Source organism: Salvia splendens, chromosome 14 (assembly GCF_004379255.2).
Source record: "Salvia splendens isolate huo1 chromosome 14, SspV2, whole genome shotgun sequence".
NCBI lineage: Eukaryota > Viridiplantae > Streptophyta > Magnoliopsida > Lamiales > Lamiaceae > Salvia > Salvia splendens.
In genome coordinates this window covers 24,447,447-24,518,592 of record NC_056045.1, presented here as the reverse complement: position 1 = coordinate 24,518,592, position 71,146 = coordinate 24,447,447, and the positions used below count along the sequence as shown (strand labels likewise).

Sequence of the window (71,146 nt, the reverse complement as noted above, 5' to 3'; positions counted from 1 at the left end):
TTACACTTAAAAAATTAAATCAGAACATTAATACAGGGAATGTGTACATGAATCGCAGAAAGCTGATACATTATTTTTTTTAAATCATGAAAGTAACAAGGATAGCAGAAAAACCGGAATTTTTTTTTAAAAAAAAGAAAGGAAAGTGCTTACAACATAATAAGTTTGAAGTAATTCTTTTGTTTTTCCTCACTCCGATTAGATCTCAAAAGGAGTATGAAGGGAGAGGATTCCGGAGAAGCTTTCTCACGTGAGAAAGAGAGAAGACAAATCGGCTTTCACCTTCAATTTGTGTACCATCTGCTCGGATTCGTTGAGGTTATGAGTTTCAATCATTCTGTCGTCGATGAGGTTGTATAGATTTGGTGTGTGTCCGGCCAAATCGTTGTCGAATGGAAGGAATCGCGTCGAGAATGATTGGACCGTTTCTAGGTATTCAGAACGAAAACTGGGGTAGATTAGCTCCAAATGTTAGGATCTTCGTCGTAAGTGTAGATAGCGTGTGTATTGGCCTGGCGATGGCGGCGATTTGGTGGTCGGCGCCGGTTTTCCGACGGGTTGGAGTGTAGGTTTCGATGCTAGGGTTTTGTCTACCAAACGGCGCCGACAGTGGAAAGTGAAGAAAAATGTTTTTATATGCATGTATAATCTATGGTTTATTTACTAAGGAAATATAATTTGATTAGTTAAAGTGTAATTAATTGAATTAATTTGCTACTAATCTAATGCCATATATTTGGGCTGGCTCTTTGGGCCTTTTAAATGTGGAATGAGATAATTTAATAAATCCGTTTGGGCCTGCATTTTTTATGTTTGGGCATGTTAATTTTTATTGGCCCTTAATGTATTGGCCTTTATAATTATTATGTAATTACGTAATTATAATTATTATATTTGCATTAAGCCTTAATTTTTTAGATGTATTGTATAATTTGGAATGTATGTATTTAGTATTTTTAGTTTGAAATGAGTAAATTTTATGTTTTAAAGAAGATTTTTTATATATGTATGATGGTCCAATTTAATAAATCCGATTGGGCCACTATTATTCTTTGTTTAGGTATGTGTTTTAATTTTTATTGGGGTATTTATTAGTGTATTGACATTTATAATTATTGTGTAATTTAATTAATATTTTTTATTTAAACTATAATATTTTTAAATTATTATTTATTTCGCAATGTATGTATTTAGTATATGTATTTTAATATGAATATATTATGTCTTTGTGAAGTTATTTTATTCATAATATGATGTAAAATAATATAGATTAGTTTTCATCATTTTTGTTAATGTATATGACATATTTTTTATTATTCAAGTTTTTTATTTATTACGGAGTATATTCGAAGAATAATTTGACATTTCTTTTTTTATTCAAATATTTTCTATTTAAGGAGTTTTTTCTAAAACCTTATAAGAATATCTTGGTATTAGTTAGAGTTTTTGTTTGAACTTTTATATTATTTTTTTATAGTTAATAGGAATGATTTGGTTTGTATCTATACATAATAGAAGTCTAATTTTGTACTACTTTTCTAGAATATGTTGGTATTGCTTAGAGTCTACTTTGAACTATTTTATAAAAATTTTGTAGTTAATTATAATAATTTGGTGTTTCTATATACTTAATAGAAGTATTTGTTAAATTATTTTTTGTTTAATTCAATTGTACAAAATATGTGTTTTTTTGAAATTTATGTATTTAGTATTTGTAGTTTAGAATGAGTAAATTATATATATACTAAATAAGGAGTACTTTTTAAATCCTTTTAAGAACCACTTGGTATTTTTTGGTACGTTACATAGTTTATACAGTATTTTTTTACTTTTGGTACTTATAGTGGACGGATGGAGTACTATGTTATCATGATCAAATTTATACAGTATTTTTTTACTTTTGTGTTTTCCAAATATATAGTGTAAGGATATAAACACATCTAATAAAGTGTTATATACCATATGCTTCCTTTATTCAACTATAACACATATTTTTCTAACGTCTTAATACATTTTTTGAACTATAACACATATTTTTCTAACGTCTTAAATTTTCATGGATTAGGGTAAATCTAATTGTGCTTTAGGATGTATCTTTGGAGATCTGGTGTAGCGTATACGGTTGCCGGTCGGAGATTTTGTTTTGGTGGTGGAAGAGGGTGCCGGGGTTGTGGTGGTGGAGGAAGATGGAGGCGACGGGAACTATGGGGAATCCTAGGGTTTCCGTAGAGAGAGAGGGCTTTTCCAAAATTAAAAATAGTTTGTTTTATTAATTTTATGTGTAGGTTTAATTAAATTTTAATTAGCGGATTAGATTTAGGTAAGTTTATTATTTTATCATTTAAGATTATAAAGTATTGGTATTAATTGTTGGTAAAAATTTTGGGCCCTTTTTGTTGTTTTTGGGATTTTTTCAATTAATAATTGGGCTATGATTTACTTTATTTGGGCAGCATTGTTTGAGATTTTAGTTTAATTCTTATTTGGGTTGTAGTGTTATATTTATTGGGCTACTTATTTTTGTTGTGGCCTGTTTTTAGTTAATATTCTATATTAACTAAATAGTAGACGAGAACTAAATATTCAATTGTTTGCTCGGGATAAAGATTTACTGAGTTTGTAATGTTGGATTCGTTTGGTGGTACAAATGATGGTGAAGTGACTATTGATCTTCCTTCTGACATTGTTGTGTCTAATTTTGGGGATCCTCTTAGAATAATTATTTCAACGATATATCTGTCCTATATGAATCATGAAGAGTTGAGTAATTGTTTGCATGATCGTGCTATACTTGCTCCTACTTTAGAGGTTGTTGATGAGGTTAACCAATTCATGATGTCGTTGGATCAGTCTCAGGGTCGAGTTTATTTGAGTTCTGATAGTATCTCAAACTCAGATTTGACCTCAAATGGCTTAGCTGAGATACATTCTGTTGAATTTTTGAATAAGTTGAAGTGTTCAGGTACACCTAATCGTGAATTGTTGTTGAAAGTTGGTACTCCTGTGATGTTGTTAAGGAATATAGATCACTCGAATGGATTGTGTAATGGCACCAGACTGGTAATTACGCGTTTGGGTGATGGAGGATGACGAACAAGTATTGGGTGGCCATAATGTTGGTCATAAAGTTTTGATTCCCCGAATGTCTTTAATACCATCTGATCTAAGGTTGTCATTCAAATTCCAAAGACGACAATTTCTTTTGGTTGTGTCGTATGCAATGACCATTAACAAAAGTCAAGGTCAATCTCTGTCTCATGTTGGATTATTTTTACGAAAATCAGTCTCCAGTCATGGACAATTATATGTTGCTATATCTAGAGTTATGTTGCTTCGATTGGAGATGGTGTTATTGGTGGTCCAAATGATAGTGAAGTGGCTATTCAACTTCCTATTGACATTGTTTTGTCAAATTCTGGTGATCCTCTTAGAACCATTGTTTCAAACATCTATCCTTCTTACATGAATCCTGAAGAATTGATTAGTTGTTTGCATGGTCGTGCTATACTTGCTCCTACTTTAGAGATAGTTGACGAGGTTAACCAATTCATGATTTCTTTGGATCAGTCTCAAGGTCGAGTTTACTTTAGTTCTGATAGTATTTCAAACTCTGACTCCACATCAAATGGTCTTGCTGAGATACATTCTGTGCGGTTTTTGAATAATTTGAAGTGTTCTGGTACACCTAACCATGAATTGTTGCTGAAAGTTGGTACTCCTGTGATGTTGTTGATGAACATAGACCTGTCAAACGGGTTGTGTAGTGGCACAAGATTGATAATTACACGATTAGGTGATTATATGTTAGAGGGGTATTGTTATATCAAGAGTCACAAGTCGTGAAGGTTTGAAGATTTTGGTGTGTAAAGATGAAGAAGATGAAGGCAATGGTGATTCTACTGTTAACATTGTTTATAAAGAAGTTTTTCAAAACTTATGAACTATTGGATTGTTGATATTTGCGTAATTTCCTAATTATGAATTTTTTTTTAATGAACTTATTTTACTATTTATTTATGTATAATGTATGTATATAAGTATCATTATCTCATCTTTATTCTGTATTATGCTTTATTTAGTCCACTCATATATGCGTTTCAAATTCAAAAAAATTATTTGTTCATTGGAAATAGACATTTATTTGTCTTGATATTTACAATGTGTTTTTTTTATTAGACATTTATTCTCCATCTACAAGCATAATCATACAATATTTGTCTATCTACTTTTTTTTAAGTTCATTTATCTTAGAAATTTTTAGAAGTTTTATGGTCCGTGCATAGCACGGGTGGTAAAATTAGTTATAATAAATAGAGAGTTAATAATAACGACATGTTAAAATAGTTGACTATAATTTGGTAGAGAGCTACGCTCAGCAACCTAAAAATTAAAACGAACTACTCACAATTTGTTGTATAACCCAGTCTGAGAAATTAATGTTGGAACGAACAATACCACACAAATATCTAGGATTTTACTAGAGAACATAGGTTATGAAAATTGAATCTTAACAACGAACCAAACTATCAAAAAACTAGCACTACTAGTTTTTATGAAAAATGAATCTTAATTAACAACGAACCAAACTATCGAAAAATATGAATCCAAAAGACCACAAATTTAATTATAAATAGAAATTTAAAACTACTCCATATAAACCCAATTCAAAAATTTTATTTTCTGTTTAAACACAAATCCAAACAGATCCGAAGAACCAAAAAATGGACAAAATTCAATATGTTCCAAACCAAATTTTAAATTTTAGTAGTTCAGTTCAGTTCAGTTGAGTTGTTCTCAGCCTAATTACATTTCCATCACAATCGATTATTCAACCTCGGATCTGTAATTTTGATCCTCCAATGCCCATCCGACAAGTTAGCTTCCTTGGCTTTTTTTCTAGTGTTCCAAAACCTATTACGCATATCGGATGTCAAAAAACAGTTTTCCTTCATATCATCAGAAGCCTTGTCATAAACATCCCACCAAATGTTGTTTGCGTAGTCACTCGCAAACTTTTGATTTTTCACGCCATCCCAATTGCAGTCGTAGTCTCTGTAGCACCACCACGGCTTCCACCCAAGGTAGTGAATCGCATACACATCACTCGGAACTACATGCTCCCTATCTTCCTCACCATTATTCGGATCAAAGTAGGTGAGATAGTTTATCTTGTTAGGGAGGCGATGCCACCATGGAAACATCTCATTCAGGTAGCCTTGATCGCCGCCGTTGTATGATTTCACTATCCATCTCTTCTCCATCAAGCTCCTGAAAGTGCACAGTGTAGAAATGGAAAACATGAACAAAATACCAAAGATGCTCATTGAGCTCAAACATTCAAACGAAACCAGAAACAAACAAAGAAGAGAAATGGAGATTTTTATTGATATGATCTCAAAAGCTCAAAATTACAAATGAAGATCCTACACCTATTTATATGACGCAAAGTAGCTAGCAAATGAGCTAGGAAAATATCTAAAACTGCAACTAACATCACAACTAACTGCCAGCTGTCTCAACTAACTCTAACCGCCACCAACGGCTCTTTCATAACGGTTTTCTTCATGCTTCAACTCCCTCTTCACGTTTCAGCTCGTTACCACAATTCTCAGCTTCAACACCCCCCTTCAAGATGGACAATACAAGCTTCGAAAGTTCATCTTGCTAAGAATGTTTCCAAAGGCCGAAGTTCCCAGAGGCTTAGTGAAAATATCAGCCAATTGTTGATCATTTCGTATAGGCATAGGCTTGATCACGCCCTCCAAATATCTCTCTCTCACGGTGTGGCAATCAATCTCAATGTGCTTTGTGCGCTCGTGGAAAACTGGATTCGAACTAATATGAACAGCCGCTTGATTATCACAAAATAAAGGCACTGCTTTCTCAACTTTGATGCCAAAGTCTTCCAATAAAGCTCTGCCCCACACTACTTCACAAGTGGCGTGAGCCATGGCTCTATACTCGGCCTCTGCGGATGATCTTGAGACCGTGTGTTGCTTCTTTGCTTTCCAAGAGACTAAGGATGAACCAAGAAAGAGACAATAGCCTGTCATGGACCTTCTAGTATCAGGGCATGCAGCCCAATCCGCATCTGAAAAGATGCTAAGTGTGGGATCATTAGCACTTGAATAGAGTAAGCCGTGGCCTGGTGTTCCTTTCAGGTATCTGAGAACCTTCTCAGCAGCTTCCCAATGTTCATCACATGGCTTTGACACATATTGGCTCAATTTATGAACCGCAAATGTTATGTCCGGCCTTGTTATGCAAAGATAAAGCAGCCTTCCTATCTGCCGCCTGTACTTAGATGGATCTTTCATAGGATGTCCAGTGTCTTGCTTGAGATGATTCACTGGATCCATAGGCACTGAGGAAGGCTTGCATCCCAACAAACCAGCATCTCTAATCAGGTCCATAGCATACTTTCTCTGGGAGATCAGAATTCCTTGTTTACTTCTTGCAATCTCAAGGCCAAGAAAATATTTTGGAACTCCCAAGTCTTTAAACTTGAAAAACTGAGCAAGAAAGGTCTTGAATTCTTCTATCATTTCTGGTGTGTTTGTAGCAATCATCATATCATCAACATATACCACAACACCATAGAATGTTGAGTGATCTTTCTTGAAGAAGAAGGAGTGATCCGAGGCTGATTGTTGGAGTCCAAATTTGGCTAAAACTTCAGAGAGTTTGAGGTACCATTGTCTAGAAGCTTGCTTCAAACCATATAGAGATTTATTCAACTTACACACAAGCTTTGGACCGGTTGACCTGCCCCCCTCAACAATAAGCCCGGGAGGCAAATTCATGTAGATTTCCTCTTCCAAATCTCCATAAAGAAAGGCATTATTTATGTCTAAATGAGAGAGAGTCCAGCCTTTTACAGCAGCTATAGCTAGCAAAAACTTCACAGTAGTCAGTTTTGCAACCGGAGAGAATGTGTCAAGGAAATCAATACCCTCAAGTTGTGTAAAGCCTTTTGCAACTAATCGTGCTTTAAGCCTTTCTACTGATGCATCAGCCTTGAATTTCACTTTATAGACCCATTTGCAATCAATGGGAATCTTCCCTGGAGGCAAAGGCATAATTCTCCATGTGTTTGTCTTCTCCAAAGCAGCTAACTCCTCTTGCATTGCTTGCTGCCAATCCGGAGAAGAAGCAGCTTGGGAGTAGGATTTAGGTTCGAAGACAGCAGTCATAAGAACTATATATTTGAGGTGCTGTGGAGATAATTTGGAGAGGGTGAAGAATGATGATATGGGATATGGAGTGGAAGAAGACACTGAATTGCATACATAATCAGTGAGATGAGCAGGCTGTTTGATGATTCTGCCATGGCTGCTGACAGAATTTCTTGGATTATGTGATGTGGAAGGAATTGTGTCTGAAGTAGGGATGAGAGAAGCTGAGTCAGAAGGTTGTAGAGAGGCATTTGGTGCGGCAGAAATATTTTGTGAGGCAGAAATATTTGGTGAGGCAGAAAGATTTGGTGAGGCAGAAGGGAAAGAGGAGGGAGTGAGGTGAGAAAAAGGAAAAGAATCTTCATGGAATACAACGTTTCTGGTTATGAGTTCTTGCATTGTGTCAAGGTGTAAGACTCTATAACCTTTGTATCCAGAAGGGTAGCCCAAGAACACACATTTTGAAGCTCTCGGGGAGAATTTATTTCTATCTCTGTGAAGTGTAGAAGCAAAGCATAAGCAACCAAAAACTTTCATGTGGTTGTAAGATGGTGCCTTGCTGAAAAGGATATGAAAGGGAGTGACATGGTTTGGAAGAACAGAAGATGGAATTCTGTTAATGATGTAGGAAGCAGCTAAAATACTATCCCCCCAAAAAGAGATAGGCAAGTGAGACTGAAAAAGGAGACTCCTAGCTACATTAAGGAGATGCTGGTGTTTTCTCTCCACTCTAGCGTTTTGTTGTGGAGTTTCAACACAAGAATGTTGAGTCAATGTACCAAAGGATGTGTATAGAGAGGGTAAGTTAAATTCTGGACCATTATCAGAACGTATGGTCTTGATTTTCTTGGAAAATTGGGTGGAGATCGTATGAAAAAACTGAGTTAAGATGGTTTTGACATCAGATTTATGTTGCATAAGATAAGTCCACACAAACCTAGATTTATCATCAACAATAGTCAAAAAATAGACATAACCTTGTGCGGTGCAAGGAGAGAAAGGACCCCAGATATCACAATGTATGAGGTCGAAAACATCAGATGCAACCGAGTCAGATTCATGAAAAGAAAGATGGTGTTGTTTGGCTAGAGGACATATTTCACATATAGAATGAGATGTTTTGGAAAAGGAGATTACATCATTCATTGATTTGAGTTTATTGAAAGACAAATGTCCTAGCCTTTGGTGCCAAATATCAATGGCTACAACAGAATTTACATCACAAGAAACTGAATCAGAAAATGGCAGAGTTGTGGAGCTGGAAGGAATGGCAGTGGATATGTCAAGAGAGTAGAGGTTCCCAAGTCTGCTACCCCTCCCAATCACAGTCCCCGGAGAAGCTCCCTGAATAAGGATGGAGTCATGAGTAAAAGACACAGAACAAGAGAGAGATGTGGTGAGAGAACTGATAGAGATTAGGTTGAAAGAGAATGAGGGAACACATAGCACAGATTGGAGAGTTATTGTGGGAGTTAAGTGAATGGTTCCCATGTGAGTTACACCAGCTTTATCACCATTTGGTAAATTCACAAAAGCATCATAAACATGAGAAGAATGAGAGAAAAGAGTGATATCACAACAAACATGGTGTGTAGCACCAGTGTCAAGTAACCATAGAGATGAAGATAGAGAAGAAACAGCAACAAAAGGTGAGAAAAGAGTGGTACCAGTGAAAGGTGCTGACTGAGTGGGAGTGAATGATGGACTTGGTTGAGTGACAGGAACTTGAGGAGAAGATTGAGATTGAGACGGATTTGATGCAAATGTAGCAGCAAGCTGAGAATGCAAAAGAGAGATGAGCTGCTGGAGTTGATCAGATGAAGAAGAGCCTGCAGATTGAGGCAGGGAACTGACTACATTGTCACAGTTTTCAGTGGATTCTTCAACATAATTAACCACTTTTGAGTTAGAGAAATCTCTATAAGGAGGCTTGCCTCTTCCTTTGCCATAACCTTGGGAAAAAACATGCAAGGAGAAGCATCTATCCACAGTGTGGTTGGTACGACCACAATGAGAGCATAATAGTTTGCCACGGCCAAAGGTGGATGAAGCTGCATTGATGCTGAAAGGCTGTTCACTAGAGGAAACAGGAGGAGAGTTTAGCATATTACCATCAATTGTTCGTTGCCTCTCCTCTTGAATAACAAGGGAGAATGCCTTAGATAGAGAAGGCAATGGCACTGTTGATAGAATAGCAGATCTGATCTGAGAATAAGAAGAGTTCAAACCGATTAGAAACTGAATTGTGCATTCATCTTCCTGATAGGTGTGCCAACGTAGGGCACTATTGCACCTACAAGTACCACAAGTGCACCAAGCAGCAGGTTGTGAGTGTTTGTATTCATCCCACACAATCCTAAGATTAGTGAAATATGTGCTAACATCCGAACGTCCTTGCACAAGAGCCATCAGCTGCTGCTTAAGCTGATAGGATCTGGCAGAATCAGCTTGGGAGAAACGATCATGGAGATCAGACCAGATATCATGAGCATGATCCAGATACATAATGCTGGAGCAGATTTGAGGAGACACAGAGTTTCGCAACCAAGATACCACCATACTATTGCAACGGATCCAAGCAGAAAATAGAAGATCATCATCGGTTGGCCGCAACAAGGAACCATCGATGAATTGTAGCTTGTTCTTAGCAATTAGAGCAGTGATGATTGATCTGCTCCAATTGATATAATTGGATCCGGTGAGAACATGAGGAACCAGCTGAAGGCTGGGATTATCACTAGGATGTAGATAATATGGACTGGAATGATCATCGGCGGGAACAATTGCATCACCGCCGCGATTGCCGCGATTTCCACGGTTGTTCATCGTGAAGAAGATAGAAGGAATGAACGCAGAGATCGGCGCAAAAACTAGGTGTTTACTTCTGATACCATGTAGAAATGGAAAACATGAACAAAATACCAAAGATGCTCATTGAGCTCAAACATTCAAACGAAACCAGAAACAAACAAAGAAGAGAAATGGAGATTTTTATTGATATGATCTCAAAAGCTCAAAATTACAAATGAAGATCCTACACCTATTTATATGACGCAAAGTAGCTCGCAAATGAGCTAGGAAAATATCTAAAACTGCAACTAACATCACAACTAACTGCCAGCTGTCTCAACTAACTCTAACCGCCACCAACGGCTCTTTCATAACGGTTTTCTTCATGCTTCAACTCCCTCTTCACGTTTCAGCTCGTTACCACAATTCTCAGCTTCAACACACAGCGATGGCTCTAGTAGCATCAGCCCCGAGTTGAACCGGTCTTGGTTGTTTCCCCGGGCGGAGATGCCCGGGTATCTGAACAAGTGGTCGAGGCTTTTTGTGACGATGAAGTCTGAGTCGATGAAGATGATCTTGTCGTAGTCTGTTAGCTGCCAGAGGCGGAGCTTGCTGTAGTTCCACTCGTTGTACGATCTTTTCTTCGAGTGAGGGTTTCGTATGCGTTTGATCTGCTTTATCTTCCACCCGGCCGATTGGAGGCCGCTGATGGATTTGGGAGAGATGTGATAATCGGCTAGCAAGATGAGGTCTTTGGTTGTGTTTAGTTTGATGATGCTTCTTGCTAGAGCTATTGCTCCACACACATAGGTTTCGGTCGAGTGGACTATAGTAGCATACGCCTCTCTTGGTTGCTTCAACCTCCCATCGTCTCTCTCACTCCATAATTCTTTACCTAAAGATACTACAAAGTCAAAAAATTACTCCTCCTATATAGGGCTGGGAGTGGTTCCTACCATGACTTTTTAAAAATGAGAGCTTCGTTAACTGAAAATTACATTACTTATCTGATACATTAAAATATTAGTTTGCTTCACAAAACATATTGATTGCTGATATTGAGTCAGAAATTTATATAAATGAATCAACGTATTTGCGAATTGATATAGTTTTGTATTCTGATTTTAAGAAAAGTTCTATCATGATCCATCTTTCCTCATGCACCATTCAAAATGGAATTTTTCTTTTTAGGTTGTCCCAATGATACATTTCTTAAAATAGAAACATCACTTTTTCTCGCTCTTGCTTTATCTCTTTCCACTTAACTCACCAAACAGCATTGAATAAAATTCCGTGCCAAATAAGAAATGCTCCACTTCCGTTCACGATTTAAAGTCCTATTTTGAGTCAATGCGAGTTTTAAGAAATGTGAAGGAAAGATATTGGAAAAAGTTAGTGGAATAATATCCCACTTTTATAGTATAAATTTTATAGAGCATAAATATAATTAGTTAGTGAAAAATGAAGTCCAGTTACCAAAAATGGATAAAGCAAATGTAGACGGAACAAAATGGTAAATATGAACATTATTTTATTGACGAGAGAGTATATATAGCTAGGTCAAGTTTTGTAAAGCTTACCAACATATGGTAAAGGAGGGTTGAGTTGGCAACTTCCGACAGGCATGAGTACAATCTCTCTGATCCTTTTCAACTCAGGTCTGTGAATCCAAGAATCAGCATCGTGCAACACAAGATCATCACATCGAAAGATCTCCGACATGGGCCCACTTGCCCCTATAAACACAGCAAATATTGATCTACTACTAATCCCACTTTGGGCTCTCCCACATCTCACTAACAAGTTAGCAACCACCAAATTCACTTGCAACCGAAAAACATCCTTCAATCCAAATTCATCCGAAGGAACCCTAGCAACCACCACGTCCAGTTGCTCGTAGTTTTCGAACACGGGCATGGGCACATTCGGGCACTTTGCATTCGTCTCGTCGATCCACTCCGGATACAAGTGGGACCACTGCAGTACTGCACTGCCTCCTCCACATGGTCGAAATCCACATTGACAATCTTCCCTTTGGTGGGGATCTTGTCTGTAAAGACCGTTTGGTCCATGTTGACCAATGCAACGTTGATGGCCTCGTGTCCCAGCTCTCGTGCAACGAACTCGAACCAATTGAGGCTTGTGGCTGGTGTGGGGTGGTTTACGGCATTCTGGACATCTTGGTGCAGCTGGATTAGGTATTGGATGTTGAATGTGATGAGTGTTGCCAAGAAAATAATAGCGGGAAAGGTGAAGGGCTTCCGCCTTGAGGGCTTCGACGCCGCCATTGATGAGTATGTGTGGTTTATTGAGTTTTCTTATTGTAAACATTACCAAGAGTTTGAGCTAAATATATGTAATATGGGATGGTAAAGAATTTTAATATTCTCAACCAATTAAACCTCCAAACGTCGCAAGAAATATTGATTAGCTAGGTGTTGTATATTTATCTACTACTTCATCCATCCTATAAAAATATGGACATTTAAAAGGTACGGAAATTAATGCACAATAGTAAAATTAAAGAGAGGGGAAGAAGATCGAGTAGTTAAATAGTGTTAGTAGATAATGAGACTCACATTATTATTATTATTGTTTAGTGAGTTGTCATAGTGGATCATAGCCGTATAAGTAGTAAATAAATTGATGCATATGAATAATGGGTTGCAGACAATTTTCCACAAATAAAAATGCCCAAATTTTTATGGGACGAACCGACGAAATGAAAAGTGAATATATTTTTATGGGACATGGAAAGTATAAAACATGATTTGTTACGTGCTTAATAAATGACAATTATGAAACATGGTTTATTATGAGCTCAATAAATGACAATTATGATGGAAAGTAAGGGATAACTTTTTGTAAGGGTCCGGAAAAAAAATAACGATGGAAAAAGTGATAACTTTTTTTTACTCCATTCGTTCCATATTAATAGAGTCATTTTTCTATTTTGGGAAGTTCCAAGTTAATTGAGTCATTTCTATTTTTGGCAAAAAGTAATTCTCCCTTTTACTTTATTCTCTCTTCATCTCTCTTACTTTTTTACCATCCATTTAACACACTATTCTTAAACTCCGTGCCGAAAAGAAATATCTCTATTAACAAGGAACGGGGGAGTATAAATTACTAATTGTGTTCATATTTAATAGAAATATAGGTTTTTTAAAAAAAGCATTAATAAAATTATAGGTTAACCGCCAATAGTTGGTTCCCTTAATTTAAATATGAATTTGATTGATCATTTAAACATTAAAAGCAATTAAGGTATCAATACCTTTATGAATTAGTTTGGTGGTGTTGCATTATTAGTCATCACTCATCAGTACGTTAGTAATGAAACTTCTAACTTTATATATAGGACATGTTCGATAAGTTGGTAATGCCTAAATATAGATATTTATATACTCTCTCTGTTTACTATTAAATGTCTCATATTTGACCGATACGGATTTTAAGAAATTGTTTGACTTTATAAAGTAAAGTGGGTAGTAAAGGTTAGTGAAATGTATGATCTATTTTTATATATTGGTTTTATAATAAAATATGATTAAAATGAGTTTGTGTAATATAGGGTCCACGTACCAAATATACTAATATAGTAAAAGTGAAATGAGACATTTACTGGCCGACGGATGAAAAAGGAGAAATAAGACATTTAATGGCGGGCAGAGGGAGTAACTATTTTTAAGTGTTTGGTATCATAGTTAACCTATCATATAAGCCTGTGTTATCCTCTATGACCCATCCAAGCCCGCAGTTTTTTCCTCAAAATAGAAGGATATGTCATATATATTTCACAAATTTGGTCGGTTAGCATTTCTGCCTCATTTATTTTCTACCAAACAACTACGGGAAAACCCTTATCTGAGCTTATCTTGACACGATGCCCGCATTTCTTATCTTACTTTGCAAATCTTCTTATATCTCATCTTTCTTATCAAACAAGCCCTAATGTTGGAAAATTACATATAATTAATGTTAATTATGAAATTTTCATCGTAAATAACAATATGCTATAGGGTTAACATGCAAATAAAATTATCATCTATGTCCTAATTTGGAATTAAAATATCATTTTGAAGTGTTACAAAAAATAACACTAGTACACAACATTAATAAAACACAATAAGTACGAAATGATAAAAGTGGAATATAATGTATTTATGTTAATGGAGAACTCTAAATATATATGACTTGATCTACTTTGAAATGTCAATTACATTAATAAGGTATTTATATATTGTTACAAGAAAGAGACCACTCAACAAACCTGAAAATGTACACAACACAGAGACTCCAATTCAATGACCTATTTATCTGGCTTATTTAATGAGGTCGAGGCGATTCCATGCACGAGGCAGTGAGTTAGGAAGTTTAGAAAGTTTATAATTAACTCACGGTTCTAATTAAAGTGTCCACATTTCATTATTTCTTATCCCAATATAAATGGCCCAAACTCAGACATAGCAAAAATTAGGTGATCTCTCTAATCAACCCACTATTCACTCTATCCAAATATGTATTATTCAACTATTTACTTGCATTTACTCATTAGTTGTCATTTAATCTATTTTAGTTATAAAAAATATGTAAGTTAAAAATCTCATTTTTTCAGATAGTATATGAAACTTGCTTGTAGTAGTCAGTTTGCATATTGGACATCATGATTCAACACGCGTCTCTAGCTTTAGCTATACTATAAAAGCATGTATACTCTTGCAGTCTGTTTTATGTGCAAATAAGCATTTGTGCCATGACTTCGGAATTTGTCAAATAAATGGTTCAAATCTTTTGCACTGTAGGAAATGTTGATTATTATATAATTAAAGGATCATTTGGTGAGGCATGCAAAAGAGATTAACGGTTGTAGTGTTTAGGAGAAGTTATTTAATCTTTGGGTTGACGGAGGACAACGGCGTGTGGTGTAATACTAGAAGAATTCACAATGTGAAACGTTTTTCATGGTACGTAACTAAGATTAAAGGCTCAATTTTTAATGTTTGTATTCCGTTATGCAAACTCCAATATTGAATATACGATATCAATGGGTGATGGTTTTTCCGCAACCCAAGCAAGTACTTACATCTTGGGTTGTGGTTTTTAACATTTTAGGTATTGAAGTTACTATGAGCCATGTTGGCAGAAAGAAACCATGTTTGATAACACTACAAAAGGGTATTCAAGAAAAGCTATGCGAGCATGATAAGTTAGAATTGGTTTCATACAATAAATAAAGATTCATGGACTAGTCCCACTCTTGATAAAATGTACTCTCTTTGTTCATAAAAATAGTCTCATGTTTCGTCCGTCTACCAAAACCCATCTCATACTAAAAAGAAAAAATTCCAATAACTAAACACTGCTAATTATATAGCCCACCTCCAATGCTACTTTACCAAAAAATTCTTTCTCTTTTATATTTTCCCAATTTCATATTAAAATTTATGTCATTCACTATGTGGAATTACTTTTTATGGATGGCTGGGGTGAGTATTATAAATTCAAATTTGATTAAGCAATGAATGTTAAATATGTTAAACACATTTGGGGTGAGTGTTATAAGTTCAGATTTGATTAAGTAATGAATGTTAAATATGTTAAACACATTGGAATAATTTAATTATAAAATGATCTAAATTATTCATAACTTGATAGTGGACAAAAGAGTTCAATATTAATGTCTATAGTGATCAAACTTAATTTTTCATTGGGCTTTAGTTAATTTCTTTACGAAGGAGTCTCTGTTAGAATATTAGTATTAAATAAATTTAATTTTGTAATGAAAATATGTAGATATTATAAAAATATCTACATATTATTTATAATTCTCTAGATATTAGTAGGTACTAAAATATCTAGATATTTTAAGAGAATTCTCTAGATTACAGATATTATCTAAGAAAATCTAGATATTTAGAATATAAAAGAATTAAGTAGAGATTACTAGAATGAGTTAGGAATGCCTTGAGAGTTTATCATTTTGAATAACTTGAGAAGTTTGAGAATAAAGTGTTCCTAGTTTTCTCACATCACTAACATCTCCTAAATTATTTCCCATATATTCCACCCATTGTCATATTAAATTTTTTTTCTCCAAACTAAATTAATCCTCCAATATATATCTTATATTCCAACGGTCTCCTTCTGGTCCTTATATACTTCACCCATTGTCATCTCAAATATTTCCTCCAAACTAAATTAATCCTCCAACATATATCTTATATTCCAACGGTCTCATATGTTTTCTTCTTCCGGTCCTTAAGTCCTTTATTGGCAGATTATTGTCTATACAATTGTTAACAAAAATATATGAAAATATTAGAAAATTTAAAGTTAATTTTTACTCACATGAGAAGTTCAAGTCATTTGATCAAATTTTCGAAGATTCAAATTTAGGTTTGATGTCAGATGTGTCCTAATAAATCCGTTCTATATATGCATGGGAATTAATTGGTATGCATATGCATACTTGGACCCATTTCATCAAAAGAGAAATTGGAGCAATGAGTTTAAAACAAATAAAAACATGCTCAGTTCAATTTCCAGCAATACAAGCTGATCTATAAGCTGTTATTGCAAAAATGAATTTCTCAAATGTCCCGTACTTTACTAATTAATCTTTGAATCATTTTCAAAGTATTTAACATGCATTTCTTCTATCAAACTTTGTAGCACTTCTAGCAGCAATGACGCTAGTGGTGACAACAAATTCATTTTAAATTAATTAATTTTTACACATATATATAACAAACAAAGTAATCATGACAACTGAATTTGCCTGGGATCCTTCACCCTGATCCTCCAGTGTCCATCACCAAACTTAGCATGCTTCGCCTTAACCCTATTGTTTCTAATCCTGGCATCCGCCTCCGGCGTCAAGGCGCAGAACCGCCTCAACTTCTTCGGCATGCCGTCATACACGTGCCACCACCTCTCATTGGCAGAGTCGCTGGCGAATCTCCGCGTGGCCGCCTTGTCCCAGTTGCAGTCGTAGTCCTTGTAGCACATCCACGGCTTCATTCCAAGGTAGTGCAGCGCGTAGGCATCATCCGCTATCTGGTGCTCGTGGTCTCCATCCGACCGGAAGAACTTGAGGTGGTTGATCTTCTTCGGGAGGCGGTGCCACCATGGGAACATCTCGTTGAGGAAGCCCTGATCGCCACCGTTGTAGGAGCGGACCAGCCACCTATTGGCAAATAAAACAAAAATAAGTATTATAGAAGTGATCTTAAATTAGTTTTTGAAAAATTAATTAAGTCGTGCATCGCAACCTTCTCTTCATTAGGGTTCTGAAGGTGCAGAGGGAAGGTTCTAGAAGCATGAGACCCGAGTTGAAGATTTCCTTGTTGTTGGGGGCGGCGGAGATTTGAGGGTGGGTGAAGAAGTGGTCGAGGCTTCTGGTGACGATGAGGTCGGCGTCGATGAACATGACCTTGTCGTAGTCTAGGAGCTGCCAGAGGCGGAGCTTGCTGTAGTTCCATTCGTTGTAGGAGTTCTTCCTCGACTGAGGGCTTCGTATCCGTCGGATTCGCTTGATCTTCCAGCCGGCTGATTGGAGGGCTTCGATTGATTCGGGGGAGATGTGGTCGTCAGCGAGGAGGATGAGGTCTTTGGTCGTGTTTGTTTGGAGGATGCTCTGTGCTAGAGCTATGGCTCCACACAAGTATGCTTCGGAAGAATGTAGCACTGTCGCGTATGCTTCTGCACCTCTTAATTCTGAACCTAAACACAACCCACCACTTAATTTTGATCTGAATTAGTAAGATTAGTTTCCTAACTCTACTACTCAAGAAACCACTCTCATTCGTCTAGCATATCGAACCAACTTTTTTCCTACTTTAGGAATTACTATCATGCTATGCTTTTAATGATTTATCATCCAAGTATAATATCAATGGAAAACACACATAATTCTATGTCCTAAAAGGTAAAACAGGGCTAAAAAAAGGGTTTCTAAGAAAGGCGAATTACATAAAGATAGGCAATTCGAGTTCGTCCAACACTTTAAAAATTCAAATATAAACCACAAAGTTTGAGATTTTTACGATTATAAAATCCTTCCTTTTTTTCTGGCAATTACGCGCTAATGTAGGAATCGGTTTAAAATACGTGGACAAAACAATATTCAAAATTAAGTATGAAATGACGTATTGTCCACATATTTAAACTGTTGCTACTTCAGCACGTAGTTCACCAGAAAAACACAAGGATGTGATAATAATTGCGAATTCTCAAACATTTTGATTTATTTTTCAATAAAAAGTGTCGGGTGGACCAACATTTGACCAATATTCTTGATTTATTTAACAATTTTCCCTCTAATTATGGTTTAGTAGCTCACCGGATTGTGCTACCGCCGGGCTGATCTGGCAACTTCCGACCGGGAGGTGCACCAACTGCCTGATCCTCCTCAACTCGGGTCTATAAATCCAAGAATCACCAAGTCGCAACACAAGATCATCACATCGAAAAATCTCCCACATCGGACCACAACACCCCAAAAACACCGCCAAAACCGGCCTCCCACCACCTCCCACTCTCCCACTCCTCACCAACAAATTAGCCACCACCAAATTCACATGCAACCTAGCAACATCCCTCCACCCACTCCCCTCACACTCCCTACAAGGAACCCTAGCCACCACCACATCTAGCTCCTCGTACCTCCCGAACTCCGGCATGGGCAGCTCCGGGCACCTCGTCTTCGTCGAGCTCTCGTTGATCCACTCCGGGAACAAATCCGACCATCGCAAACCCTCATCCAACCGGCCCATCTCCACCTTCAAAACCCTCCCTTTAGTCTCCAGCGCCGCGGCTTCGTCCTCATCCATGTTCACCAGCGCGATGTTGAACCACTCATGCCCCATTTCCCTTGATACGACGTCGTACCAGGCCGGATTTAGTGATGGTTTGGGGTAGATTTGGAAGTCTTCGTGAAGCTGTCTCAGGTAGTATGTGGTGAAGACTAGGAGGGCTATCAAGAAGAGGAGGAAGGAGGAGGTGAGGGGCTTCGAGGGCTTCGACGCCATTGAATTTTGATTGTTGTGTTTGCCATGGATTGAGAGGGTGTGAGGTAGTTAAATATGGGATGATGGATCGAATGTAGGTGGATTGTAACTGTAAGAGCAAGGATGCACGCTGCAATATTGTATTTCCTTGTCTAATCCGTTTTGGCAGTTTTATAGTATTGCTTTGCTTTTCCACAATGCGGGTGACATGTAATTAGCATTTTGAACATTCTCTACCAACTCTAATTTTTATTACTGGTGTATTTCTGTAATTTTAATTAGCCTATATAACTAATTCCCGTAAAATAGAAAACAATTTTAGTATAATACGTATCTATATTCAGATACTCATTTGTCCAATAGAAATAGACTAATTAGGGATAACACGGTTTTTAATGTGTAATTGATAAAAATAAGATAGAAGAAGAAAAAATAGTTAAAATAATGTAATGGATGGTGGGACCCATAAATAATAAAGTAAGAAGAGAATGTAAAAGAAAAATCATAAATAGTTATGGATTATTTCTACGGAACAGATGAAAAAGGAAATTCGGCTTATTTCTATAGAACAGATGGAGTATTGGAAATTCGGCTTATTTTTATAGAACGGTTGGAGTATTAGAAAGCATAGTAACTTAAAAAGACAGCATGGAAGAAACAATGCATTTTCTTCTAAGAGAGCATTTGAGTGACTTTTCAACAATTTTAGCCAGATCACTTGTTGTATTACATTTTCTATATAGAAAATTTCTTTTATGTGGCGCTAGCTAAAACTGTTACAAATTTCATAGTAATTATTAGACCAAATCAACGTATTTGTCCAAAAATAAGGTGGGCAAAATGACTTGAACTTGTAGTAAGTGTTGAGGTACGGTTTTGGACGATCAGATTGGAAATGAGTAAAAAGTGAGTAAGCTATATTATTATCGAAATTCGGGTGTTAAGTGTAATCCAAGGCTTGCTCTATGTGTCAAATCTATTTAGTATGGTCGTACCTCAATTTTTCAATAAATGAACTACTGTGGATAAATAAGACATGCCGCCCTTAACTATTCTAATTTCTACCTTCATCTATGGGAGATGATCAAAATAAAAATGCATTTAAATTTAGAAATACAGTCCAAATCTTGACCCTAGGATTAGATGATCTAATGGTCAATAATTAATCAAAAACACGGAAGGTCATAATTAAGCAATTTTAGGTCATATTTTAATAATTGGGTTTAATGTAATGCTAAGATCATTTTAGGTCATGCTTTTTTAGCATGACCTAAAAATTAACTAACTATGACCTTAAAGTGCTCTACGTATGATATTGTTCCGCGTTTCTGAACTTCGGTATACCTTATTTACGGTATGAAGAATTTTCATACCGATACCGTACCTCATTTTCGGTATGTCATACCAAAATTCGGTATACCATACTTTTGCGGTATACCTAACTTTCAACGAAAATTGAATACTTAAGTTTTTAGAATACTATTTATATTTTATATTTTATATTTTAAATAATATATTAAATACCATATTTTATTCATATTATATTTATATTTCACAATAGATTTTATAATTTAAAAACATATAAAATATATTTTGTATATAATTGTATTTATATTTTACGGTATATACCTTGAATTACGGTATGTTCCAAATTTTCGGTATGCCGCGGTATATAATCATACCTTTACCTTATCGAAATATTTCGGTATGGTATCATACCGTACCGAAAATCATGGTATATCAAAAATTCGGTATTTTCAGTATTTTTTCGGTACGATAAGGCTGGTATTTCGGTATTTTTCCCCAGTACTAGATACAACTGACTAGCCCAAGTTCGAGGCCCATTTATTTGTGGCAGCCCAATCCCACTAACCCAATGCTTGAACTCAGCTTCCCTCCTGACCCGATATAAATGAGATATTATCTCATTCTTTCATGGCCCAACTGACTGTTTGATGGGTTATGAGAAATTCAGTGGCCCAATAGTATTTCAAGAGTGACTGGAAGCAGCCCAATTTTAGGTGAATAATTGGCAGATTTTTCCTGCGTCTACGATAATTCTGAGCATATAAAATGATCGGTAACTGTCATATTTACCTGACATAATTCGAACGCGAAATTTAGTGTTCAATATTGTTTGGCATTGAAATAACTCGGTCGTGTGACCGAGTACTTAAGTGCTTTGCCAATTTCGGGGCTCCTATTATTTTTTTATTTCTTGATTATTTCAATGCCAAACAATACTGAACACTAAATTTCGCGTTCAAATTATGTCAGGTAAATATGACAGTTACCGATCATTTATATGCTCAGAAACCTCTCGGAATTCTATTTTCCAAAATATTGCTCCTTCCGTCCAATATTACAAGGCCAAATTTGACTGGACACTGATTTTGAAAAGTGTAGTCCCTCCTACCTTTAATATATCATCACATTTAACATTTTGGAATGTCTCATAAAAATAGACGAATTTTATTTAAGAAAACTGTTTTCCTCTAATGAGGTGGGTCATATTCTCCACTAACAAAAGTAGAATAAACCCACATTCTCATAACACATTACACAATGTAAAAAGTGAATTAAAAAGGTTAGTGGAAGGTGAATCCTACTTTTATATTATTAGTTTTAATGAAATATAAAGTTAGCTGAATGTGAGGTCCATTATAAAAATAGAAAAAACCAAATGTGATATTTATTGGTAGTCAGACAAAAATGGCAAAATGAGATGTTGGTGGACGAAGGGAGTATTAGTCACCAGGTGCTCGCTAATATAGACACATGATATGAAACATTTTTAGCATATACTCCTTTCATCCGCGAATAGGAGTCTCATTTGAGTTTGGTGCTAGTTTAAAGAAATATGAAGAAAAGTGGATATAAAAAGATAGTGGAATGCAAGTCTCACTTTTATATTATAAGGGAATGTGAGTAAAAAGTTAGTGGAATGTGAGATCTAGTTGTTATTTATAGTAAAAGTGAATTAAGACTCTTATTGTTAGACGAACCAAAATGGAACTCCTAATCGCAGATGAGGGAGTATCAATTAGGGGAATAATTTAATGTTCCGACAACATAGGAGAAAAACTAGTGAGGAAACTTTAGAGGAAAAAGAAGAATGAGTTACGTAATTCCGTCACCTTTGCATTAAGAAGGCTGTCATGTGGAAATCGCAACAACTTTTCCCCTTGTTGTGTGCCTTTAATACACATATGCTTCCAACCACTCTCATATAATAATAAAATTTTGGTGGAATAGTTATTGCGCTAATTTTTTTTCTTTTTTTTCAAACCAAAAACATATATAGAACCGAATCAAATAAATAAACGTCTTACAATGAAACGCTGCAAAAAAGGATCAAAGAACAGTTAATCTAAAACATGTAATCATTCACTTTAATCTTGATCTATCTCCTAAAGGCTATGTCATTTTCATTTCATTATTTAATTATTCGGAGATGCATTCAAGCTAGCCCAACTTGTTTAATTATAGTTAGATTAGATAATCATCACCAACAAATACAAACTTTTTGTGCATAAATATATATTCGCTCTTACATAATTAGTAATTAGAAGACCTAAATCTATGTGTTTTAGAAAAGAAATTAAATCGCTTTAATCCACATGGCCCCTTACGCGTATTTGAAGGTCGAAAAGCATAAGTCTTTTGAGTAGATAGTGCCATACATTGCTTTTCGTTAATAGTGCTTTTAATCTACTTTAAGCAAGAGAGAGAAAAGATAATTAGTGGGGGTGCTAATCCTCTATTATCTCCTGACACACACACATACTTTTCTTTTATTCTTCTCAACAAATATATGTGAAGAGGTAATTAAATTTAATATGACCAATAGTTTTGGTAGCTCTATCTAGATTTAACCTATTTGAACAAGGTTTCTTTACTTAGGGAGACATCAAAGCAAGGGTCAAATAGTTATCAAAAGGAACATATATACATAAAGAGAGAGAGTTAAATTTGGTTCAAACGAGAGTGCTTTAGTGGTAGTAGAGAACTTTTCATAATTCATACAGTTTATTTGGGTGCTCTTAATTTGGATGTCTTTTTAGGCCATCAAAGATAGGAAGACCCCTTTTTGACTGAGACTACCTTTGAATGAAGATAATACTTAGCTATATTTATACATGAAATGGTGCACATCAATACATAAGGAAAAAACACTAAAAATCAAGGTGATTTATACATACCCATATTCATATATACAAATATACTGTACATGTATATATGTGTTTTCATGCATACATACATGTATACAAATACATGTAGGGATAAGACAAATCTTGAGTAGTACAACAATTTCGAAATATTCTTGCTTGCAGAATTTATCATGTCTTGGGTCCCTTGAGCAGAACCTTCTCAGTTTTTCTTCACTTCTACAGAGAATTAAAGTGCATTTTTCTCCTCTCCTATAGAAGTAGAACACACACATAAACTCAGAATTTTGATCCTAGCTTTATTATTTCACAATGTATATTATTGAAGTGTTGGTTTTGTCGTTTGACCTTTCTTTATGTTCAAGAAAGCATTAGGTTAAAAGAAAGGAGGTAAATGATTCAATAAGATGAAAATTATTGAGTTATTCTTTTCATCATTTTCATTGGGTTGCAAATTATTGAGTTATAATATTCATTTCATCCTTTTATTTCTTATCCGAATTGGATATCAAAGATAGAGATTGATATGAAATGGATGGTGACCAATGCATGGGTTCATCTTTCTATACCTAACACGCTGAGAAAAATCAGGACACGGCTAAAACAAGGTACGTATTGCCCCAAAAATAAAGTTGATGTAAATTAAATAATTACGAGCCATTCCATATATACAATAATGCATCTTGTATACATATATATAGAGATGTAATCAGTCTCAATGAAATCCACGTGGTTTGGAAACCCTAATATTTTAAAGGAAATAAAGCAAAATTACGAAAATTAAAAATAAATTCAGAAAAACAATAGAAAGACAACCCTAATAATTTAAAGGAAATAAAACAAATCTCATAAATTAAAAATAAATCCGGAAAAACAATAGAAAGATTACTCCTCGGCCTATTTCACAAGCGCAATGCGAATTTCACGTTATTGTGACACAATTGACGTTTGGGCGTCATTCGCTGGAACTACATCAATAAGGGTTCTTTTGGTAAAAAATAATCAATAACTCCAATTCTCCCTCTCTCCCTCTCACGCTAGTCATTTCACTCTCACTCTCTCGCCATTGAAAACAAATCTACATCAACCATAATTCAAAAATACCTGAGCACAACAATGAACCATACTTACATACAACAATTGATTATACTTCAACACAAATGAAACATGATATATATGTTTGTGTTGTATGATCAGTGTGATGAAAGTATGCTGAGATACTTCATACTTGCATATTTTAATTTTGCATGCAAAACTTATCATGCGAACATATGCAATTAAAATTTATTTAAATCTTCATAAAGCTTTTTTTAGGAATAATTGTCATTTAAATCACAACCTTTTGTTAACTTCTAGTCAATTCCATAACTTTTGAAATTGAAATATAAAACCATAATTTTTACTAGTATTTACAATTGACCCTTGGTGGTTATAATCAAAATTGATGCGGCAACAAATTGCCTTTAATTTTGTATATTTATTTAATGTGTTGAGATATTTATGAGATATAAAGAAGGTATATTCAAATTTCAATTGTTTTTGGAAATGAATAAACAACAATAAATCATATACTTCCACACAACAATGAATCATATTTTTAGCACATCACAAATATCGCAAATGCCCCCAAGCTCTCCAATTAAATATACATTATCACTACGTATTGCAATCAAGACCGTTTAAAATTCAAAATATTCAATCCATTTTGAAAATCAAGTATACAAGAAGTTGCCATTGGCTTGTTCAACTCTAATTAATCATTTGTCTTATTATGAGAGAGAAAGAGGGGGGTTAGGGAATGGTTAGGAAGATCATAATCCCCATGCAAAATAGAGAAAAGGAGGTTGCATGCAAAGCTTTATAAACTTTAGGTAAATGGAGAGAGGCTTTATTCGCTTGGTTGAGGAAGCAAAATCGTACACAGTTCCCGATTCCTTCAAACAGACAGCCCCCACACCTTGCTTCACTTTTCCACCTCCTCGTTTTCTGTGTTTATTCATTCTACCATACTTATTTTTTTGTGTTTGTGCCCACGAACTACTCATTTATATTAAAGCGTTATTCATCATTTGGTAAAAAAAAATTGTAAAACTTTTTACCCGATTCAGATAACTATACTATAGAATGAACACACTACGGCCACCTGCAGTGATTGGGAAAAAAGGAAAAGTTGCACTTAGTTATAATGATCGATAAAACATTCTCCAATAATTAGAGAATACTAGTAGATATTGATTAAATGTGAAGTAAATTATGTTTGCCTCCAAATTTCTAATATAGAATCATGAAGAAATAACAATGAGATATTAGTGGTACTCATATTAATAAAGATGAACAACCATGGTACAAATTGCAATCACTCCATCACACAACTAAAAAAGAGCAAAGGAATCATAGAAATGGTGATTATATATTAATTTAAGTAGTGTATAATCTGCATGAAAGGTAGAGTCCCACTAACACCACAATAAATATATATGCGTAGAATAAAATGATTATAAAATGTATGGAGAAAGAATGAGATAGAGATAAAGCTGATTTGCCTTTGGTATTCCTCCTCCTTGTCAGCACATGCATTCCACTTTCCCACTGCAACATTCGACTTTGGACTAATGCACTATTTCTATAATTGCCATCACAACCATACATTATTCCTCATACATATAGGTATGTATTCCTATACACCCAAACATAAGTGTCACAAATCAGATAACACACTTTTACTTTTATTCAAAATTTATTTTATTTTACCTCATCTACAAGAAAAGAATCCCCATTCTCCCCTGTCTATATTTAACAGTCTTCCTAACAAATTCCCCAACAACAAACACACACACAACATCCACTAATGTTTTTTCCATTTTCATGCAACATAATAACCAATTGAAACAAAATGAGAGCTAGCGGCAGTTGTGCGGTGCAGCAAGCCCTGACGGCGGAGGCGGCCGGGATGGTGAAGCAAGCAGTGGTGCTGGCGAAGCGCCGCGGCCATGCACAAGTGACCCCACTCCACGTGGCCAGCACCATGCTCTCGGCCTCCCCCGGCGGCCTCTTCCGCGTGGCGTGCCTCGACTCCCACTCCCACCCCCTCCAGTGCAAGGCCCTCGAGCTCTGCTTCAACGTGGCCCTCAACCGCCTCCCGGCCTCCTCCTCCCCTTCTCCGGCCATCTCCAACGCCCTCGTCGCCGCCTTCAAGCGCGCCCAGGCCCACCAGCGCCGCGGCAGCTCCACAGACAACATCCAGCAGCAGCAGCAGCCTCTCCTCGCAGTGAAGATCGAGCTCGAGCAGCTCATCATCTCCATCCTCGACGACCCCAGCGTCAGCAGGGTCATGAGAGAGGCCGGGTTCTCGAGCACGCAGGTCAAGATCAACGTCGAGAAAGCAATCTCCTTGCACCTCTCCACCTCCTCTCCCTCTCCCTCTCCCTCTCCCTCTCCCACACCAAAACAAACCATCTTCTCATCTCCAGCCACCCCGGCAGCAGAAGCCAGGAACGAAGATTTGGATGTGATAATCAACACTTTACTACTATTTAAGAAGGACAAAAGGAGCTTGGCCTTAGTGGGAGAGAACACATCCAGCTTAGAAGCTACTGTGAAAGCGCTGATGGAGAGGGTTGAGAGAGGGGAGGTGGCGGAGTCTTTAAAAGAGGTGAAGTTCGTAAGCATCCCGCCGCTCTACACCTTCAGCAACCTCCACCGCGACCAGGTGGAGCTCAAGATAAGGGAGCTCACGCGCCTCGTGCAGAGCCTGGTCGGGAGAGGGGTGGTGCTGTATCTTGGAGATTTGAAATGGATCAGTGATTATGTGGAGAGGGAAGGGAGCTACTACTGCTCTGTGGAGCACATGATCATGGAGATCGGGAGATTGGTTTGGAGCGTTGGAGAGATTGAGAGGTTTTGGCTGATGGGGATTGCCACATTCCAAACTTACATCAAGTGTAGAAATGGCTACCACTCTCTCCAAACTGTTTGGGGGCTCCATCCTCTCACCATTCCTGTTAATAGCTTGGCCTTCACCCTTGTTTCCCAAAGGTATATTTGTTTTCCAAGATTTATCATTACTATAACCTAAGTTGATTAAGAGTGTGTAAATACTGATTTAGAAATTTCTGAGTTGGTTCAGTGATGAGAAGAGTGAAGGTGGAGAAAATGGAAAGGTGAAGCTTTCTTGCTGCGTGGAATGTTCGGAGAAATTCCACGGCCAAGTACGAGACTTGGAAGCCGGTGCTAACGGCCCAGCCTTGTCAAGATTGCCTTCTTGGCTTAAAGATGAAAGTAGAAGACTAAATGACAAATACCAGGTGCCTACCTATCTCGTGTTTTAGTATTGTATACTATATAGTCCAAAATAATCATACCCCTACAAAAAGTGGAACGGATATTTCCGATAGTACACAAGCCCGTTCGATAATTGCACGTTGGATATTTCCGTTGGTACACAAGCCCGTTCGATTAATTGCACATTGGTAAAAATTCGCCGACAGAGAATGTCTGTTGGAACATCCTACTAATGGACACGAGTCCGTTGGTAATATTATTGTTGTCGTGCATCTTAGTCACGAATGACAACGGATAAATATCATGCTAGCTATTTGGAGTGTAAGGCCTTCACTTAGTCCTTCCTCTATGTTTTTTGATAAATAAACTAAAAATTTAAAGGTCACGTTACAATGAATTCGAACACGAGACCTCTAACATTAGGCAATAGTAACCAGACTATTACTAGGCTAGCGCACGCACACAAGTCTTCCCTCTTCTTATCCTACTTGTTTCGTTCATAGCAATAATTAACTAATTATTGATTTCAGAAATCTGATGCGATGAAGGAGCTATGCAAAAAATGGAACTCATTCTGCAGCTCAGTTCACAAAACACCTTCCTCCTCGTCACCACCATCACTCGGGGACGCCATGGACACGGACGGAACACAAAGGTTCAAAGAATTCAACGCAGAGAATCTGAATCTCCTATGCAATGCGCTGGAGGAGAAGGTTCCATGGCAGAAAGAGATCATCCCGGAGATCGCGGGAACAGTTCTGCAGTGCAGGTCGGGAATGCTGAGGAGGAAAAGCCACAGCAGCGACGTTAAAGAAGAGACGTGGCTCCTTTTCCTCGGCCCGGATCAGAACCAGGCCAAGGAGAAGATCGCCAGAGAGCTGGCCAAGATCGTGTTCGGCTCACATTCAAACTTCGCATCATTCGGACTGAGCACCTTCGTGGATTCGGATAGCCGGAACAAGCGGGGGAGGGACGAGTGCAGGAGCTTCATCGATAGGTTTGCGGAGGCGGCGGCGGCGGATCCTCACCGCGTTTTCTTGGTGGAGGATTTGGAGGAGGCGGATCAGGGCTTGCAGATGGGGATCAAGAGGGCGATTGAGAAGGGGAGGATTATTGGTCAGAATGGGGAGGAGGTTGGCCTCTGCGATGCAATTGTTGTGTTGAGCTGCGAGAGTTTCAACTCCAGATCGAGGGGGTCTTCTCCTGGTGATGATCGGAAAGAGGAGGAGGCGGGCGGTTTCTTGGATTTGAATATGTCGTTTCAAGATCAGGGTGATGATGATTTGGGAATTCTTGAAAATGTTGATAGGCGCGTAGTTTTTAAGATTCAGGATTTGCGGTAGTTTTTTCTTCTTTTTTCATTCATTTTCTAGGTAAGTTGGGTTATTTTATTGGGTATAATAGAATTCTCAGTTCCCATCATAATTTCTAAGTCGAAAATATGAATTTAATCCATATACTGAAACTTGGGAGTACTAGAAGAAGTACTTGAGCTAGAGTAATTGAATATTGGCAAAATAGCAAAAAAATAAATCACAAAATTTTGGTCAAATTTTAGTCTATCACTTAACATTCAAAATGACCAATTAAATTGTAAGTTTGCGATTTTCTGTTGTCTCATAAAGTTGAATTTGGGGAGAATTGAACACGACATGGACGCCGAGAACGTATGACGTGTACGGCGGAATTGAATATGTTTTTTGAGCTTTTGAAATATTGATGTATTATGTTCACATCATGCTCAATTCTAACGTCCACGTCATGCTCAATGCTCCACAAATTTAATTTCATTGGATAATTTGGAGAATAGTCAAAAGTATGATTTACTATCTACTAATTAGTTACTCCCTCCGTCCTACAATAATTGTCACTCTTATTGTGGGCACGAGTTTTAAGAAATTTAAAGAAAAGTTTATTGGAAAAGTTAGTGGAATGTGATACCCGGTTTTTTTATATTGGTTTTATAATAAAATGTGAGTGACGTAAGTTAGTGGAATGTGAGACATACTTACCATTTTTATGATAAAAATGAACTGAGACAATTATTGTAGGACATACAAAAATGAAAAAGAGTGACGATTATTGTGGGACGAATGAAGTATTTTTTAAAGTTACAAAATAGATCAGAATTTTGCCAAACTTTGAGTTTTTTTTTAATATATTCCCTTGAATATTTATGAATACGGAGTAAATTTTATGTGGAAAATAAACATCAAAGTAACAATTAAAGACTTCAAATATGAATTGGAAAATATAGTCTCAAACACAGAATAGAAAATGAATGTATCAATTGCACTTTTAGACTAGTTTGGTTTTATCTATACAATTTTACTGACATTTTTTTACCTACTCATATTGAAGAATAAAGATTAACTCCCTCAAAGAGAAAAGAAAGCAAAAATATAGAAGCCGAGAGCAAAGTTCTTGATTAAGCAGTTCGGCCCGTTCCGAAAAGGTTGGTAATGGTAGAGTTAATTTCAAATTTCTTCTATGTTTCCAAAATTTTAAAAAATGGTACCTCTGTTCCATAGTAATAAAGTCATTTTATCAATTTGATATGTTCCATAATAGTGGAGTTATTTTTATTTTTAGTAAAAGTCAACACATTTCTGCTCACTTACTTTTCTCTCTCTTACTTTCTTCACTCTACTTTTCCATCTCTCTTACTTTATTATCTTTGTTTAATACATTACACATCTTTTTCTTAATCTTCATTCCAAAAAGAAATGTCTTCACTACTATAAAATAGGGAGTAGTAGTACTAGAAGATTTTTTTATTTCCCAACGTATCCCTCATTAATCTTTTGTCTCAAAAGTCAAGGCACTAAACAACTAGGGAACTGGCCAAGGATCGGCTTGACGCCTTGACCTCATGTGTAAGAGATGAGGTTAGGTGTTGAATCACCGCATTAATTATAATTATGTTGGTTTAAGTTCAATGTCTAAATTGTGAATTAATGTGCAGACTTCGAGGAGGGTGACGAGTATGTTAAACACAAAGCAAAAAAGAACGAGAAAAGAAGAAACTACTAGAAAAAAAAAACAAAAAGAATGTAAAACAAAGAAGTAAAAGCAAAAAAAAAAGGAAAATAACGTCTTAAAAATTGAGATAAAATAACTTGCTTTCTCTTTTTGTTTTTACGAGGTCGGGAACAAATACAACGTAAAAGGCCGTTTGGAGTTTGTTAATAGTACATTTTTAAGTGGGGCAAAAAGTATTTGTAAAAAATATAGATATAAATTTTACTATACATCGGGTTAAAAATGTACTAGCATATTATGAGTGTGTAAGTAGGCCTAGTAGTAGAGCGATTAATGTCTGAAATTAAAATTTTTGGATTCGAGTCCACATAACGTGTCTACTAAATTTTTGTTTATTTTAATGTTTTCCGGATTTGAGTACTATTTATGTCGCTGTCCTTAATACTTAATAGACTACTTTGTTACAGCCATTGTAGCTCATTCATAAGCTGTTTTGCTAGAAATAATGATGTTGAACAACTTTAGATCATTCTCAACCCGGGCCTTGGGGCCCTCCCAGCTAAACGAGACAGAGGCGGGATGCATTGTAGAAAGCCAGACATCACTCCGCGGAGGGAAAGAGTGAGGGACAACTTAGCATGCAAACTACCCTCCGCGGATAATGGGGTGTGGCGAAGATGACCATTTGCATGGCCAAACTCGTTTCTATTTTTTCTAAAAATCATTTTTTATGAAATATTGATTTTTATTTATAAAAATCAATTGACTTGTGTAGTCTTTTTTACTGTGTTTACTTGTTTATTCAGTATGGGATGAACTTTAGTAGACAGATTTTTTGGGTTGTTTTCTCTTCCCATTTGATTGTATATTCGATGTGAAATATAAGCTTCACACTGAGGGAAAGCTTCAATTAAGGTATAGTGAAATATACTTTGGCGAAAGCTAGGGGTTCTTGGTTCAAAATCAATATCCACTTTTTGTGTTTTTTCAATTTTTCACTTTTTCTCAATTTTGTGTCTTTTTTTCTCTTTTTGTTTTTTTTAAAATCATATACTGTATATACTTACATTTTATTAGCATATGAATTTAATTAGCACACTAAATTAATAAATATACTAGATATTAATTTCAAGTCAATTAAATTTAATCGGCAAATGAATTTAGTTAATTATAAAAAAATAATTCATTTAATTCATATATGAAATTTTAATGAATTTCATATTTTTAAATAAATTGCATATATAATTTAATTAAAATATATAATAATAAAATTATTATTATTATTAGTAAATTAGATGAATCAAAATTGAGAGACAAGATACATACATAATGTAATAGAATGAATGAAAAATTGTGGGGAAAAAAAGAATAAAAAATCGTGGATGTTAGTTCTTAAGTAAATGATGGGATGAAAATGGAGTATGATATTTCTATAGAATAGTGAGTTGTGTGAATAGGGATGTTAATCGGATAGCTTCCTGAAGATATATAGTGTTAATTGCATTGACTTTGTCAACATCAGTACATATTTTCAATAAACAATTTTTATTACTAGTAAGGTTTAATAAAATAAAAATACAAACTCAAACAAAACAGTAATAAAGGATATTCGGAGCTACAGCTTTCCAAGTTATCATTTATCGTATATTTTTTTATAATTAATATTATCATGAGAAGTAGAACTGCTCCATTATGTTATTAATATTCCAAATAAATAAATAAATAATGTGAATTGAAGTTACCAAAAAATTAAGGTGTGAGGAATCCATAACGTACTGGTATGGCAAAGTAGGAGTAACTTTTCTGCTTTAGAAGGTTTAAATAAGAAAAGGAAAATCTTCCCAAACAAAAAATCAAAAGATAGCACTACTTTCATGCTTTGTGACGTATTTTACAAAGATAACATTTTCTTTCCTCTTTAGTTTCCATGAACCTTTAGATTTTCCAATGAAAGTTTTCACACAATGCTTCATTCAAAGACATGTTCGTATAGTGATAAAGCGGTTAATGTCCAATTAGAGCATCCCATCCGTGCTGTTGCCAACAAGTATGGATGTGGACCCGGACCCACTTTTACTCTCTGCTCTTAGGCAAGAGCACAACATCCACATCCGTGCTCTACCGCAAGGACAAGATCAATGGTCCTACCATTATATTATTCAATTTAAATAAAAACATTTTCACAAAATTAAAATGCATTAAAAATATACGGAATACTGTTACAAATTACAAAAAAATAAAAATTACATAATTAAAATCCTAAAAATTTAAAAGTACATAATTAAAATCCTAAAAATTAAAAATTACATAATTAAATTCATAAAATTAAAAAAACCCACTACTCGTGGCCGAATTTCGCCCAAATGTGTTTGATTAGGTCTTCTTGTAGCTCAATGTGGGCTCGGGTATCGCGCATCGTGTTCCTTGTTTCGATCCTCTCGCCCACCGTCACGATGGATGTAGCGGCGAGTTGATCTAGTTAGTCGAGGAGGAGGGGCGGGGGTATTCGCGGCGACATAGGCTTCGTAGGCGGCGTGATATTGTTCATAGTATTCTTGTTCTTCGCGCTCCGCTTCCGCAATGAGATTGGTGAAATCCATTTGAGAGGGTTTGAGTGAGAGAGGAAGATGTAGATAAGTTGTATGAAAAAATATGAATGAGAGATGAATGGGAGATGATTTGATGTGAAAAATGAATGATAAATGTGTGTATTTATAGATGATTTTGGGAATAAAAAATATAAAAAAATCAAAAAAATTCCAGAAAAACGGCAAAAAAACGGCCATATTTTTGGGAATCTGAAAATATATTTTTTTAATTTTTGGTATTATTTTTTATTTAAAAAAATGAATTTCCAACGGAAATGCCATTGGCCAATCAGAACGCGCCACGTCAGCTGCTCGCTGGCACGGACGTGTTCGATGCATCGAGCAGCGCCGCACCAGCAACAAGAGCGCAGCGGCGAGCAGGCGGTGCCGCGCCGCTGGCAAGGACGGACGGACGCGTGCCCACTCACCGCTGCGGATGCTCTTAATCGTAAAAGTCTTTAGCTCAAATTCACTATAATACAACCTTTAAATTTATACTCCTACTATTTATTTTAAATAAATAAATTGATATTAAAACTGGGATTGAGTTTATATATGTTAATCTAGCATTAGGATTATTGATGAACCAAGTCACTGGCAAGGTTATTCAAAGTTCAGCTCGGAAATAGCTTGTTCGAGTTCATTTGATGAAACTCGTCAGCTAAATATTTGTCTTGAAAATATAAAATTATAACTAGATACAATTACTTATATTTTATCTACATTAAGTAACCAATGAGTGTGTTTGTGCTATTATGGGTAAAACATTTTATTTCAAAATTGAATAATTATTAATCTAAACATATTTCTGAATTTACAAAGTTCAGTTTGGCTTAGCCAAACTTAGCACATTGATATTTGGCCCGAGTCCGACTGAAGTTGAATCGCAAAATATAGAATAAAATCATAATCTTGAAATAAATTAAAACCCGAAGCATTATTGTATAGGGAATTTGTTGTGGATGCTTTAATAGAGTTCCCGGGAATTAGTGCAGATTGTAATAGAGAAAAAAAGTGGTCTATTAAATATTCATGTCCAACCTTATGTTTTCCGAACACTTATGAATTAAGAGTCTGAAATTCCTTTTGCAAAAAATAGTTTTTTTATTATGTAGTTTTATCATGTCAAAATTTTGCTTGTTCAGTACCTTTTAAATTTTGAAATGATAAATTTTGAAGTTCAAACTAATTTGATAAATTTGAGTTATTTTTAGTTTATTAGGCATAAAATGATGTTGTTTTGTCGTCTGACTCATTAATACATTGTACACATATGTGTCATTATTTCTTCGTATCACCAAAATTTTATACTGTGTCTATCTATTTATCGTCGGAATTGACTAAAAGAATATCATGGGACAATTGGCACACCTATTAAGCTTCGGATTTGAGTAGAAAAAAACATCATGAAACATTTCATAAAAAATTTTATTTCGTGATTTTTTATTCAAATTTTAAAAATTAAACATGAAATAAACTAGAATTTGATTGAAGTTTGTGACTTTTTACAAACAATTAATCCTATAGATAATAGTATATATTAGGGTCGTTATGGATAGAATATCACCGACACTGTCTTGCTAGCTAGCTAGTAATCTATCAAAAGATTCAAAGAATAATTTTATAAATTATTCGAAAGCATATGGAATCTAATTCTGCCTTAAAAGGAGGAAGGGTGATACTCGCCATGATGACTAATTAAAATAAATTAATTAGCATAAGTGTAGAAAGTGGACAGCCCTTTTAACACAAAGTTGTTCTCTTTTCTGCACACCTCGTGCATTATAATTGAAAAGTTAACTTTAATCAATTTCAACTTTCTTTCTTTTTCCTCTACCTTTAAATTCCTACTATATTCCTTTTTCTATTGTTTGATCTTGTAAATATTTTGTGTAATCTTGGAAAGAAAGCCGTCCACCTTGTTATGAGAATTTGATTCATTTGCATGGAGTAAAAAGGTGGCTACTCCAATTGTGACAAATGTTTTTTTGTTTTTATTTTAAATTTTGTGAGACACATGGCCACAATTCAGAAATTTGATTCTTTGTTCGAGAAAAGATTTGGGTTGGTATATTTAATCCAAGTTTCACTAGCTTGAATTTTGCACACCATTACGTAACCGTTATATCTCACGGTTCACTTAATTATCGTTGTATGATTAATTTCTTATAAATACATAGATGGAGTTTTACAATTGACTTGATATGAAAATAGGTGGCACATTTGTTCGTAACAAAATATGAATTTTTACACCAAATATAATACTATTAAGAATTACACAAGGTTTAATAAAAATATTTGATAGAAAAATGTTCATCAAGGGTAAATAGTGAATTAAGATGATGCCTCATTCATAGATGCCTTTGTTAAGGAGTATTGCGAAAGGTAAACTATAAGATGAGGTCTTCAAAAAGGTGGATTATTTAATATCCTAAAAGAGTGAGATAGCATATCCTTATCTTAAAGTTCATCTTAATTAATTATATTGTGTTAATTTAACATGTCTACCAACCATGCACTAAGCGACAGATAGAAACATAGTTAATACAGACGCAACTGCATATTAATACTTCATCCCTTCATAACTAAAACTCTTTTTTTCCCATTATGATCCGTTCACAAAATTTAGTCTATTTGCATTTTGGTAATATAGCCCACTATATTTTTTTCTACTTAGATATACTTCAACTATTTTTTCTATCTTTTCTACTATACTCATTAACATTTAAACTCAGTAATGTCTACTATCAATATTGGTAGTGGGCGGAGGAGTAATAGATAAGTTAGGCGAAGAGTTTATCAATGGTTATGGCATAATATAGATAATTTACAAAATTGATCAAAGCTTGTATTCGGTATAAGAGCATCCACACTGGGACGGATGTCCCGAAGGGCTTCCCAAAAACACCTTCTGTTACGTCATAAGGACCTCCCACTGCACTACCACGTCATAAGGACATCCCACTGCACAATGACGGACATCCCCAAGGATATCCCGACAGACGTCCACAATAATAAAAATTCACAAATTCACCAAATTAAACAATTTACGGAATTAAAATTTCGACACGAATACGGAGAAAATGCAATGATAATTTCATTTTTTTAAAAAATGGAATTAAAAAAATTAAAAATCGGGACGTCCGCCGAGAACCCGCAATAGCGGACATCACGACGGACGTCGTCGGAAATCCGCGGAACTCCGGTGTCTGCAAGCGACGTCCGCGTCCGCCGGTCGCTCGCCTAATGGCGGACGTCCCGCCGGTCCGACGTTCGCCGAGACGTCCGTCGCTGCGGATGCTCTAAGAATTCTAGTATGGGCCTCCACCCAATGATGGACTTTTTGGTTCACCATTCATATTGGACCATAAGAATTATAGCATGGGCCACCATTCATGTTGGGTTCAAACTTGAAGCAACTTATTTGGCAATGCCATCAATTTTGGGTGGAAAATTGGATTTAGCTCGAACAATAACTTTTTTTTTTAATATTTAATCACGATGGTCATTTTTTTTTCTCTAACGCAAAAATGTATTTCAAGAGTCATTCTTTTGAGTTGTATGCAACAATGTGGCTCTTTAATTTTTGTGCATTAGAGTGGCGTGGCCTTTTATTAAGGTAACTAAAAGTGTGATCATCATTCAATGTTAAGTGGCTAGTGAGTTCACTATTTTAATTACTAATTTACTATTGCTTTTCAAATCAATTAGTTAGGCCACAATATTACTATGCATTTTTTTCATCTAGTGTTAGAAGTCACTTACAACATGCAAGTTTGTATGTATAGACAGACTCCCCACATTTGTATGTTAATATGCGAAACTTTATATTTATAAAGAATTGCAATCTATCCAATACGAATTTTTAGCATCCACATACATGTATCAATGGTGCTTTACAGATGAAAGCTGTTGGAATAAAAATTTAATGTCTTAATATGACTATGTAAGCTGTGTTTTTAGTTATAATTAACATCCACGGAGTATATATTAAGGCATACTTTAATAGGTTGGTGAAATTATCTTAAATAAAATTATTAGCCTAATAAATTATCTTAATTAAATGTGATAAATAATTACTAAGATGTTTGGTAGATTTTAGAAAAATAGCACTTTTATTTATATGATTTTTTTTAAATGGTTTACAAAATAATACTAAGTTATATTCCATGACTGATGCAGAAAAATAGTTAGACCCTGTAGTCCAGAAAATTTATTTGCAAAAGTGCAATTTATTATCTTGGGCCAGCTCTTAGTCATGGGCTTTGGAGATAACAAAAACTATGCTACCAAATGATAAAAAAAATAATCCTGAATTAACATAGCCACCAAATTACGTCCAAGTGTTTCCAAACTCCTGATATATTAATTGGAAGGAATATGTCTTACCACTTGAATTGTACTCATTTTTTTATGTAAGTAAAAGATGATAGAAAGTGGTACTCCTAAATAAAATACGGAGTAAATTTTTGGGCCTAGTAGATGGATATAATAGGGTATCATATGATGCTCTCTTCGTCCTTAATTTTTTTTTCATTTGATTGATTGTAAAAATATATGCCATAATGCTTGATTGTCATTTTATGGTAATTTATTTTTATTGAGGAATCAGCTAATTACTATTGCAATACTTTCTATTTGCTACTTCATGTGGATTAAATACAAAATAAAAATTACAAAAGGTAATGATCGCAAAAACATTACTACTAGAAAACAATATAAAAGTCACAAAAGTGAGTCAACACATACAAATGTATCACTATATACCAAAGATATGAAGATCAGTAAAAGAATCACAAAGATATAGGTTCAGATGACAAATATAATCATAGGATCTACAAAAGTCAAGTGTAAAAGACACAAGTCTTCCCTAAGACACACATCATTGACCAGTGACCACACATACAAAATACTATTGACAAAGCAACCAAAACACACAATGAACATAAACAACCTGCTTTGGTTAAAGAACGAGAGTAAACAAGTGTTGTTAGAAGAATGCGGAATCATAAATGTTGAAAACTAAATAGATTAGCATAACTATTAGTATTATAATTGCAATATCAAAATTAATGTCAAGTAAATTTCCGCGCATTTAATTCAAAATAAAAGTGCACAGTACACGTCACTACGAAGGCTGAATTTCCACCGCAACCGGTATCTCCGGTTTCCTGTCTCAACCATCTAAAACTTTTTTCGCCAGATTTCCATTGTTAAAGTAGGTAAAACGTCCTTAATTTTCAAAGCTTTTGCTCAAATAAAATTTCACATGATTATTGCTATATACTAGCATCATAGTTCAAGGCTGATACACCTACCAAAAATGAGCAGCGGCGGCGGAGGCGGACTAAGCAAATTAGGCATTTCTCTAGTGATAATATTTGCAATTGCGCTTCTCGCAATCTTCGCGCAGGTTTTCTACATCATTTGGCGCCGCCTTGCCTTCCGCCGTCGAACCAGTGCCGCTAGCGGCGGCGGAGACGGAATTTCGCGCTACTCTTCATCCGAATCGACACCGTCAAAGGAGCTCCTCTATTTCTTCTGCGTAAGACCTCAGCTGGACCTCGATCGCACCTCGCCGGTTGCGATTTCCGGAGGCGTCGACGGAAGGAATTCGAATCGTGAATCGGATGCGGAGGTAATCGACATCGATTTGTTCAAAATTCAAGGAGTGTTTGGACCGCCGAGATTTCTGTTCACCATCAAAGAGGAGGAGAGAGAGGGCACGGAGTCGCCGGCGCCATGTCCTGCTGAAGATGAGAAGAGAGGCGGCGTGAGTTTGGAGGAGTGTTTTCGGTCGGAGGAAGAGACGGCGGTGGAGGTGAAGATTGACGATTGCAGTAGAGATGATGATGCGACGCCGTTTTCGACGCCTTGCGCTTCGCCGCTGTATTTCACTCCGACGGCTTCTCCAGTGCATGCGGTTGTCAATGGCCGGTCAACGTGGGTTGCAACCACGATTGCCGTTTAATTTTATTTTTTTGTCTTTTTCTTTTGTACTACCTTATAATATAATCTTGACACTTTGCTCTTCCGAAATTCAAGTGTTGTTAATATTATATTTTGTTTGTACGCTCAACACCACGCCTGTTCTTTTAAATACCGACTTAAGAGTTAAGATTGAATAGGGAAATACTACTCATAATATGGTATATGTGTGGTTAATTTAAAATTTAGTACTACTACTATTTGATATTTAAAATTTTTCCTATAGTTTTACTAATAATATAATTAGAGACGTGCGGTGCTTCACTGTGGTAGGATAGGACAAAAGGTTGGAATATCAACACATTAAATAGTCGTTGATATCATAAGATTTATTTTAATAGGACTACATAAATACGATGAACTACTACTATGAATAAAAAAAATGACACAATTAGTCTAGAAACTTAGTCTATACTTTTTCAAAACCACAAAAAGTCACGTACGTAAAGAATTATAAAATCATACATTAGAAGAGAATTAAACAAAGATTAGCAAATTATGTGGAAGTTTGATAAGATTTTATTTAACTAAATTTATGAGATCGGTAAAAAAAAGTATAAATAGAAATAATTAAGTTAAAGATATGTATTTTAATAGGAGTACATGAGGCCATCCACTACGCTGTCTCTATACCGTCCCTTAAACTACTATTTGAGGGCATCACTGTACTTTTAACTCCATCCATTAACTAAGGGACAGAACCTGCAACCCTCCGTCCCTTAACCGTCCCTTAAACCGTCCCTTAAATTATTATTCATTCAATTTCATTTTTTATTTTTATTTCCAACCCAATTCAATTAAAACAAACACACTTCATTAAAAAACAGACAACATAAAAAAAATACAACTTAAAATTTTAAAAAAATAAAAAACACACAATTAAAATCCTAAAAAATTAAACGTTGCATAATTTAAAATAAGAATTTAAAGAAAATAAAAAAACTACTCCGCCGGCGAATCATCCCCCGAAGGCGGTGGAGGTGCAATAGGAGGCGGAAGGCCAAGTTGTGCTGCCATATACACAATTCCGTTCCACCAGGCTTGGTATTGGGCGGGCGAGAAGCGGGAAGTGTCCGCCATTGTGGCGGTCATGTACACCGCCATAAGGGTGTTCGAGCCTCCCACCGAGCCCGATCCCGAGGCCGCCTGGCTTGATTCGCCTCGGCCCTTCCTCGCTCTAGCCGCTTTCGCCGCCTTCGTCCCTTGCGGCCGACGGCGCCCATGGCTGGGTCCCCCGTCATCGCCGGCCGTACCCGCAAACTCATGCGATGCGGCCTCTTGTGCGTCGCTTCCCTCACCGGTGTCACCAGACGAGTATTGGTCACTCGTCGTATGCTTCGTGCGCTTCGAGGTTGAGCCCAAGCTAGAGCAGACACCGCCGCCCCACCGTTCCTCGTCCTTGATGGCCTGCCAAACATCAACAAATTTGAATTGTTTGCCGGTGTCCTGGTTGTAGACGCGCAAAGTCGCCCTCAGAATGTCGGCTCCCGTGGCGCCGCTTTGGTAGTGCGCCGCTTCGGTCGAGTAGATGCCGCAGAATTTTTTGACATGTCTGTCGACTCGGTCAAAGTGAGAGCGGAGCGTTTTATATGTGCGCTTGCGGGACCCTTTCGGCTTGATCTGGTGGTAGGTCTCGAGGACCTTTTCCCAGAAGCACTTCCGGGGTTGTTGATTCCCGACGATGGGATCGTACGAGACGAAAATCCAGACGTTGTACACCGCCATCGTTTCGTTGTTGCTGTACGGATGCAGGCTTAGATTCTCATCCTCTTCCTCTTCTTCCTCCTCCTCCTCGCCCGCCTGGGCATCCGCCCTGGAGCTTCCACCTCCTCGGCCTCCTCCACTGTCTAGGCCTCCTCCCCCGCCTCGGCCTACTCCCGGCGTGGGTTCAACGAGAAAATCCTCCCGAATTTGGAATAATCCCTGCGAATACCGCTGGGCGGAGGGACGGGCATATGCATCCACGTCAAAATTGGGTGGTTGGTAATCCCCCGGCGTCGCCGAACCCTGGGTGCCCGGCGTCGACAAACCAGAACCACCCAGTGTGTTGTACATGGTCTCCCAATCGCCGAACGCGTTGAGATCCCACCCGCCGGAGCCTCCACCGTCGGAGTTGCCGTCGCCGGACATTTTGTGATGAGATGTTAGATGAAAAATGGAGAGGAAATTGAGATGATTTAGGAAGAATAGATGTGTAGTTGTGTGTGAAATGAGGATGAATTAGGAGTATTTATAGAGTAAAAAAATGAATTAAAAAAAAGAAAAATACGAATATAAACCGTAATATTACCGTTTACATTTTTTAAAAAAAAAATTGATTTTTTTTAAAAAAAAAGATTTATTGCTGCAGCGCGTGACGACGCCCACTCGCGGGCCGGCGAGTGGGCGTCACGCATGGTGCAGGGGCGCGCCACGTCGCCATGGCGCGTGGCGAGACAACCCGTCTCTTGTCTCACAGGGACGGGCGCGGGATGGGCCGGTGTGCCGCAACGCGTTGCGCGAGCGTTCCGTGTCTCCGCGACGGAACGCGGGACGGTGGCGCGCCGCGTAGAGGATGACCTAATAATAATAATGAGAATTAAACACAAGACCTCATGCAACAAAGTCGATTTTGTCGATTTCTTATTGTAGCAAATTCATTATAGTAAGACTTATTTTTATAGTTTTTGTTATCCAATTTTAGTTTGTGAAATTTCGATTAAAGTTTATAACTTTTGCATATATGGGCCTTAATTTTAATATTTAACCAATCGATTTTTACCAATATGGGCTACACCTTAATATCAGTAGATACCCGAATATGGTGTCCTAGCCTCCATCGTCTTCTTCATTTGAAGAAATACAGAACAGAACCCATCGTCTCTCTCTACGGTTCTTGTTTCCGCCATTTCCTCTTCATCAAGCCACAGGTATGTTTCTTCCCCATTAAATACATACTAGTAAATAAGAAGGGTTGTTTTGCAATTTTGAAACTATAATTCGCAGCCCTAATTTGGAACCCTTTTCAGCTCCGATCACTGAATTTGGATTCCCGAAGCCCCAATTGCGCAATATTATGCTGAGACAGACTTGAAGACTCCAGCAGTATCGACCCAGCTGTTCTACAGCACTGTTTTTCTCCCTTCCGGCCGGCACTAGACGCCTATCCTCGATCACAGCTCCGTTCTGTGACTCGACACTATTAGAGTACCTCCCTACACCCTTCTTTTATTTAGTTATCTTCCAAATTTGTAAATGAAAGTTTCTCTATCCTCGTTCCTCTGCGAAAGTTATATTTATGTGTGCTTTGAGTAACTGCGTTTGGATGGAGAGTTTTTTACATTAAACAAATGTAACGAAAGATTAATGCGCTGAGAAATAGCAAAGGGAAAATGATGTGATTATGATCATGGGCATGCCAATTTTCTGGTGATATATTTGAGTGGGAAGTATGATTAATATTGAATTGTAGTTTAGCCTATAGATACCGTTGATGATTTGTGCTTAGAAATTAGAAGCATGTTAAATTTTTGTATAGATCAAAATAAATAAGGATCTTTTGAGCTTTGGAATTATGCAGATGTTTTATTCAGTTTAGAAAGTATGTTTAGGATAGTTAAATTGGTAAATTAATGGGGAAGTACATGTTGAAATTTAATTGGGTTGTTATTGTTACAACACATCTAATTCTTAAGCCCAAACACTTGGATACAATTTCTGTCTAATATTTTGATTCTGTCTAATATTTTGAAGCATGATGTCCAAGCCTCCAATGAATCGCAGCTATAGATTCTTCTTCATGAATGACTACAAAAATCAGCACTGCATCTCATTCTCACATCTCCAACTGCGAAGGATGACTTCCAGCAAGAGGGTTCAGGACCGAAGCAAGTTCAAGCGAGTCCATGACCTAGAAATCGCGGCTGAGAAGCACAAGGTAATGTCCAAGATTCTGCATATGTTTGAGATACTCAAAGGGGAGCCCGAAAACATCGTTCCCTTGAGAAATCTCGACAAGCATCGCAAGCAGATCAATCTCCCCAAACCCAACAAATTCTCAGATTTCCTTCGGAAAGCACCGAAGCTCTTCGAGATGTACAAAGACAGCAGGGGCATAATCTGGTGTGGGATGACGCCTAAAGCCGAAGAGCTGGTAAAAGAGGAAGAAGAAATCATTGAAAAAAATAGAGCGCAATCTGCTGAGTACGTGACTAGGATGTTGATGATGGCGGCGGATAAGCGGCTGCGCCTTGACAAGGTCGCACATTTTAGGCGGGATTTAGGGTTTCCGATGGACTTTAGGAAGAATTGGGTCCATAACTATCCTGATAATTTCAAGGTCGTTCATCCATTTAAACCTTTTGATGATACTGAGTATTTGGAGCTCGTGTCCTGGAACCCTAATTGGGCAATCACGGAGCTGGAGAAGACTGTCTTAGGTGTAATTGAAGGGCAGGATTGCAGTGATCATGTACCCGGATTGCTATCACTGCCTTTCCCGTTGAAATTTCCTGCTACTTACAAGAAGTTATATCGCGATGGTGGGAAAATCGCGCATTTTCAGAAAAGGGAGTACCTGTCTCCTTATGCAGATGGTAGTGGTTTGCAAGCCGGGTCTCTCGAGTTTGATAAGCGGGCGGTGGCGATTATGCACGAGTTGCTCAGCTTTAGCATTGAGAAAAGATTAGTGACTGATATTTTAACACATTTTAGGCCGGAGTTCAACATGCCGCAGAAGTTGATGAGGCTTCTGCTGAAGCATTGTGGGATTTTCTATGTTTCTGATAGGGGAAGGAGGTTTAGTGCCTTCTTGAATGAAGCTTATGACCGCTCGGAGTTGATTCAGAAGCATCCGTTGGTTGTTTGGAGAGAAAATGTTTTGAGTCATGTTGGTTTTAGGGGGAAGAAGAAAAAGATTGAAACTTGTGCAGATATCTCAGATGTGGATGAGAAGGATTTGTTCGGGAGTGATTCTGAGGATGATGATGATCACCACATTGAGCTGCAACTTGGTCGGGAAGAGAAGATGCATTCTTTAGATGGTGCTTCTGATATGGATGAATCTGAAATGGATGTTGAGGGGGTCCGAGGCGAATACAACAATTGAATATGGTGAGGTATAAGATTTTTGATTCGTAGAAACCAATGTCATCCATGATTTCTTAACATTGCGAGGACTGCAAGTTATCATCAATTTCATGGTGGAGTTTCTTGTCATGTTAATATGAATCCATCCGCTTCTTTACTTGGTAATCACAAGGATGAGTCTGTAGCCGGTCTTCTTTTTAAAGAACTGATTGAGAAGGCAGGTGGTTTTGCTGGGGTATTTTCAGGTGGGGTTTTTCCCATTTATCTTCATTCTTTACATCTTATTGTATTTACGTTCTTTAGTTTTGCAATTGGGGATGAATATTTACTTTCTTTCTTGTTGCAATGTAGAGCCCAAATATGAAATCATGAAGAAGCTGCAGGATAGGAAGCACATGGTTGGCATGAAAAGTAATGATGTCAATGATGCCCCGACTCTGAACAAGGCAGATATAGGAACTGCAGTTTATGACATTGTGCTCACTAAACCTGGGCTTAGTGTTATCATTAGAGTAGAGCCATATTCTAGAGAATGAAGAACTGTACAATGTGTTTATTCTTTCTAATTAAAAATCACTTTCATTAATCTCGTGTTGAAAAAAAAATGTCTCACTTAACAAATGACAGGAATGGTGATTGTTTTGTGTTCATGTTCTTGTTTCTCCCCTATTTACACCCTCCATCGCATCTATTTTCGATCATATATTGTCAATCTGTTTTGCTACATTGTTTAAGTTCTGTTTTGATCAAGGCATTATGTTTTTACTTTTTGTCGGATATCTGTTGTTGTCCATCACAGTTTATATGAAGCTAAGTTGGTTTGCTACTTCAAACAATAAATTGATTCCTTGTGTTATTCTTTCTTTGCAGTTCGGCTTCATGTGTTATTGCATTGATTTGACAGTTTGATTTCTCCCCCTCACGGTTTTGATCATTCCCATTCTGAATGATATTCTGATTTGGTGCATTACCTTAATAATTTTGTATTGGCATTTGATACAATTATGACAGTAATGCATCACCTTTGCCGGATAGAAGTGGAAAGAGATTTTTGCTCCGGATATTCTTCTGGTTGATCCTGCCTAAGAGCATTTCCAATGGAAGAGGTATATGGAGAGGTAAAGAGAAATAACTACCGTATTTACCTCTTCTATATAAAATTTCATTCTCCAAGGGAAATGGTATTTGAGAAGACATTATACTTTTTTTCCATTTTGAAAAGGTATCTTTACCTCTTCTTGGAACAAAAGATAAAAAGTTAGTTATTTTTATTTGCCTTTCTCATTTACCTTCTTCTCTTGGAGTCCATTATTTTTTGAGAATGTATAATTACCTTTTTAAGAAGATAAATGAGATATATATACCTTCTCAATTTATCTTTTCCCCTTGAAGATGCTCTAATTACACATGTGGATAAAGTGGTCAGTACAATGAACGCCGTTATTTTTAATGGGGCAAACGGAGTCATTTCATGGGGATAAGGCCATCCGCATCGCGTCTCGATGTTGTCTCTATCTCGTCTCGAAGAGACGAGACGGCATCGAGATAGCGATGCAGCCATCCATCTCGGTCTCGTCTCGGCGGGCGTCTCGGCCCGGAGGGTGGGTTGGCGAGACGTCTCGCCACGCGCCAGCGCCACGTGGCGAGCGCTGGCGCTAGGCGTGACGCCCACTCGCCGGCTCGTGAGTGGGCGTCGTCATGCTGACGCAATAAATAATTTTTTTTAAATTCGATTTTAATAAAAAAAAATATAATTTTAAAAAATGGTAATATTATTTTAATTATTTATTTATTTTTTCTTTTTTTATTCTATAAATACTCCTCTTTCATTCTCATTATACACACAAACACACATCTATTCTTCTCAATCCATCTCTCTTTTCTCTCCAATTTTCATCTCACCTCTCCAATTTTTCTTCTCAAAATGTCCAGAGTTGGGCTATGACTTGAACACGTTTGGCGACTGGGGGCATGTACAATGTCTTGGGTGTTTCTGGTTCCGGTTCGTCGACGCCGGACACCCAAGGCTCGTCGACGCCGGCGGCGTACCAACCACCATATTTTGATGTGGATGCATACTCTTGTCCCTCCGCCCCAAGGTATGGGCAATCGCAGGGATTATCCCAAATTAGGGAGGATTTTCTGGATTAACCCAATCTGGAAGGAGGACGAGGCGGTGGAAGCTCCGGGGATCGCGCATTCGATGCCGTGGAGGAAGAGGAGGAGGCGGCCGAGGAGGTGGAGGATGTAGGTCGTCATCCATACAGCCGCAAGGACACGATGACTCTGTTCAACGCTTGGGTCAGCGTCTCGTACGATCCCATCGTCGGGAATCAACAAACCCGTAAGTGTTTTTGGAAAAAGTTCACCGACGCCTACAACGAGAACAAGCCAAAGGGGTCCCGCCGCCGCACCATGAAGATGCTCCGCAGTCATTTTGACCGAGTCGACAAAGATGTCAAATTTTTTTGCGGAATCTACAAGAATGAAGCGGCGAATTACCAAAGCGGAGCCAGTAGAGCCGATATTCTGAGAGCGGCTATGCGAGTCTTTTTTTACGACAACAACAAAGAATTCAAACATGTCGATGTTTAGGAGGCGGTCAAAGACGTTGAAAGGTGGGCTGGCGGTGTCCAGTCCAGCACGAGCTCGAGCTCGAAACGCACGAAGCACACGACGGGTGGCCAATACTCGTCTAGTGAGAGCGGGTCTGGTAACGCCTCACAAGAGGTTGAGGGCACGACCACCATGCAGGGGTCTCCTCCAGTTAGCGCCGTCGGCCGCAAGGGACCAAGGCGGCGAAGGCGGCTAGAGGGAGGAGGGGCTGAGGCGAATCAAGCCAGGCGGGCTCGGTCTCGGGCTCGAACACCATATTGTCCATGTACTTGACCGCCACGATGGCTGACACTTCCCGCATGACGCCTCCCTAATATCAAGCTCATCTTGCCGGAATTAAGTATATGGCAAGACAAATTGGTATTCCGCCTACAGGTGGCTTGAGTGCACCGCCACCGTCTTCGGAGGATGATTCGCCGGCGGAGTAGTTTTTAAGTGTGTAATTTTTAATTTCTAGTATCTTAAATTATGTCTTTTTTATTTACTTTTTTAGATTTTAATTATGTGTTTTTTTTTTATTTTTTAGGATTTTAAATTATAATTTTATTTTATTTAATGAAGTGTGTTTTTATTAATTGAATTTGTTGGAAATAAAAAAAATGAGATTGAATGAATAGTTGAGGGATGTGATGGTTAAGAGATGGAGTGAAAAGTACAGTAAGACCCATGAATAATTAAGAGATGAGACGGTTAAGAGACAGCGTTGCGGATGGCCTAAGATCCCCTTCTGTTATAAAAATCACAGCACAATTTGCTGCGCTCAAAACGCTGGCTGTAAGGAACAAAACGACACATTTGACACTCATTCCATTCTCTTTCTTTTATGTATTTTCATTCTTATTTTGCTGTATTTAATGGAGTACTTACAACACTAAAACATAGTATATTATAAAACAAAACATTAATTACGATTATAATGAATTAAAAGCGATTTCCAAAATGTTAACTTTGATCTCAAGTCCGTATCAAATTTAATTAAAGTTTATGGTTTTAGCAGCATTGGATTTTAACCAAATGATTTTTGCTGTTCAGATTTTTTAATTCAAATTTGGGGCTTGGTTTTAACGTATTCCTTAACAAAAAAATCAAATCCAAATCCCTAATTCTCTCTATCTTTCTTCCGCGAAAATTCGCCGACCGCCACGCGGTACCTCCGCCTCGTTGTCATTTCTTCGTCCCCGCTGCTCCTCGCCGTAGCAGCCTCCCAGACGTGACGACTCCCGCAGCAGAGCCCCCCTTCCGGCCGGCACTAGACGCCTATTCTCGATCTCAGCTCCGTTCACCGACTCGACGCAATTAGAGTACCTCCTTTCCCCTACTCGCCCCAGCTCCATTATTTTTCATTAAACAATTTATCGAAAGATTTATGGGCTGAGAAATAGCAAAGAGTAAATGATGTGATTCAATTGTGATCATGAGAATGCCAATTTGCTGGTAATATGTTTGAGTGGGAAGTATGATTGATGGTGCATTGTAGTTCAGTGGATTAGATATTAGAAATGCGGGTGCGTTTAACCTTCCCGCAAAAGGAACACTGTTGAAAAGCTATAACTTTGGGAAAAAAATGTTGAAGAGAAAATATACTTACCGAACGGTTAGGTGTTGCCATGGATTGATGATTTGTTCATTGTATAATGATGCTCTAAGAATGTGAATTAAAAGATACTTTCCTAGTTAGACTCAGCGGACGAACTTGGGTAGAGAAAATCATACCCGAGCTTTACCGGCGTTTAAGCAGAAGTTGATATTTAAATCTGACTTGATTCCTTGAACTCCCCTTTTCTAGTTCACTCGGCTACTGTTACTGCCGTATATGTTGCAAAATCAGACATTCCAACGTGATTTGTGTTATTATTAGTCTTAAAGCATAATAAATTGCTAAAAGAGCATATGTAACGCTTTTGTTGGTATAGTTAATATTTATATTTTTTCATGTTTATGTGATAATTGGATCCACAAATGGCAAACCATTTGAATTCTTGCATTAGAATGATTTTGTGAGATATGATCTAAAATAACTACTAAGACTGAAATATCTGGTGTACTGTTGTATCTTGTGCTTTTGCAGCCATTTGGTGCTAGCTAACAGTCTCTTAAATAAATATTTGTTCAGGTGTCATATTGGTGTGGAAAATAAATGGATTCCCACTTGCGTAAGAGTTCATCTCCAACAATTCATAAATGGAGGAAAGTTGCATATGGTGGGATGCAGCCCGGGTTTGATGACAATCATACAGATGAGTCTTTCCTAGAAGACATGATTATGAATGCCAATGTTGTGAAAAGAGATCTGGTTAAGGTGATTCTTGATGCGGTTTCCATCTCACAATATTTGTGTGTTGTTGCTCTTGTTGTCTTGGTCTGGACGTATACACTTAGATCCATCTTTAGCGAACAGTCTCTCTTGTTACTTGACATTGCTCTTCTTGGGTGGGGTTTTGTAGTTGTTCTCTTGACAGCAGAAATGTTATCGTTTGAGCTACTTCTCAATTACATTCTCAGAACCTCTTTCTTCATAACCGGCCTATACATTTTATCTCCTATCTATCACACTTTGACACGCTCCATAAGTTCAGATACCATTTGGGCACTCACGGCTTCTCTTGTCGTACTCCATTTGTTTCTGCATAACTATTCTAGTTCCACGGCAGAAGCTCCCGGGGCTCTAGAGTTTTCTACCTTCACGAACAATATTTCTCTTAATGTTTCTATAGTTGCTTCACTTCTGGTTGCTTCCCGACTTCCTTCAAGACTCCATGTTTTTGCTATCGTTCTGTTCTCCTTGCAAGTCTTCTTGTTTGCTCCATTTGTTAGTTATTGTATCAAGAAATACTCTTTCCGGTTACATTTGTGTTTCTCGTTGGGTCTGATGGCTGTAACTCTGTTTTTTGTTTACCACTTGCACCAATTGCTCTTTATTTTGTTGATGAGCATATTGGTGTTTGTTAATTTGGTCTGCCCCTATTGGCTGATTAGAATTCAAGAGTACAAATTTGAGATAAATGGCCCCTGGGATGAGGCCAAGCTCTGTTTTAACATAACAGAGTGAACCTTTCTTCTTTGTGCATGTATATGTCTTGGCTTCGGTTGGATATGATGTATAAACAGGATGCCTTTAACCACATATTCTATAAATCTTCTGTTTCTGTTGATATATCAGAATTTCTGCAATATGTAATCCATTTTTGGTTCAATTAATTTTAATTTCGTTTGTTTATTCCGAATAGCCAGTTTATGACCAAACCAAGTTATCACTAGTAGAGTAGCCCAGCCCTGTATCGGGCTGTGCAGCTTGAGGATTGGCTCAACTCAGGCCCATGGCTGAAGCGGCTGAGTTATTTATTTCACTTGGATACAAAATCTAAACTCTTAATAAATAAATTTTTTAAAGATTATGTAATTATAGACTCAAATTTCAAAATCTTTGGTCTTACATATTAATCTCTATTTTTATACTAATGCACGCATTTAATTTCAAGATTTAATCATTGTTTAGGATAGTCGGTCATGTGGAATTTGAAGCATGTGTATTCACGCTACAAAAAATTACGGCATATAATTAGGAGCATCAACCTTGGTAATTGTTTTCTATTTCGTCATACCAATTAGTTTGAGATTGCAGCTTAGAGTCGGTGGATATTATATGTACGTATTATTTATTATTTGAATAAAACTATGCAGCCAAGGCAATCAAAGAATTACTTAATTTGTTAAGTTTTCTAATGATAATAATAATAATGAGAGTAATAAATTAATAGTCTTACTTAATTGAAAAATATTTTTACATTTGTAATATCCGGAAAAAAAAAATATTGAATATTGTTTTTATTAAGGAATGAATTTTGTGAATATCTTGTTTAAGATATGGTTTGGTAAGTCTTATTTGATTTATATCTTGTTGTGGATATGATTTTATTTACCTAAGCAACATGTAATTGAAATAATTAATTAAGCTATGAATTAAAATCCTAATTAACAAATTAAACCTCTCTCTCCCTATTTTCGAAACCCCTCCCCCTCACCCCACTATTTTCTCAACCTCCCCACTCCCACATAACCGATACATTATCCCCTTTCCAATCACAATCATTGGTTTCTCTCATCTCCCTCTCGCTTTTGTTCTCAACACCGGTAAGGTCTCTCTCTCTTTCTCCCTCTCGGTTCTCACCTTTCCCCCACTCACTCCCTCTCATTGATTTCTTGAATTCATCAAGGTATCACACTCTCGCGTACCGATTTGGAGTCGGAGTAGGGAAGGCTTTCGAACTACATTTGAACTCTTCGAGAAGGTAGTCCAAAACCCTATTTCCATACCCGAACCACATGCATTTAGGACGTTTTGAATGTTTTAGATGCTGAATAGGTTTTGTGATCATGTGTTTGTGTGGGGTATGTTTTCGGTGGTGACTGACAGTGGGTTCCGACCCCTTTTTGACTGATCAAACGATCTCCTTTTGGTACGAAATTTTAACTGTATAAACTTGGGTGTGTCTTCTGTGTGGTGTGTAAATTTCAGCTTCATTGGACGTCGGATGATTTTATAATGATTTTTGTAAGTAAACTGCGCAGTTCTGCGAGATGTACGTTTCTGGGTGATGTGTTTTTGTGCAATGGGTGTGAATCTGGGTGTTTTGATATTGTGATGTATGTGGGTGTGTTTGGCCAAGGGATGGCTCGGAGGAATCAGCGTTTGGTTCGAGTGTTTTGTGTGTGTTGGCCGAGAGTTTTAGGGTTTGGCCTAGGGTGGTGTTGTGGAGAGTTTTGGAGGTTTGATCTCATGTTTTCGGGTGTGTTTTGGGATGTAGAATGTGTGTTGTGAATGTCGTATAAGGTTTGAGAATCGTTGGTTGGGGGAAAGTAGGTGTGTGCACGTGACCGAGCCAGGTGCCGAGACAGGTGCCGAGTCAGGTGCCGAGACAGGTGTCGAGTCAGTGCCGAGACAGGTGCCGAGACAGGTGTCGAGTCAGTGCCGAGACAGGTGCCGAGCCAGGGCCGAGTCAGACGCCGAGACATGTGCCGAGCCAGGTGCCGAGACAGGCGGCCGAGGTGCCGAGTCAGACGCCGAGACATGTGCCGAGCCAGGTGCCGAGACAGGCGGCCGAGGTACCGAGCCAGACGCCGAGACATGTGCCGAGCAAGGTGCCGAGACAGGCGGCCGAGGTACCGAGCCAGACGGCCGAGACATCCGGACGAGGTGCCGAGCCAGGACCGAGCCAGACGGCTGAGACAGCCGGCCGAGGTACCGAGCCAGGCGGCCGAGACAGTCGGCCGAGACACCGAGCCAGGCCGAGACGCCGAGACAGCAACCGAGCCAGGCTCGGCCAGGACCGAGACAGCCGGCCGAGGTACCGAGCCAGGCCGAGACGCCGAGCCTTTTTCCGAACCTTTTCCGAGCCAAGTGAGCCGTTTGTGCAGTAAGGGTATGCCGGGGGTGTGAGAGTTGTGTGTGTGTCGTGTGCGAGTCGTGTGCGTGTCTTGGGTACGTGGTATGCGTGTCGGGTGCGTGCATGGTGTGTCTCGGACGCGTGTTTCTGTGTGCTTGACTTATAGGATGTTGTTAAGTGTGTGTATGTGTAACGTGCTAGATATTGAAGTCATCCACGTAGAAAACATGCATTGTTGACTAAGTCTCGTCTTCCCTGAGTCTAATCATGATTCTCATTTATCTTTCAAAAAGGGTGAACTTTTGCGAGGCAATTATGGTTGAAGAAGGAAACTGTTTAAAAGCTAAGCAATTGAGGTGGGCTTTTCTACCCTACTATTTTGTGGGTTATCTTTACTACGGACGCTGTTCCGGAAATGTTTATGGAGGTGAACTGTTTGTCTTGCCAACTGTTTTGTTTTGAAACCTATCTGAAGTGGTTTACCACATATGTTTAATCGAATTCGGGTCTGTTGGGCTGCGAACCCTCAGGCTAGTGTACACGAGATCGGGAGCCATCTGAGAACAAGTTGGCCGGTCTAGTTGACCTTGGGTGTGGCCACGCCCCTTGTCACCCGTTGGATCAGATAGTGTATGATGGTGGGAATAAGGGTGGCAATATCTGAAAATGACTGCGCAGTCAAATTTATGAAATATGTTTTAGTGTACTTGGGTTATTTTCTTTACACTTAAAACCCCAAGGTTACACTGTTATGGCATGACAAACTATGATTTTGGCGTGTGTCCACTGAGTGAAATAAGTACTCAGCCCTGCATGTTGTTTTCTTAATGTGCAGGTTGAGCGACGATGGGGGATGACGGATGTTGAGCAATTAAAGTCAAAATTGTGTTTTTACTTTGCCTTTTGGATGGTGTCGTGTCGTCATACCCGGCATTGTCTATCTCTTGGTCTTTTCCGCTACTTTGTAATCCGATACAATGTTTTTATTTAAACTCTGATTACTTTAACTTTAGTAATGTCGTCACAGTACAATGTTTGAAGTGAACTTTCTTTTATTAAATGTTTTCGGGTCAAGTATTCTTGTTTCCCCCTTTCTTCCCCGCTTCTTTATTCCTCCCCTAGTCGCGGTCCACCGTACTTCCTATCCTTAGGAAAAGCGGGCGTGACAACATTATCATTTCTTTATTCTAGAGTGATAATGCTTTGATTCCTAACTATTGGGCTCTCATTTTATTTTGGCATTACTTATTAATTTAATTTGACTATTTCTTATGTTTCTTACATATTGGTTTATTTTATTTAAAACAATTGATATATATCTTTTTTTTATTTGTAGATACTTGAAACCAGTTTTTATATGTATATATATGATTTAGTGGTTGTATATACTTTGCTCTCAAATCTCACTCATCATTTATATCTCTTTTTTAGTTTTTTTAATCTTAATTCTAATTAACAAATGTGTTTTTCTCTATTGATTTGATAAATTAAAAATATATTGAATTGTGTGCCGAGTATGTTTTTTGGTAGTATGTGCCAAAATTTATGTTAATTGTTAATAATTATTGTAGTAAATTATATAAATTGTGTGAAATATAAAAAAATATTAATTTTTTTTATTTCATTTACATTGATCCTACTAATAATAATTTTTTTTGTGTAGCTAATGTTGATAGATCTATTAAAAGTTCCATAATTATAAGTTATGTTGTTCATGATGAAAAGATAATTCATATATTGTGAGTAAGAGTAATATCCATTTGTCGACTTTAAATCGTATTTGTTTTCTCTTTTTATTTTAAGTATAATTAATTTTATAAATATCATTTAATTATTTTATTTATTTAAATTATGTGATTTTTTCCTCATTGATCCTTCATCACACATTTTCCTTTATTTGTAATATATCTTATTCTAATTAAGACATATTCTTAAATATAAATATCATTATCTTCTCTTTATTGTATGTTTTATTTTATTTTACTGCAATCACATTAGAACTTAAGGCGGTATAAAATGTATTAGATAAGTATATTTCTCATTCTAGAAGTGTTCATGATTTTACGATTTCTTATTTCCTATAAATTCATTGGAATTTATATTTTTTATTTGAATATCTTACGCGCATGACATGGGTGTTAACGCTATTCTAATTAACTTATACTCTTTGATCCTTAGTCATACATCTCCTATTTGTCATTTATTTTATTTTATTTTATTTTATTTTATGCCGCTCATATCAGACATTAAAATTGTACAATATAAAATTGTTTGCCGAATATGAAATGTTTCATTTAGGATGGTTTGTTATTGTTTATACTATTTTTAATTGTTTATAATGTTATGTATACTTATTATAATTAACATTACTTCTTAATTATAAATATCATAATAGTTTTTTTATCTTTTTTTATCTACTTACATTAGAATTTCTCTTTATTATTAGTTCATGAAATAAAAAATTTGCAATAAATATATATAATTGGAAACTGAATAGTATCAATGTGTAAATTTCATAAATTTTATATCATGTAAATATAAGAAATTATGAATGTGACGGTACGTGTGAAGATAATAGTGAGAGATAAAATAAATAAAAGAGAGAAAGGAGAATAATATCACAAATTTAGGAGGGAGAGAGAGATCCAGAACTTTTGATTTGGGGATGCGATAAATTTTTACATGAAATAATACCGTTACTCAGAAATCATCTTTTACATTATTTTGGGAAAGTATTATTGAAAATATTTCCAATAGTTACAGTTCTAGACACCAATTTGTTTTAACAAATTAAGAAAATTAAATTGGTGTCCAAATAGAATCGAACACGTGATCTAAGCAATGAGAAAGGAGTGCAACGCCATTGGACTATTGTGATAGCTTTGACATTGGTTACTCTCAAATAACAATAATTACAGAATTTTGGGGGTACCACCGTCCCCCCTTGTCCTTAATTAGCTCCGCCAGTGGAGAGAGAGAGAGAAATATAGACCGAGAGATAGACACATAAATGGAGAGAGAGAGTCAATTAAACACAAAAATCTTTTCCTGCAAAACAATATAAATTAATTATATGTTTCCAATGCAATTTGTCCCAGAAAAAGGTAAATAATATGTTAGTATTCATGTATATATATATTTATTTTAAAATTACTTTAACTATATATTTTAGTTTGACCCTTCTAATTTTAATTTTTCTTTGTGCAGTTGATGTTGGTGGATCCGTTAAGAGTCCCATAATTATAATTGATAGTGTTATTACTAAAAATATAACCGTCTTACATGGACAACTCTGCGTTATTACTAAAAATTATAATTGATAGCATACCGAACTCTGATTCGAAAGCCTCTTTTCAGTCATGGACAGCTTTACATTGTTGTATATAGAGTCACGGGTCGTGAAAGTTTGAAGATTTTAGTCTGTAAAGATGAAGATTAGATAAGTGGTGATTCCACTGTAAATGTTGTTTACAAAGCAATTTTACAGAACTTGTGAACTAATTAGTGGGTTGTTACTTTTATTTATTATATTTTCATTTATGGAAGCAATTTTTTGGTGTTCCAAATTTTTGAACTCTTTATTTTTTTTAACGAACAACTTTTTGGTGTTCCAAAATTTTGAACTATCATTTTGAAATTTAAAAAAATATCTTGTAATTACCATTTGTATTTTTTTATTTATAGTTACTTGAAACATGTTTTTATATGTATATATTTGATTCAGTGTTAATATAGATACCTTGCTCTCAAATCTCACACATCACATATTTTATGAACTTATAATCTGCTGTTTTTTTGTTATCATATTAGTATATATTAATGTTGCAATGTTATTCTTTTCATCTAATATATGTTTTATTTATTTTATTTTATTTTACTCCGCTTAGATCATAGGTATCGTTTGCTAAATATGAAATGTTTGATTTAGAGTGAGTTGGGAGGAGTGCATTTTTCTTTTTGTTATTGTTTATATTTATTGTAATTAACACATATTCTTAATCATAAATGTCATTATATTCTTATTATCCTATTTTTTAATTTATTTATCTTATAATTTTTCTTCATTATTTGAAAATCGTTTGTCCCGTGTATAGCGCGGGTGTTAACACTAGTTAGTTAAAAAGTGGAGCATTAATTTGTTCTGATTTCATAATTAAATTAATAATTTGTTTAAATTTTCTAGTCAAAGACGTAAGATTTTGGTTTGGCATAACTTGATGACTAACTTATATGATTTTATCAAACGACAATCAAATTTCTAGCTCATCTGATTATGAATAAATCCTACTCAAATTGTAAGCTAATCGAGTCATTGAACGCATGCTAATAAGTTAGGAATTTTATGGGGTTATAATACTCTAAATTTAGATCAGCAAGCAGATTTTTGGCAATATTTACGTCCCTAGTTTGGGTGAGCACTTTCCTTTAAAAAGGTACAATAGATTTGAGGTCTTCCAAGGAATTGTTTGAAGGAAGTAGAGAATATATATATGTATATTGCTTGATGATTTTTATTTATATCGTGACGCCAAACGACATGCATTTTATGATTTTATCAATTAATTATGTCGATCATGAAGCAAATTGCACGACTCATGCTTTAGCACCATACCATTGAGTCGTATGCAGAATGGCCTAATTGTATTTTAGACATTCTTTATTCTGATCAATTTAAAAATATTGGTACATGACAAAGTCCTTTTTTCTATAGTAGTTATGATTTGTTAGAATTTAATGAATAAATTATTATGCAGGTTTTTTTTACTAGTATTAAGTAACGCCGTATACAATTTGAGATTTCATTTCTGAATTCATTACTTACTCTCACAAACCCACACATAATCACCACCGATAATAGAAATGAGAGTAAATATACTATAGTGACTTATTTATATACTAAAAGAATTTAAAATGGCCCATGGATCGACCTGCGAATAATGTTTATTTTGTCCTGAAAATATGTAATAACCTATTAATTACATGTGACTGTAATAGTCTAATAGATATACTGTAATATTTTTAACAATCACATTAGCAACCACCATGAACTAATTCTAGTTAACGAAAAGCGAATTGAGAAATTACTAAAATCTCTTTCGCCTCAATAGAGAATAGACCATCGATTTTATTTACTATCTAAACCGGTGCATTATTTATGTTGAAAATGAAATAAAGGCAAAAATACTACCCCAAAAATAGGGTTAGAAGACAAAAATGCAAAAAAGGTGGCGTAGTTTGGTAGACTAGAACAATCTTGAACAGCTACAGTCACATGGGTGCTGGGTCTACCACTTTAATCAATACATAGGATCACTACAAATTCAATCAAACTTACACTATACACATTTAATCACTACACATACTAATTATACTATAAATTAATTAGCTATTAATACCGATTAACTAACCCAATTGATCAATATAATTTAGATCCGTTGGAGAGTGATGACTCTCCTAGCTTTTTTTTCATGTTATCTAACAAGTGTCCAATTTCAAAATTTTGAGAGTAATGTTTGACATTCTCCCATTTTATAATTCATCTATGATGTTTCTTGTAATTAGATAATTAGTTGTATGTGTATTTTTTTTATACATAATATACAACTGTAAACACTTGAAGAGGAAGAATAGGAGGAGGGAAGATATATTTACGTATAGATATTGTTTGTGTGAAACAATCAACTCTACTCAACTATAACTTGAGCTTCATTAAAAGTTTCCAATAAAAGAAACAATTATTACATATAATAGCTTAAAACTAAAGCATAAACATTAAATAATCAAGTGTAATAATACAAGATTGCAAATTTCGCATTGACCTCCCTGATCTCCTCCCTCATCTCACCTCACACATTATTTCCAGCAAATATACAATTCTTAAATTAAGATGAAAACATAAACCAAAAAAAAGAAGCAGCTGGAAATAAAAATCAATCAAACATTGACAGTACAACTCTGTGAAAGCTGATACTTAACTGCATTGCCGATGACGATGCCGGTGTTCTTACTATTTCCGATGGGGATATAGGCGGCGCAGGCGACGTGGAGGTGGTAGCGGCCGGAGATGAAGGATCCGACCTTCCAGCGGACGCGGCCGTTGATCTTGATGAGGAGGTTGATGGCGCCGTTGCTCTGATCCTGAGCGAGGGCGATGCCGTTGTAAGGGGCCACGGGGACGTTGTTGCCGTAGAGGAATGGGGACCACACATTGACGTCCTTGTGGCCCTGGTAGACGGGCGGGATCACCTGTTGGCAAATGAAAGAAAAATAAATATTAATAATATTTCACACATAGTATGCGAAAAGAGAACTGAAATCATTATAAGTCTATAAAGAAAAATAAATATAATAGTAATGTTTTATATATAACTATATGTTTAATGATTCTGTTCTGGTATTGCTAATTGGTTTTAGGATGAAACTCTATGGATTTATGTTATTACTGTGTAGTAGCTGATCTGCTGGCTGCGGTAGGTGGCGAAGACGTCGAGGCGGTCGTAGTAGACGCCGATGCGGGAGTTGGGGTTGCGGGAGTTGACGGTGACTTGGACGGTTGTGGAGATGACGTTGGGGGCGGAGATGTTGAGGTTGAAGATGGTGGCGTCTTGGAGGGTGAAGCGGGGCTTCTTGGGCTGGAGGATGGCCCACACGAGGAGGACGATGAGGAGGAACACGAACACGAAGCTTAGGAGGGCTGCGCCGCACCGCCGGGCCATCTTGCGCCGGGCGGTATCGTGGTGGTCGCATACTTTCTCCGACATGGTGGTGGTGGTGGTGGTGGAAGGGAGGTTTGGGGGTGGAGAAAAATGGGAATTGGGTGAGTAGTAATATAGGGTTCTAAATTTCTAATTTCTCAAGTGTGGGGTTGCAGTTAGTGGGGTGTCGGCGGTTTTAGGATATCATGATGCATCATAAAAAGTAATACGAGGCATATGCAATAATCATACTTATTTGTAGATATGTTATGCACATGTAAAATATTGAATTTTGTTCAATCGATAGAATAAAAGGACTCCAAAATATGTAATTTTCGTGGATAAAGGAAAAAAAGGCATGGAATATACGAAGTTTCTATCTTGGCTCCTTCGTCAGCACTACCAGTAGAGTATTAGCAGTGGGGCGCCCTAAAGCCCGCCCTATGCACCGCCACGTCAGCATTTTATCCTCCTACCCTTCCACCTGCAGTGGGGCGCCCTATAAGCCGCCCTAAAGGCCGCTTTATAGGTTTCACTATTATTTTGTTAATTAATTTAAATGTTTTCAAATATGTCAATGCAAAATAATTAAAAAATACCACGATTAATTAAAAACGGCAATTCCAACATTGATAAAAAAAAAGTTTTACACGAGTTAGAAATGAAAAAAAGTTGACTACTCTACAAAAGTCTCAACTTGCGGCGCAGCTCATCGATCATCCCCTGGAGGTATTCGGCTTTGGCTGGGTCCTGACATTGCATGAGGGCGTTGTGCGTGCCCAACAACGTCCTCCGGTTGGCGGTCGCTGCCAACTCCGCGTAGGCAAGTACCGCCGGGGTCGGGGTCGGGATCGGCGAAGGGGGGCGGCCGCGGCTTGCGAGGAGGATGTCGCCTTCGCCTTTCCCTTGTTTTTCGCAGCCTTGGCGCCAATGGGACGTCGGGAAGACACCAGTGTGCCGGAACTCTCCTCCTCGTACATCGTCCGGTTGAGGTCCACCGGATATGCGCCGTTTTTGCTGCTTGTGTAAGCACCGGCTTCGGTGGTCCTCGTCCTTTTTGGCGCAGCCGATGGCAGAATCACACCCTGGAACTTCTACTTGTCCTTCAAGAGCACCCAGATGTTGAAATGCTGAAGTCGTTGTACATTGACTGGTACGACAATAACGCTCTATCGCGCACATCGCTCAAGCTCTCGCCGCTTCCCTGCTCCCTCGAGCACTTCTCGTACTCCACCAAGAACAGGTTGACTTGCTTCTTCACCTGATCCAAGTGCTTGCGGAGCTGCTCCCTATGGCACTTGTACGCGCTCGGCGGCTTCGCCTCATTGTAGCGCTCGGCGATGCGCAACCTGCTTTTGGTTGTTCGCGAATACCGGGTCCTCCGAAATATCCACCCAACACCTCGCCAAGACGAGGGTTTCATCCGGTTGGTAGTTCGTCCTCCCGGAGGCGTACTCTTCATTCGTTTCCGGAGGTGGCACCTTGTACGCCAGGTGCCGGTTCTGCTTCTTTCTGGCGGGGGCGGAGGGCGTGGCGGGGCGAGTTGGAGACGGCTCCATGTCAGACAGACCGTACGAATCCGTACTGAATTCAGGATCGTACTGCGTGTTGGTGTTGAACGACCGATATTCGTCAGGGTCTGTACCCGACCAACGTGCACCACCCCCAAACATCGGACTATTCGGACTTGGTTATTCACCGAAATCCATTTTATAGTGTAATTTGAGTGTGATAAAGTGAATGGAAAGGTTACAAATGAAGTTGGGGTAGGGGGTATTTATATAAATAAATTTTTCAGAATTAAAAAAAAACAAAAACGCATTGCATCGTCCGCGTCGCCCACAGTGGGCGAACGATGGCGCAGATGATGCCCTATCGTCCGCGGATGATCTATAGGGCGCGGACGATGCATCGGGCATCGTCCGCGCACCCACAGTGGGCGGACGATGGCGCGCCCGAGCAAGGGCGGACCTATATATAAATGGGGTAGGGCTTTAGCCCCTAATGAATCTAATTTTTTTAAAATTTTCTATTATAAAGTTTTAAAATGTATCCATATTTTACACATATTATAGTATAAAGGCCCCTATTGATAATCTAAGTTACTTATAAATTTATTTTTAAATAAAATTTTAAAAATTTAGCCCCTACTCGTATTTATTTCTGTGTCCGCCTCTGCGCCTGAGGCATCGAACGGCCTATCGTCCGCCCCATTGCGGATGCTCTTAAAAACGATTGGGACATCTCAATCAATTTCGAGTTAGTCCTATTTGATTGTGGACTAATTGATTGTTATCAAAATCATCATTGAAGTGCAATAATCATTTTTCAGACAAGGCACGGTATATACAATAGTTAAACCTTAGGCTAACCCATCGAGTTTCGAGTCCCCCCTTTTCGAATTGTGAGTTAATCAAGAGTGCGGATTAATTAAGTTGGAATTTTATCAGGTTAATAATTTATAATCCTAATTCTATAAATTTAGTGGGTTATTCATATCATTCTAGCTACGGGATCCTAATTTGGGCGGCATTGATGTCCTTATTTTGCAACCGCATTAATATGTATGTTTGCAGATTTTAAAAAATGTATATACTAAAAAATATAAAAGGGAAACAAGTGAGAGCAAGAATATTATAATTAGGATGGGTACATAGCATGTGAAAAAGTGTCACTGATATACAGTAAAAGAAAAGCAAGCTACCTTCATATATATATGGACTATGGAGTAGAGATAATTAACTCGGTATAATTTATTGAGCAAATCGATATAATTATGATTTGTTTAAGCCATGCAATTAATGCTTCCGCAATATTTCAAAAGTAGGTCCTCTGTTTTGAATAGTTTAAGCTAAGCTCTTTCAATGTTAATTTAGTTATGGATTTTAATGAAATATTTTAAAATAGTTGTGAATTTTAAATATTTTTCCTTTGAGAACCTAATGAAGTAGGAGTAGTATCTTATTGTATACAGGCATGCATGCAAGTACCTGTGTATTTCTACTTGTTTGTTTGATTTATACAATTAGATATTTTACCATAATGAATACTCTCTATATTTTATTTTGGTTAGGAGGATATTCGAGTCATGACAAAGAAGAAAGGGAAAAGGGGAGGATAAGGCATATTTGGGACCTCAAAATAAAAGGGGACAAAGGATATACCACTTTAGAGAGATGAAAGGCCCTACATTAAATCATTATGTGTTTACTAATCTAAGTTTCTATATTACTTTACAACCTTTATATTACTGAATAAACCTAACTATTATTATGCATTTGTGTTACAAAAACTTAAAGTAATTATTATACATTTGTTTTATAAAAACTTTTACTACTATATTATTCTTTATGAGTACTCTTTTTGTAAATATCTATTCATGTAAGGTTGATCACCCTATGTTTAGGGTCCAAATGCTTACAATAATTAATACGCCATAAACATATTCCGATCCCTTGATAAAATATTTTGTTCTACCAATATTTTAAATATTACATGTCATAGGTTTTGTAAATATAAAGAAGAAAGACAAAAAAAATTAAATATATAGATCAAGAGACATCAAGTAAATCCTAAAAGAAATTAATTTAATATAAAATTAATACAAACTCGCCTATTCAGTTACTCAGCACTAACTTTTATTTTTGTAAGGATCGTATATACGAGTCATGACAAAGAAGAAATGGAAAAGAGGATTAAGCGTATTTGTGACATCAAAATTAAATAGAGACAAGGATACCCACTCAGGACTTTGAAGTGAATCAGATCCCCAAAATACCCCAGGCTTTTGCACTGCCAATTAAATCTATATTATTCTATTATCTTTTCTTTGTCTTAATCTGATTTTCACCTGCAGAAAGACCCTACACTAAATCATCTTTGGGGTTTGAGAAACCTTAACCTATCCTCTATCATCTTTAGAGTTCGAGAAAGCTTTTAACCCATATCGAATTCAACAAATCTATGTAACAAATTTTGTACAACCATGCCAATAGTTTGTTTGAAAAAAATAGGTTTATTTATGCATTCAATTAAAATATATGGATACATATATAGTATATGAAAAGTGCATAATGTTGTGGTCATATATTTATAATTTGTGTATAATTTTTTTTACCTTTTTGAAACCATAAATATTATTAGTGCATACTTTAATTCAAATTTTAAAAATAATAGAAAGGAAATTCAAATATAAAAATAAAAAATGAGGTTAAAGGCTAATAAGTGTTTTTAACTTGTCCACTTACTATATTTATTATTTTATTATATAATTAATAAATCAAATTATTAATATAACCTTATTTTTATTGTACAAAATTTGGTTGTTTAGAGCACCCGCAACGCGGGTCGCGGCCGTTCCGCCTTTCGTTCCGGCGGAACGAAACCGGTGCGCGACGCGTTGCGGCGCTGCGTTCCGTCGGCGTGTCGTTCCCATGTCGTTCCGGGTGCCGCCGGCACGAGACGCGGCACGGTGTGTGCCGCCACGCGCTTCGGCGACGTGGCTCGCCCCTGCGTGTGCGTGACGCCCATTGCGTCGTGCGGAGGAGGGAGTTGGAGGGGTCGGTGGTGGATTTGAAGGTGAGGAGGGGGGTGGCGTCGGGGTGGGCAGCGCAGTGGTGGAGGAGGTTGAGGAAGAAGAAGAAGGGTTTGGTTTTTAATAATGTTTTGTTATTCCAATTAGTAATGTTTAATGCTTAATGAAGTGTGTTTGTGTTAATTGAATTGAGTAATGTGTTATTCCAATTAGTAATGTTTAATGTTTTATTATTCTTCTTTATAATTTTGTTATTCCAATTAGTAATGTTTAATGAAGTGTGTTTGTGTTAATTGAATTGAGTTGAAAATAAAAATAAAAAATGAAATTGAATAAATAGTAATTTAAGGAACGGTTAAGGAACGGATAAGGAACGGAGGGTTGCAGGTTCTGTTCCTTAGTTAAGAAATGGAGTTAAAAAGTACAGTGGGGCCCGCAGATAGTAGTTTAAGGAACGGTATAGAAACAGCGTTGTGGATGGCCTTATCATCACTCGAATTCAACAAATCTATCAAATTATGCACAGTTCTCGTATAAAATCTATGCATATTGTACAATTATGGATTACTTTATTATTTCCATTTGAGTTACTCTACTTGAACAAGATTCTTGTATTTTTCTAGATAAAATTTTGAAATTTTATTTCTTGGAACTCCATTAACAAACCCACGAATTATGAGGGGTTATTACCTATTGAATTTGAATATTCGAAAGGAAGGAGAGATAAAAAGAAAAAAGAGGAAAGGAATAAAGCATGTATTGAGATAAAACTCTGCGGAAAGTCTTGCAAAAATCCAAACAGAATAACAGAAAGAAAAGCAGTAATGAGAGGAAATATACACACAACAAAATTACAAAAAAGGGACCTATCTACCTATGTATTCATAATTAAAGGCAGGAATCATACCTGGACCTTGAATTATAATATCTTCATAATAAAGAGAAAGCACAATTTAATTTGTTAGGACAGAAAAACATATTATAATCTTAATAATCACATTGATTATATAATATGTACACCTCTTATATTGTTTTGGTGTGCAATAGGGAATATGAGTTAATTAAAAAGGAAAAGAAAGGAAGAAATATTTTGATAAATAAACAATCAATTATAACCTTTCAAGAAATAAGCCTATTAATCATCTATGCCTCAGTAAAGCTCCAACAAAATCTGAGGGATTCAACCAACAGCATAATGAGATGATGAAGATCATTCCACAACAACATTCTTCATTCATGGATCTTCACTCTCAATCTATCAAAATCTGCTTCTTTCGATCGGCCATGCAGAATCAATCCAATGGTCTACACACAACGTAGCCCAACATTTTCAGATAAAACTCGTGCAAATCCCAGTCAGTTTAGAGGTGCACAAGAAACTCAGTAAACAGCATGATGGATAACCAGCTAAATGGATAGCATACACAGACCATGGTTTACCTCTTTCGCAAAGCTATAATAGGAAACATACTAACATTCCATACTTGCAATAATACTACAATAAGCAGTAAAGTTATCATGTCGTAACAAATGAGATCATAAACAAGAGAAATCAAGTTACGAAGCAATACCACTGTAAAAAGAAATGGCTTGGGAGAATTGAAGGGTTTTTACAAAATTGAGAAGCTGGAAAATTGTCCTTCCTCACCATAGTATAAAAATACAACGCTGGAAATTTTGCAACTGCTCAGCCTTCCATCAACCGAAATTGTCAGTCAATAACTAGGAGTCAGTTATCCGAATTAGAACATTTAAGTGTGCTGCAACAAAACTTCTTGAAACTAAGATAAACACATAATATTTGAGAAAGGGCATAGGATCACTCAAGTTTTTTTTGGAACTCTCCATTTGTATTTAAAAATGCAGGCTCTAACTCCGCTCACCAACTGATAATTGATTTATTCACCAACAGCCTTCAAAGAAAACCAAGAAGAAGGAAAAGATTATTATTGGCAATGGGCAAGAATACAGGATGGACAACTAAATTTGAGTCCATCATCTACGAGTTAAAATATAGATGTCACTCAAATTTTGAACTGATATAATAACCAGCACTCAACCACTCTATTAACACGCAATCCTTGCTTCGATTTTTTTTCCCTTTTAACTTTTTTGGCTTTTTAAGGACATTGATTTCAATCTTCAACATCCATGTTTGTTGATAAATAACAAAAAATTGCCAAGTGCATACTGCTGTGAGCAAACAAATATAATTCCATAAACCTACAGTATCAATACATAGACTTATGATGTATGCTGAGCAAGTAAAACAACCATGACAACCATGAATCTTATCAAGTGAAGTGAACCATGCACCCATCTGGTAAAGAAACTGAATCTAAGTTCAAGAAACAAATAGAATATGAAGCAAAAATCTAGAAAAGATGAAGAAGGCAACAAATATATACCTTAAAAGCTTTCAGCATCACAACTGGAAAACTATAGTTTCTAAAATCTAGCTTGGTGGAGTTATCTGCATGTAAGCTCAACACACACACACACACGGAGACAAGAAAATGATCATATAAACAGATAAATAAAGTGACACGCACCTGATTGCGAATCTTATTACCATGTAGTGATGGAAACGCCATGCTAGATTTTGAGGAATAAGTTAGGTGTATAATATTTCTCTTGTTTGGAGTACAAACCAAGATGTTTCATGATCATATCCCTTTCAACGGATTGTCACCAGAAGAAGATGTGCCTGCATTTGATTACTACTGAAGAAGAATAGAATCATGAATTGACAGCACTTATATAACCAAGATTACAATATAGGTTTGGAGGATAAACATTTTCATGCAAACAATAGTAAACGTTGAGAATCTCGTTCTTCTTTTCTTTTATTTACAACAAAAAACTTAAGTTATTTCCAAACAATGCAATCAACTCACAGATGATGAAAGAGATCATGTAATCAAATCTGAACCTTTGCATTTAATTCAGTTGAAGGAACAATATATTAACATATAAGTTTTGTATTGTAAATACATTGGACTATCATGTGAGTAAAAGCCTACATGCTTCATTGACAAATAGACTCACAAAATGGACTATGCTGCATTAACAAATAATATGGCGAGATGTGGCAAGCCATGAGTTTTTATCTTTGCAAATAACCAACCTACTATCAATCTATGGGTTTCAGGGAAAAAAACTTATGAAAAATAATAAGCTTTTTATTCTACAATTTCCCTTGATAGCCTCTATAAAAGCTAATTAGAAATTTAAATCAACTTGAAAAAACATGAAGGCAATTTTTATTGTCCATGAAAGCAGTGATGTGTTAATTTTTTTCAGTGGAACTCCTGGCACATATCTATCTGTATGATAAAATTATGATAACACAACCTATTACATGTTACATTTATTCGCTAGACTTGACGTAAACCTAGAGTTGACTAGATAGCAACACGTGTTTCAATTTATGTGAAACCAAAAAAGATGGAGCTTGATGTAAAGGAAGTTAGTAACGTCACGACAAAGGTCAATTAATTCAATGATACCGTTGCTGTCCAAGGGTTAAGCCACTTCTCAAGAGGCGACAAAATCTTCAGATAAGCGATTTTAGGTATCAAGGAAAAGCTTCAATACCAGAGAGCCAGACCAAAACAGTTTAATAACTAACTGTTCTGCAATTTTTAAGGAAGTTCTGTAATTACTATGCACCCGAACAAGAACAAAATTTGTAACCAGTTATGGAAGGGCAGTTATTTGCATAAATATTCCAATGAATTTCCAATCACGAAATACTAAAAATGATTTCAACTATGATAAACAGTAAACTATGAACAGAAAAATCAGGGCATTACAACAGACCTAAAAAGGGAACTGCACGTTGAGACCATACACATTGTTGTACAGGAAATCAAGCACATATTAATGATGCACATCAGTAGAAAAAGCAAAAAGCACATAAGTTCGTTCGATGATGAAAGATTTCATAGTTGCAAAAATCATACTCATATGATTCATATATTCATCACAATGAAGAAAATTCGAAGTTCAAATAAATATTCATCATAGGGAGTGAGAATGACATACATATGAACAGTGAGTAAAATAAAGGCTAGTTCGTAAAGCAAATGATAGAAGCTGAAATATAGATTATAAAGAGCCAGGCAAGACATAGAAACCAAACACTTTACGATAAAAAATGAGCAGACAACTACAAAACAACACTCAACCATCTTCGATTATCAGAGATTCTATTTCATGTAACTTAACATCTTCAGCCAAAAGCTGTCATTTATAGCATTTAGAAATGAAAACAAAGATCTATCTCAATCGCACAAAGGTGAGCTACAACAGGTTGAATGTTCCCAAGTTAAAAGAATTTATTGAACTGTAGAAGCATCATTAATGAAGTATACATGGATCAAATAAAAGCCAATGAGACCGGTAATAATAACGGTTATTTTAGGTCGTTTGCATCGATCTACTGCTTGCTCTATAGATGCATCTTACAAACATACATCAATTTCCCTTGGAGTAAAGATAAACCTGACATTCCTGATACGGATTCAAGAAGATGCCAGACTTGTTACTCGAAACAAAGCCGAAACTTACACCAGGACAGTAAGCCCTCATGTAACGAGACTTGGTCTTCCATTTCCCATTCCTAAATTTAATCACCGAGAAAATCTTAATCGTAAGCCCCAAGCTCCCGCGATCCAAGTCCTGCTTCATCGCACTGACCATGCCACCGCCGAGATCGATGCCGGAGAAGCTGAGATTAGCCTGCAAAGTCGTCTGGCCGCGCTTGGGCTGCACGATTGGCGGCTGGTGGAAATTCGAGAGGGGAACCTGCTGCGATGCGTAGAGCAGGGAGATTTCCATACGATCGTATAATGCTGTGAGGTGGTGGTTTGGATTGGTGAGGATAAAGGTGATGTTGCACTCGGCGGAGGCGGCGGAGGCGGTGAAGGCGACGGGCGACATGGAGGCGGAGGAGACGTTGAGGAGCGGGAAGCTAGGGTGGAAAATTATCCACATCAGCACGAGGAAGCTCGCGAGGAAGATGAAGCCGAGGACGCACCACTTCAAGGTGCGGCAGAAGAAGAGCATCTCGCGGCGGACGAAGGGAAGGGGCTCGGGGGCGGGATCGCGGTAGAGCTGGTGGAGGTAAACTGGCTGGAACGGCGCCGTGGCGTCTCTCGCGGCGGCGGGAGAAGAAGCCATTAGGGAATTGAGGGTTTGTGTAAGTGAGGGTTGGCGGTGGTGTGCGGAGGCGTTATAAAGAGAGGGGAGGGATAACACGTGTAGAAAAGGAGGAGAGCTTCGGCGAGAAGGCGGAGAAGGGGTTTCTCATTTTTGTCGTATTTCAGAATTTGGGCGGCTGAGTCGACTCGCGCTTCCATAGCTGACGTCGCCCGAGTTGGCTGGAATTCGCGGAAAGGGGAGAAGAGCTACCCATTTTTTGAATCATCGATTTATTGCCGCGCCATTTCTTTTCCTATTTTTTTTTATTTTGAAATTTTCCTTCTATTAGCCAAGCTATTGTATAACTTGATTTTTGGCTATTTCTTCTTTTAAGGAAAATATAGTTTATTGAAATACACTGAGACTATGGCGTACAACTCATTTGATAAGACGTTTTTCATAAAAAACCATTATTGATCTGTATATGTATACATACTAGTGCATGATATTAAGACTTGTCGGCGCATTTGTCCGGGCGAGAGTGCATTGCTACAATAATTATGAGTTTTTAGGATTTCATTTAGTCAACAATCAATGTGATTAGAGTATGTATAAATCAATCTATCACCAAACAATCGACTTATGTGCTTCATTTTTATCCTCTTGTCACATATAATTAAATACAACCAATTTATTTAGGAACTAACATATATAAACATTATAAGGAGATTAATTAAATACCACCAATTTATTTAGGAACAAGCATAAACATTATAAGGAGATTAATATCATTTCTACAGAAAAAAAAGCAATAATAAACTATACAAAAAAATTACAAGTGGAATTTGCAGCCAAATATGGTGTATCTATCTAACTATCTACCTATCGCTTGGGTTCGTTCCACGTCTTTCCTTCGAAGAACTCAGCCAGCATTCTCTCTAAATCTTCAGGTGTATATCTGATGTACTTGGTTGGATTTTTTCCGCCCTCAATCATAGACCTAAGCAACATATAAGAATTACATATTGATTTGGATCGCAAGTTGCAGTGAAGCAGAAGGGTTTCTACGTACCCAAAACGTCGGATGAAAGATCTGTAGGCAGGCAGAAGGACCTCAGCAACGGCAAGCCTCAATGACTCCCGCAGCTCGCTGTCGGGAACTGTCCATTGAGATTGCCGCTGATGGATCTCTTCAAATGAGGTGTTGAATATCTTGAACCTATCTTTCACCGTCACCCTCGAAACGCCAGCCGTGCTGTTGCTATCCACTGCCGAATGCGCCCCCTGGATCGTCAGGGTTTGCAGAATCTGCCATATTTCACAATCAGAAATATTGCTCAACAAAATAACAATCCCTCATCAAAACTATTTAGTCCATATATGTGAACCTTAGACCACGCGATTCTCTTGTACTGATTAGCGTGCTGCTGGACAACCCTTCGATGTATCTGCACCCAGTCATCGCCTAATAAATCTTTTGCCTCTGACCTGGAAATAACAACTAGATTCAAGAATCAAGTGTTTATTTTACTAATCTGAAGCCAATTAATGAAATACTCGTTGTTATAAGCATCGCGCACCTGCGTACAGATCTTACAATATAATGTATGTTGTTCATCAGAAATAGTTGAGTTAAAGCAGGATCTTTGTATTGCTTTGATTTTACTTCGAGATTTGTCTGAAGTGCCTGCATAATCTTGGTCGTTATAAATGCCAACTGTTGTTCTGAATCGCCTTCGCCAAGCTCTTTGAAGAGTTGCTGTAGGGTTGAATGATAGCTGAAAGTAGGAACATGAAATAAGAATACACTACTGTGTAACTTGTTGTCATCAAAGGCTTCACGCAGCAAACTGACATACTTTAACGGGAATAAAAGCTCAAAGCAGCCATAACAAAAATACCTTAAAAATATTAATACTCAAGTGGAATGAAATAAGCCATGAATAAAGACAATATTTAGGATTTTCTGTAATCCAAAATTTATTTCCTTATTAAAGTGTGAGCGAAAACATGAGTGCACAAGTTTTTACTTACTCGAATAGAAACTTCACATAGTTGATCACGTAGCTGGTTAAGGGATGGACTGTTCCATCAAGAACAGCAGTTTTTGTGCAATCTTTTTCAACGGCTTCCTCGAATTCAGCAAACGTCTTTTTAGCAGTCTTTGCGAGTTTTTTTGTGAGGGCTGTGAATGCTTCCCTCATTTCAGTACTGTATTTACTCCCAAATATGACCTCCATCTGTCAACAGCAGTATTCAGCTAGATTCAAAGATGGCTAGAAAGGATAATATAGCACTGGACAAACATAATTTCAGTTATATATAACACTTTTATTCAAGACAATGATAAGATATACAGTGATACTTGGCAAATGTCTCAAGGTCATCTTCTCTGAATATAGCACCAGTTATATAGATAAGACAAAAACAAGGATCATGTGGATCCGGAAAACGAACAAAATCATCAACAGTTTCTGTACATTAATATTATTGAGAAGACCATTCTCAAAAAAGTATACTCCATCCGTTACATAATAACAATCCACTATTCCCTTTTCTCTCCATTTCAAAGTCAATACTCATAGTCAGTCCACTTATTAGATTTTCATAAATTTCAAATTGCAAAGTTGTAATATCCCTACTTCAGTTTGAAATGTTAAAGTCACAGTTATATACCCAATGTCAAATAAATGGACATAGAGCTAATTTTATCATACCTCG

General features: G+C 37.0%; 9 protein-coding genes and 1 pseudogene across 10 annotated transcripts in view; 6 read left to right on the top strand and 4 right to left on the bottom strand.

The window, feature by feature from the left end:
• The first annotated feature begins 2,622 nt into the window (after positions 1-2,622).
• On the top strand, positions 2,623-3,843 carry LOC121764398. The gene is made up of 2 exons (XM_042160426.1): positions 2,623-3,060; positions 3,322-3,843. Exons 1-2 carry the CDS (start codon positions 2,623-2,625, stop codon positions 3,841-3,843), a joined length of 960 nt encoding a protein of 319 aa, XP_042016360.1.
• Positions 3,844-4,814: 971 nt separating this feature from the next.
• LOC121764397 lies at positions 4,815-12,253 on the bottom strand (annotated as a pseudogene).
• Positions 12,254-16,573: 4,320 nt separating this feature from the next.
• LOC121764783 (putative UDP-glucuronate:xylan alpha-glucuronosyltransferase 4) lies at positions 16,574-19,007 on the bottom strand. 2 transcript variants are annotated; one of them, XM_042160806.1, is made up of 3 exons: positions 18,310-19,007; positions 17,240-17,690; positions 16,574-17,154 (listed from the first exon to the last, which is right to left on the bottom strand). In XM_042160806.1, the coding sequence occupies exons 1-3, from the start codon at positions 18,995-18,997 to the stop codon at positions 16,728-16,730; spliced, it is 1,566 nt and encodes a 521-aa protein (XP_042016740.1). In that variant the 5' UTR covers positions 18,998-19,007; the 3' UTR covers positions 16,574-16,727. The 2 variants fall into 2 exon arrangements, with proteins under 2 accessions (XP_042016740.1, XP_042016741.1); XM_042160807.1 differs by having other exon boundaries at positions 17,240-17,684.
• Positions 19,008-25,931: 6,924 nt separating this feature from the next.
• LOC121763433 (protein SMAX1-LIKE 3-like) lies at positions 25,932-28,933 on the top strand. The gene is made up of 3 exons (XM_042159443.1): positions 25,932-27,180; positions 27,272-27,449; positions 27,957-28,933. Exons 1-3 carry the CDS (start codon positions 26,039-26,041, stop codon positions 28,767-28,769), a joined length of 2,133 nt encoding a protein of 710 aa, XP_042015377.1. The 5' UTR covers positions 25,932-26,038; the 3' UTR covers positions 28,770-28,933.
• Positions 28,934-38,319: 9,386 nt separating this feature from the next.
• LOC121764396 lies at positions 38,320-38,967 on the top strand. Its single transcript, XM_042160425.1, has one exon. It carries the CDS (start codon positions 38,320-38,322, stop codon positions 38,965-38,967), a length of 648 nt encoding a protein of 215 aa, XP_042016359.1.
• A 2,787-nt stretch (positions 38,968-41,754) lies between these two features.
• LOC121765713 (protein WHAT'S THIS FACTOR 1 homolog, chloroplastic-like) lies at positions 41,755-44,637 on the top strand. The gene is made up of 4 exons (XM_042161920.1): positions 41,755-41,893; positions 41,993-42,170; positions 42,717-44,296; positions 44,403-44,637. Exon 3 carries the CDS (start codon positions 42,718-42,720, stop codon positions 44,068-44,070), a length of 1,353 nt encoding a protein of 450 aa, XP_042017854.1. The 5' UTR covers positions 41,755-41,893; positions 41,993-42,170; position 42,717; the 3' UTR covers positions 44,071-44,296; positions 44,403-44,637.
• Positions 44,188-44,587, top strand: LOC121764394 (plasma membrane ATPase 2-like). Its single transcript, XM_042160424.1, has 2 exons — positions 44,188-44,296; positions 44,403-44,587. Exons 1-2 carry the CDS (start codon positions 44,188-44,190, stop codon positions 44,585-44,587), a joined length of 294 nt encoding a protein of 97 aa, XP_042016358.1.
• Positions 44,638-47,659: 3,022 nt separating the features above from the next.
• LOC121763489 (phosphatidylinositol N-acetylglucosaminyltransferase subunit C-like) lies at positions 47,660-49,819 on the top strand. Its single transcript, XM_042159509.1, has 2 exons — positions 47,660-47,968; positions 48,781-49,819. Exon 2 carries the CDS (start codon positions 48,805-48,807, stop codon positions 49,714-49,716), a length of 912 nt encoding a protein of 303 aa, XP_042015443.1. The 5' UTR covers positions 47,660-47,968; positions 48,781-48,804; the 3' UTR covers positions 49,717-49,819.
• Positions 49,820-57,734: 7,915 nt separating this feature from the next.
• On the bottom strand, positions 57,735-58,954 carry LOC121766081 (NDR1/HIN1-like protein 1). Its single transcript, XM_042162418.1, has 2 exons — positions 58,495-58,954; positions 57,735-58,297 (listed from the first exon to the last, which is right to left on the bottom strand). The coding sequence occupies exons 1-2, from the start codon at positions 58,810-58,812 to the stop codon at positions 57,986-57,988; spliced, it is 630 nt and encodes a 209-aa protein (XP_042018352.1). The 5' UTR covers positions 58,813-58,954; the 3' UTR covers positions 57,735-57,985.
• Positions 58,955-69,172: 10,218 nt separating this feature from the next.
• Positions 69,173-71,146, bottom strand: part of LOC121763356 (exocyst complex component EXO70A1-like) — a 6,078-nt gene continuing 4,104 nt past the window's right edge. The window contains exons 6-11 of the mRNA XM_042159358.1: positions 71,143-71,146; positions 70,460-70,665; positions 70,006-70,203; positions 69,814-69,913; positions 69,498-69,733; positions 69,173-69,425 (exon numbers count right to left, since the gene is read on the bottom strand). The exon at positions 71,143-71,146 is cut by the window's right edge and continues 209 nt beyond it. Of these exons, the coding sequence (XP_042015292.1) occupies positions 69,308-69,425; positions 69,498-69,733; positions 69,814-69,913; positions 70,006-70,203; positions 70,460-70,665; positions 71,143-71,146 (862 nt within the window). The 3' untranslated portion in view covers positions 69,173-69,307. The remainder of the gene's footprint in view (positions 69,426-69,497; positions 69,734-69,813; positions 69,914-70,005; positions 70,204-70,459; positions 70,666-71,142) is intronic.

Coding starts and splice junctions, on each gene's coding strand:
- LOC121764394 (XM_042160424.1), top strand. CDS start 44,188: ATGAATCCATCCGCTTCTTTACTTGGTAATCACAAGGATGAGTCTGTA. Junction 44,297..44,402: donor TTTTGCTGGGGTATTTTCAG/GTGGGGTTTTTC, acceptor GTTGCAATGTAG/AGCCCAAATATGAAATCATG.
- LOC121763433 (XM_042159443.1), top strand. CDS start 26,039: ATGAGAGCTAGCGGCAGTTGTGCGGTGCAGCAAGCCCTGACGGCGGAG. Junction 27,181..27,271: donor TTCACCCTTGTTTCCCAAAG/GTATATTTGTTT, acceptor GAGTTGGTTCAG/TGATGAGAAGAGTGAAGGTG. Junction 27,450..27,956: donor GACTAAATGACAAATACCAG/GTGCCTACCTAT, acceptor TATTGATTTCAG/AAATCTGATGCGATGAAGGA.
- LOC121763489 (XM_042159509.1), top strand. CDS start 48,805: ATGGATTCCCACTTGCGTAAGAGTTCATCTCCAACAATTCATAAATGG.
- LOC121764783 (XM_042160806.1), bottom strand. CDS start 18,997: ATGGCGTCGAAGCCCTCGAAGCCCCTCACCTCCTCCTTCCTCCTCTTC. Junction 17,691..18,309: donor CCCGGCGGTAGCACAATCCG/GTGAGCTACTAA, acceptor GGTTGTGTTTAG/GTTCAGAATTAAGAGGTGCA. Junction 17,155..17,239: donor AGAACCCTAATGAAGAGAAG/GTTGCGATGCAC, acceptor ATTTGCCAATAG/GTGGCTGGTCCGCTCCTACA.
- LOC121764398 (XM_042160426.1), top strand. CDS start 2,623: ATGTTGGATTCGTTTGGTGGTACAAATGATGGTGAAGTGACTATTGAT. Junction 3,061..3,321: donor TGTGTAATGGCACCAGACTG/GTAATTACGCGT, acceptor TGCTATATCTAG/AGTTATGTTGCTTCGATTGG.
- LOC121765713 (XM_042161920.1), top strand. CDS start 42,718: ATGATGTCCAAGCCTCCAATGAATCGCAGCTATAGATTCTTCTTCATG.
- LOC121764396 (XM_042160425.1), top strand. CDS start 38,320: ATGAGCAGCGGCGGCGGAGGCGGACTAAGCAAATTAGGCATTTCTCTA.
- LOC121766081 (XM_042162418.1), bottom strand. CDS start 58,812: ATGTCGGAGAAAGTATGCGACCACCACGATACCGCCCGGCGCAAGATG. Junction 58,298..58,494: donor AGCAGATCAGCTACTACACA/GTAATAACATAA, acceptor ATTTGCCAACAG/GTGATCCCGCCCGTCTACCA.